The sequence below is a fragment of the Hevea brasiliensis genome, chromosome 2, assembly GCF_030052815.1.
Source record: "Hevea brasiliensis isolate MT/VB/25A 57/8 chromosome 2, ASM3005281v1, whole genome shotgun sequence".
Lineage (NCBI taxonomy): Eukaryota > Viridiplantae > Streptophyta > Magnoliopsida > Malpighiales > Euphorbiaceae > Hevea > Hevea brasiliensis.
Window position 1 is genome coordinate 122,964,275 of NC_079494.1, and position 60,948 is coordinate 123,025,222.

At 35.1% G+C, this 60,948-nt stretch overlaps 7 protein-coding genes and 1 long non-coding RNA gene across 23 annotated transcripts; 2 read left to right on the forward strand and 6 right to left on the reverse strand.

The window, feature by feature from the left end:
- Positions 1 to 8,478: 8,478 nt before the first annotated feature.
- Positions 8,479 to 12,980, forward strand: LOC110669056 (histone deacetylase complex subunit SAP18). Its single transcript, XM_021830518.2, has 6 exons — positions 8,479 to 8,687; positions 9,087 to 9,119; positions 9,430 to 9,540; positions 12,042 to 12,137; positions 12,413 to 12,484; positions 12,576 to 12,980. The coding sequence occupies exons 1-6, from the start codon at positions 8,589 to 8,591 to the stop codon at positions 12,606 to 12,608; spliced, it is 444 nt and encodes a 147-aa protein (XP_021686210.2). The 5' UTR covers positions 8,479 to 8,588; the 3' UTR covers positions 12,609 to 12,980.
- A 950-nt stretch (positions 12,981 to 13,930) lies between these two features.
- LOC110669057 (polygalacturonate 4-alpha-galacturonosyltransferase) lies at positions 13,931 to 20,008 on the forward strand. Of its 3 annotated transcripts, none has more exons than XM_021830520.2 (11): positions 13,931 to 14,189; positions 14,292 to 14,462; positions 16,451 to 16,485; positions 16,592 to 16,651; positions 16,774 to 16,899; positions 17,036 to 17,099; positions 17,184 to 17,230; positions 17,411 to 17,745; positions 17,881 to 18,238; positions 18,403 to 18,990; positions 19,354 to 20,008. In XM_021830520.2, exons 2-11 carry the CDS (start codon positions 14,306 to 14,308, stop codon positions 19,627 to 19,629), a joined length of 2,046 nt encoding a protein of 681 aa, XP_021686212.2. In that variant the 5' UTR covers positions 13,931 to 14,189; positions 14,292 to 14,305; the 3' UTR covers positions 19,630 to 20,008. The 3 variants fall into 3 exon arrangements, with proteins under 3 accessions (XP_021686212.2, XP_057998424.1, XP_021686213.2); XM_058142441.1 differs by having other exon boundaries at positions 14,303 to 14,462; XM_021830521.2 differs by lacking the exon at positions 13,931 to 14,189 and adding an exon at positions 16,130 to 16,238 and having other exon boundaries at positions 14,318 to 14,462.
- A 6,491-nt stretch (positions 20,009 to 26,499) lies between these two features.
- Positions 26,500 to 28,433, reverse strand: LOC110669058 (gibberellin 20 oxidase 2). Its single transcript, XM_021830522.2, has 3 exons — positions 27,740 to 28,433; positions 27,323 to 27,644; positions 26,500 to 27,060 (listed from the first exon to the last, which is right to left on the reverse strand). Exons 1-3 carry the CDS (start codon positions 28,309 to 28,311, stop codon positions 26,800 to 26,802), a joined length of 1,155 nt encoding a protein of 384 aa, XP_021686214.1. The 5' UTR covers positions 28,312 to 28,433; the 3' UTR covers positions 26,500 to 26,799.
- Positions 28,434 to 32,154: 3,721 nt separating this feature from the next.
- On the reverse strand, positions 32,155 to 38,002 carry LOC110669061 (glyoxylate/hydroxypyruvate reductase HPR3). Of its 10 annotated transcripts, none has more exons than XR_002497621.2 (4): positions 36,613 to 38,002; positions 35,947 to 36,524; positions 35,842 to 35,865; positions 32,155 to 33,163 (listed from the first exon to the last, which is right to left on the reverse strand). XR_002497621.2 is itself a non-coding variant. In XM_021830526.2 (2 exons), exons 1-2 carry the CDS (start codon positions 37,087 to 37,089, stop codon positions 36,000 to 36,002), a joined length of 1,002 nt encoding a protein of 333 aa, XP_021686218.2. In that variant the 5' UTR covers positions 37,090 to 38,002; the 3' UTR covers positions 34,414 to 35,999. The 10 variants fall into 10 exon arrangements, 1 of the variants encoding a protein (XP_021686218.2); XR_002497620.2 differs by having other exon boundaries at positions 35,842 to 35,872; XR_002497619.2 differs by lacking the exon at positions 32,155 to 33,163 and adding an exon at positions 34,414 to 34,873.
- Positions 38,003 to 38,157: 155 nt separating this feature from the next.
- Positions 38,158 to 40,372, reverse strand: LOC110669059 (glyoxylate/hydroxypyruvate reductase HPR3). 3 transcript variants are annotated; one of them, XM_021830525.2, is made up of 3 exons: positions 39,702 to 40,322; positions 38,894 to 39,441; positions 38,261 to 38,571 (listed from the first exon to the last, which is right to left on the reverse strand). In XM_021830525.2, exons 1-2 carry the CDS (start codon positions 40,179 to 40,181, stop codon positions 38,917 to 38,919), a joined length of 1,005 nt encoding a protein of 334 aa, XP_021686217.1. In that variant the 5' UTR covers positions 40,182 to 40,322; the 3' UTR covers positions 38,261 to 38,571; positions 38,894 to 38,916. The 3 variants fall into 3 exon arrangements, with proteins under 3 accessions (XP_057998435.1, XP_021686217.1, XP_021686215.1); XM_021830523.2 differs by having other exon boundaries at positions 38,261 to 38,550; positions 39,702 to 40,320; XM_058142452.1 differs by having other exon boundaries at positions 38,158 to 39,441; positions 39,702 to 40,372.
- A 2,756-nt stretch (positions 40,373 to 43,128) lies between these two features.
- On the reverse strand, positions 43,129 to 45,171 carry LOC110669044 (glyoxylate/hydroxypyruvate reductase HPR3). Of its 3 annotated transcripts, none has more exons than XM_021830498.2 (3): positions 44,621 to 45,171; positions 43,812 to 44,359; positions 43,129 to 43,414 (listed from the first exon to the last, which is right to left on the reverse strand). In XM_021830498.2, the coding sequence occupies exons 1-2, from the start codon at positions 45,098 to 45,100 to the stop codon at positions 43,835 to 43,837; spliced, it is 1,005 nt and encodes a 334-aa protein (XP_021686190.2). In that variant the 5' UTR covers positions 45,101 to 45,171; the 3' UTR covers positions 43,129 to 43,414; positions 43,812 to 43,834. The 3 variants fall into 3 exon arrangements, with proteins under 3 accessions (XP_021686190.2, XP_021686189.2, XP_021686188.2); XM_021830497.2 differs by having other exon boundaries at positions 43,129 to 43,439; XM_021830496.2 differs by having other exon boundaries at positions 43,129 to 43,418; positions 44,621 to 45,168.
- A 1,259-nt stretch (positions 45,172 to 46,430) lies between these two features.
- On the reverse strand, positions 46,431 to 52,003 carry LOC110669062 (UTP:RNA uridylyltransferase 1). The gene is made up of 6 exons (XM_021830528.2): positions 50,656 to 52,003; positions 49,987 to 50,355; positions 48,452 to 48,675; positions 48,255 to 48,318; positions 47,447 to 47,643; positions 46,431 to 46,795 (listed from the first exon to the last, which is right to left on the reverse strand). The coding sequence occupies exons 1-6, from the start codon at positions 51,883 to 51,885 to the stop codon at positions 46,588 to 46,590; spliced, it is 2,292 nt and encodes a 763-aa protein (XP_021686220.2). The 5' UTR covers positions 51,886 to 52,003; the 3' UTR covers positions 46,431 to 46,587.
- A 1,585-nt stretch (positions 52,004 to 53,588) lies between these two features.
- LOC131170740 (uncharacterized) lies at positions 53,589 to 55,454 on the reverse strand. The gene is made up of 3 exons (XR_009141513.1): positions 54,973 to 55,454; positions 54,471 to 54,528; positions 53,589 to 53,896 (listed from the first exon to the last, which is right to left on the reverse strand). It is a non-coding gene; the product is annotated as an uncharacterized LOC131170740 (long non-coding RNA).
- Between the last annotated feature and the right edge of the window lie 5,494 nt (positions 55,455 to 60,948).

A 60,948-nucleotide genomic window follows, 5' to 3' on the forward strand; every position in this document is an offset into this window, starting at 1 on the left:
TTCTGTGATATCATGGCTTTAAGTCATTCTAATACTATTGAGATACTTGGCCTTATGCTCGATGATTACTATGGCTATTTAGCTGTTCTGTTGCACACCTGAAGACACTTTGTGACCGATGGTGTGATGGCCCGAGGTACTTAGTACCCAGTGCCCGTTTACCCGTTTATTCAGTCCGGTCAACTGTATAGGTTACTTGGGCAATTAAATTAAGTCTTAATAAATTATTATTAACTAATGTACCAAATTGATAAAATTATTAATAAGTACCAAAAATTTTAGTCTGCATAAAATATTAACAACAAATTTGCATAAACATTTATTTTTATTTTATTTTAGTTTATTTTTATTTTATATTAGCACCACTAAGCAATATTGCTTAGCGCGTCGCTGTTTACAATGCGTAGTTACTGGAGACACGGAGAGAGAACCCAGCAGACCCAGACTGGGTGATCATTCAGATCTGCATTGAGTCTAGAGTCACCTCCACTACTGTGCAACTTGGTAGGGCCACTAGGCCTCATTGGACATTTTGGATTATGTAGTTAGATTATCATTTTGATATGTACTGTATGAACTCATGTACCTATGGATTGATGTAATGAGTTGTAAATTTTGTTAATAAATAAATATTTGAGCATTTCTTTATGAATTTGATCTTAAAAATGTGATGAATGAAATTGTGAAACTGAGTTATGAATAATAAATAGAGATTAATGAGATTGTGTTGATGCTACTGGAGTTGTGGATGTGTTAAAAATATATTGAAAGTGTTTATTTTTCAGGTCTAGAAGAACTGTTTTCTCAATTTTTAGCTGGCACTCTGCCGGATTTTCAGTAAAATTTTCGAAATTTCAAATTAATTCATAATTTCAATAAATAACATAAATGGTAAAAAGTTTCACTTAGTGACTTTTAATAAATATATTAAGAAATAATAAATTGATCTGGAATACGGAATAAGACAAGATAAGGTGCTTTGACACTCTGTGTGACATACTTTATTCGGCTACACTGTAAACAGGTAAGGGGTGTCACAGAATCGAACCGGCCCTTTTCCTTTTTCTTTCATTCTCCCTCGCATCCCGACTCCCTCTCTTCCCTTCCCTTTTTCTCTCTCCTCTCTCCTCCCCATTGCCGGCCGCTGCCATCCAGCCCTTCCCCTCATGCCAGCGACCACCCCGGTACCCTTCCCCTTGCCGGCCGCCGCCTGGAAAGCGCCTCAAAACTCCCCTTCACGCAGCGTGCTGCCTCAGCTTACCGAACTGATTCCGGCTGATCCGGCCACCGATTGGACTGAGTCTTGTCTCAAAACCCATCTACACCTCAAGAGCTTTCCATAGACACCAAGAATACCAAAATCCATTGAGCGGTTTGTCCTATTTTTATCCAAGAAGTTTTAGCCCATCTCGATTTTTGGGCTAGATTTCTCGTAAAATGTGAACCTCATGAAAATTTTGAGAGTACCGGAGTGCTCCCCTCGGCGAGAGCTTCACGGCAATACCCATTTCAAATTTTTCTGACACTGTTTTTCGATGGGTCCCACGGAACTTCGCAGTATTTTTTTGAGTAATAAATGAGCTTAATAAACTTCGTAAAAATTATGTACTAAGCCCCATGTTATGGGCTTCACGTAGGCACCTTCAATTCATAGAAATTCAACAGTTGCTTAGGTTTCTAATTTTGGGCCAGACAAACAGGCTACCGAAAAAGTTTCAGAAATGGGTCAAAATTGTAGGCTATCCCACCGTTTTCAGATGTTTCGGACGTGTTCCCAAGGTTAGAATTGGCATAAGTAAATCTAAGCCTTACTTTTTCTTAATTATCTAGTACTTAATTATGATTAAAAATCTATAAAATATTCGTGATAGGTTAAAAAATTATAATTCCTTTTGTATTAGCTTAATAATATTGCTAAGGATCGCAGGGCAAAATTTTAGAATTTTTAGAGCTCATTTGGGTAGTTTTTGTAAAAGGGTTAATTGTAGGGACTAAATTGTAATTTTTCAAATTATGGCTGCTGACTGTTTGGATGGGCCCAGGAGGGGCCATGTGATGTGATTGAGTTGTGGATGTGTGACTTGTGGATATAGAAGTGTATTTTGAACTCTTTTGCAGGTTGGAGAGGTCCTAGGTATAGGAGAGACTCTGTCGGATTTTCGGTACGACTTAGGGCGTCTTTGATCCTTTTTAAACTTGTATTGAGTCAAATATATTAAATAATTTCAATAAAATTATCAGGTGAGCCGGGACAATCTTTCTCCTCAGCCCAGGCACTGCAGTGACCTCGGTTCAAGTCTGTGAGTAAAATATTAATTTTAATTATAATTTCAATATTATTATATGTTCAGGTATGCCCATGCATCATTTATAAATATGTATCTATGTAGTTAAATACCAGGCACATTTTATATTGCATTCTTAATTGATGAAGTGCCATGGATGTTATTTATGATAATTTAGAGCAGTGTGCGTGCGTTAGTGTGCGTATAGTATGTGGTATTAGATATGGATAGGACGGGCAGACGTGGCTTGAGAGACACTCGCTGGGACCTAATCCTTTATGGATAAGTCGGGGTAGGCACGGCTCAAGATGATCCTGCTGGCCTCCGCATTTGGTTTGGTTTATCAAGTTGAGAGACACTGAAGAGAGGAGAGAGAGAGAGATATATTATATAATATCCTATATATTATATTTTGATTTGTATTTGGTGTGAGTGTTGTGTTTTTTTTTTGCCTTTATTATTATGATGTATGTAAAAAAAAAAATTAGTATAGGTATATATAGATAAAAAAAAAAAAATTGATTTTTTTTACTGGTGTTGAGCTCTCATTCCTTCACCTTATTTTTTTTTTTCTAGGGAGAAGAGAATTTTGTGTGACTAACTGCTCTTTTTCTTTCGCAGTCAATTAGTAATATCTAATGTATTTTGTACTGCATATATTAGGAGTATTTTAATTAATTTGGGACTGTAATATAATATTATGTTTAGGCAGAGGTTGGATTAAGAGAGCTATATAGGGGATCAACTCCCATATATGTATTGTTTGAACATTATTTGGTGTGTGAGTGCTCACAATTGCCTTTTTGCTGTTATGATGTAATATGTATAAAAATTTTGATGGTATAGGTAGCTATAGAAATTGTAGTTAAAATTGATATTTTACTCTCTGAGTTGAACGCTCATTCCTGTTCACCTTATTTTTCTAGGCTACAGGAGAATTACTTGTTGTGACTAACCTGCTCCTTTTCTTCGCAGGTCAATTAGTAATATCTAATGTATTTTGTACAATTTAGCCAAAATTTTAGACTCTGCATATATTAGGAGTATTTTAATCAATTTGGGACTGTAATATAATATTATGTTTAATTTGTAAGAATATTAAATGCATGTATGTGTGAGTTTGATTGGATTGGATGAGGGAGCTGAGCTCCCATTTGATTTATGACATGATGAGTATGTGGAGGGTGAGCTGAGCTCCCCAAATTGTTATATATTGTGTTTATAGGTCGGGTGAGTCAAAAACTCCCCATTGTATGGTCCATATTATAGCCGGATTTTGTCCAGTTGAATTCTTGAAATTGGACTTAAAATGGGCCTTAGGATTGGGTTAAGGAATAGTTAGGCTTACTACGAGCCTCAAAGGCTTTAGGCTGGCCCAGGTCCTAGTGCTAATCTGGTCCATAGGATGGGTCGTGACAAATTTAAATATTTAATTCGCTTTCATATAAGATTTAACTTATAATAAACATACTTTTTAATCTAAAGATTGTTAAAGTCATTCTTATACAATGTCAAACTCATATTAAATGTACCTTATTTTTGTATTAAAATTAAATAAATATTTCAATTATTAATAAATGCATTTAAATGGATTAAGTTAGTGTGATTTTCTAAACAAAAAGTAATACATTAGATATAGAGTTTATTTGGCAATATTAAAGGTTCTAATAGCTATTAACTGTTATAATAAGTATCAACATTTAGTAGCTGCTAGTTATTAGATATTAGTTATTAGTGACTAGCTATTTATATAATGATTTAAAGTAGAATTATTCGGTAAAAATAGCTATTAAATGTAAAAATAGTAATATCATATTTTTGACTCTCGTTAAAATACTCTTTCAACCTTTAAAAATCAAGAGGCGTAACGTTTGAACTACTCCTTCAATATCTAAATACTAAATGCTAATATAAATATTATGCCACTAAACGATAAATAAAAGAGATAGTGTTACATGGCCACTGCCATCCCGAAGAGGCAGGTTGTTACAGGCCCACAAGCCTGGGCTTGGTTTGTCCCCGAACTGCACCGTACTAAGGGAGGTCGGCTCTGATACTATATCCAACCCACTGGATAGTATTGTCCACTTTAACCCACTGGACCTCACGGCTTTGTCCCTTGGACCCCTTCTTTGAGGCTCAAAAGCGCGCTATCCAGGTTAGAAGGCTTGCTATTTATATAGCCCATTACTTTCCCCTCCCTTTCTGATGTGGGACTAGATTCATTCCTGCCTTTTGCCCTGGACCTCAAGCAACGCCCAGCCCTTTATCGCAGCGTTCTCTACGTGGTCACTGCCATCCCGAAGAGGCGGGTTGTTACAGAAAATATTAAACGCTACTTTAAAAGTGTTGAGTGAAAATATTAAACGCTACTTTAAAATTATTGTCCAATAGAGCCATAAATACACTGTAACTAGATGGATATCAACTCGAATTAATGAAACTAATTTAGTACTACTCAATTAGTGCTGCAATTACCAATTTTTCCCAATCCCACCAAGCTAAGCCTATCCATCCACTGGATTAAAAAATAAAATTCCATGGACTTCTGTTAGTTTTCCAATAAAACGACATCTTTTTCATATAAGGGAAAATTTTATTAATTAAAAATAATAGACTCCAGGAAAAATATAACATCGATTTGACAGGAAAATGTGTACAGATTGACTACGTGGAAAATTTTTGCATGTAATTAATTATACGGAATATAACAGTATATCCAATGCTTTTCTCCCTCAATCTAACGACTGAAAATTCTGTCCTCTAAAACATGCATTCAGAAGAAAATTAAGTAATGCTAACCAAGTTAGAAGAAGAATTTAATACAATTAAAAGAGGCAATTATATTCCTGTTGTGCTTGTTTTGTTGGTCTCCTAACACTATAACTGCTCAATGTTTTTAGTTGGAGTTAATTAATTAATTTCTAATTTAGTATTGGGGCCCTTCAAAAGATCATAATCCAACCTCATCTGAAATCCTTCAATGGATAGAGCATGTGAATCATAATGTGGATACATGCTTAATAATTTCTAGCAGTATATATATATATATATATATATATATATCTTCCTAGGATGGTATTGCCAATTTGCCATCAGTAGTCCACCCAATTTGGTGCTTACTTTTAATGGGGTTTTCTTTCTGATAGTATAGATGATTTATATATTCATTCGAGGTATATATAGTTTCCGACCAAAAAAAAAATTGAATTTTTATGTAATTATATTTATTTTATTTTTTTAAATAATCCTTTTTAATTAAAAATAATTAAATTTTTTTATTTTAAATATAAATTTTTAAATCAATTTTTAATTTTATTTTAAATATAATTTTTTAAATTAAAAATAAATTTTTAATTTTAAAAAATAAAATTTTAAATTAAAAATTGATTTTTTTCTTTTTAAATATAAAAATTAATAAAAAATTAATTAAATTAAATTTTTATAAAATTTTAATTTGCATCGTGTCATCATCTCGTACTATTTTAAGTTAGCATACCTTTTGTCTCCACCCATTACTTTTTCTTTGAATTTTAAACATTTATTATTAATTGCTGTCCAGGAATGGACATAGAAATAACTATCCAATGCTTGTAAACTTGGCATCTATATATATAGGCGCACTCAGTGGCATGCAGGGGGGCTAGGGGAGCCTTGGCTCCAATATTTTTATAATTTTCTTATATACATATACAAATATTGTTTGGATTGTAACTCCAAGATTTGGGGAATAAACTAGAATTTTTTATTTGGATTGTAACTCCTGCAGTTTTATTTATTTTCAAAACCAAGCGGCTATCAAAGGTTAATTGTGTAAGGATTTATTTAATATTATTGTTAAAATTATTATTATAAAAAAAATTAAATAAAATATTATTTAAATATATTAAATAGAGAGCATTAAAAGGACTTGTTCTTGATGACCGATCCACCTTAACTTGCCAGTTAACCTGTTTGTGTTTGTCATGCTCGCCCCTCGATTAGGTTGTTTCCATATAAACTATACACGCACATTGTTCACAACCACATGATACGCTTCAATTGAATTTTTTAATTTACTTGTTTTATTATGGTACGAGTACTAGAAAATGTCAATCGAAAACACACTGTCCAATAGTCCACCCACTTTTATAAATAAAATTATATTTTACATTAGATTTATTAAATTTTTTATTTCAAAATGTAATAAAATTTATGGGTATGATTTTATTGAATTTGAAATCAATTCTATTCAAATGGTTTAAATTAATTTGATTTAATATCCTTTGCTATATATTTTCTTATTTGTCTTTGTTTGTTTTCAATGTGGACTCCAACAAAATTAATAAATAGGTTTTTTATTATTATTCTTATGCTAAGCCTTGGATTATATGGTGTTTTGTGATTTGAGTAAACAGCAATGCCAAACACAAGTTATCGCAATATTAGATGAAAAGATGTACGTGGTTGGGTTTTACTTCCATATGAACAGAGTAAAGTTTACCTTTTGCACATTTTTTAATGGAGTTTCACAGGACTGGAAGAAGTTGCCAAAAAATTAACAGAATTGGCATCCCCATGTGAATAGACATACAGCTTAGCCATGGCCCAAAATTAACTACAAAGAGTGCAAATAGGATGAGGATTGAAAAAGAAAAAGGTAGAACCCAAAGGAACGGTAATTGTCACAGCATTCATTAAAGGAGCACATAATATCTTCCACCTATGGACAAGGACAAAGCAGCCTGCCTAGAAAAAAGAAGGGGAGGTAGGGGGGTCCCTAAATCCTAATGCAAGGACTTAAAGAGGTGGTGGTTAGGGCTTACCATTTACAGAAAGCTTTGATGGGTGAGTAGGTTCTTCAATGGAAATTTCTGTATCTTGCAATAAGCTTCACTGTCAGCTCAGCTTTCAAATTCAAAGCTTTAAACCTGCATGCCCTTTTGTTTCCTTGTAATGGAAGGGGAACAAAGGGTGCACAGTGCACACCACACAGTCAAATCTCAAATGGGACTTTGCTTGGAAAATTGGAATTATCCTTTGTCTCTTTGCCAAAATCAATATTCATTTGATATTTTCCTATATTAAACTTGTAAGAAATTATTATGTTAAAAGTGAAAAATATTTAACCATGGAAATATTTGGCACCATCTTGCCAGCTTTGTGCCATAAACTATGCACAAACTTTATTGAATGGATCCTTGGTCCTCTCTCTTTCATAGCACTGCACCTCATGTGGTGGGTGGGGAACATCTGGTTTTAATCTTCTCCGGATTGTCTTCTAAAGTGGTGGAGTTTTGGATTTGTACAGGATTCCCGTATCAATGCTCATCATCCTATCTGATATGCTCTGATTATTTCGTGAAACAAGTTTGTTGGAGGATAATTAGGGTTTTTTATATAAAAATAAATAAATAAACAGGCAAAAATCAAAGATAAAAAAAAAAAAGTCATTTCAGCCGCTTATCAATGTGCAATTTCCTTTTAACCCAATTTATTATTAACTTAAAATATAAATATATAATAAATAAATTTCATAATATATCATATGTTTTGAATTATACTAAACTGAGATTAAATAAATTTTTCTAGACTAATGATTTTTTAAAAAAATTATTTGAGAAGTCCATTATATAGCCCACGAATGCTCTAAGATTATTGATTATAATTGAATCCTATTAAATTCTTTTATATATATGAGATGCATTAAATGCATCAAATAATTTTTTTATTTATAATTAAAATGAATAAAATTTATATATTTATGTTTTAAATTAATAATAAATCAATGCTAAATAAGTTTTACTCATTCAATTAACTAAAAACAAGCAAAAGAAGCTGATCAAGGAATAATTGCATAGCACAATGATAATAAAATAAAAAATAAATAAAAATTAATTATGTATAGATAAGCGGACTTCACAAAATCATAACTGCTTGATAACTACTAAGCAGTTTTTACTTTTTTTTTTTAATTTAATAATTGAAATTTGTTATTTGTTTAATTTTTATTAACTTATTATTTTTATGTTACTTACATGAAATGACAGTTTTATAATATAATTTTTTTTCCTGCAGTAGGCCAGCTCCAATTGTGTGTTTCGTTTGGGTTAGCAATGGACCTTATCGCCCTTATTTTTTGGGTCATTGAAAGGAGCCAAGCCCAATTTCGTGAGTATATTGCAGGCCCAATGCATCTGTAGCACGAACCTTACCCTGTATCAAGTTTCGGCTGTCAAAAGCTCCACAATACAGCTCTTAAAATTAAAATTTCAACAAGAACCAGAATCTTCATTTCGGCGTTCGATTGCGCGACGGATAGATATGGCGGGAGTGCTGGAAGTACAAAAGAGACCGGGAGGACGGCCGTTGGGCCCCCCTCCGAGAGGTCCTCCTCCTCTTCAGCCAGTTGATCGTGAAAAGGTATTGCATAAGCATACTATTCTTTTTCTAGTTTTTTTTGATTTTTTGTCTAGGGTTTCATATATTTTACACTTAATAAGAAGCTCCAGAACGTATTTGATTATGATAACGCTTTATATATAGCTCAAATTCTAGGGTTTCAAATCCTAACTCTCCCTCTTTCTGCTCTTTCGTTAATTATATGGCTTAATTGTCTAGTTTGGTTGCTCTCGAGTAATGAATGAGGAAGAATAACTTCTTCTCAAACTTGGTTTTGTTCATCAGGCCGCTATCTACATTTGTTACCAATTTGTTAACAAGCCAGCATGAGCTACGTGTTTGATTTGCTAATTATTTTATTTTACTCGTTATTTAGATATTCTAATACTCTTCGTTTTCCCCCTCTCATTGTAAATGCAGACTTGTCCCTTATTGCTTCGCGTTTTCACGAAGGTATGTTCACTATTCTGAGTTCTTTGTCCAGAATTGTTTCCTGTCAAATATACCTTTTCAATTTGTGGAAATATACAACTTATTAAACATGTGAGAACTGACAGTTATCATTAAGAAAAGGATATGGGGCTGGGAGAGATTATCTGCTTTGCAGTGAACATTAGTATTTTGTAAAAATTGTTCTTTGAAGCTGTTGTGCCACGTTGGAATGAACACATTGCAGGCGTGATGATTAATTGTCATTAAACTCTTTTGTTGTGATCTATATAGAAATTGTAACTGAAGATTTGGCTTGTTCAATATGTTGCAGATAGGAAATCATCATTCCAAGGAAGAATTTGCAGTGAGAGGCAAGGAGCCCAAGGATGAGGTTCAAATCTATACATGGAAGGACGCCACACTTCGGGAGTTAACTGATCTGGTATGTTGATAGGGTAAATTTCATGTGGCCAGGCCTCCCTAAGTTTAAGGTTACATAACAGTATGATATTTAAATATCAATTTGTAACACAAAACTCCCCGACTTTAATTAAAATAACAGAAAAATCATTCTTATCTTTTAATAGTCAGTTTTCTGATTATAACATAACAAAATGACTTAAATACCCCTAAAAAAGAGAAAATGACTTAAATATCCTCTAAATAACCAAACCTCTCCCCACCCATCTTCTCTCTATATCCTCTCTCTTACACATCCCTTTTCCTGTCTCTCTATCTCAATCTCTCTGTCGCACACTCTGTCTCTCTCCCAATAACTCTTTCTCTCTCTCTCTACTCTCACACACACACAATCTCTCCGTCGCACACTCTGTCTCTCTCCCAATAACTCTTTCTCTCTCTCTCTACTCTCTCACACACACACACACACACACAGGTGTGCCTCAGGCTCAAGGCTCACACAAGGTGTGCCTCAGGCTCAAGCGCCTTATGCACCTAGGCGTGCGCCTTTGTTCCAGGTGCAAGGCTTTAGAAAGACATGCCTTCTTTATTTCTATCTTTAGTGAGCACTTCCATGGGCAAAAAGCATTACCACTTAAACTTGATATTTGTCGATTTATAAGAATTCTATGTTGACACACTAGGAAGTTTTTGGAATTAGTGTTGCTAGTGATAACTAGTCATCGAAATCTCATCAAATCAGCACATCCAGGGCGCAAACCTCCCATATTTACATTTTCAACGCTATTACCCTGTTATTATCTTTTTTTTTTTTTATAAAATGTTACATCTATACCTATTTTAAGATATATGCCAAAGGAAAAAAAGGAAAAGCATCACATTTATTTGACTTATATGGATTTAAAATTTTTTTTTCTAAAAAACTTTTGCACCTCATCTGGCTCAGGCACACGCTCCAATAAGCGACCCCTTGGCACCTTAGTGCGTCTTGAGCATTTGATAACTGTGTGTGTGTGTGTGTGTGTGTAGTTTCTCAATTTAGTCACCCTACAGGAACATATCACATATCAAAACAATCCAAAAAAGTACAAACAATTAACAAGCTAAATCCAAAATCATACAATAGACAATCAAATCCAAGTTCACAATCTTAGAATTCATATATAATTTCACAATCCAAGTACAAATCCAAATAAATGAAAAAGATCGAATCAACTTACACAATCTCTGAATTTACAATTAGAAAAATCAAAACCAAAAGGAGAGAGTGAAAATTGAACAAATTGGACCAAAACCCAGATACGCTAACACAGATCCACAACAATGCTGACGATAAGAAGGATAAGGGAAAAGATTGGATGTTGAAGGTTGTGGTGGCAAAGGTTTCTCCTTCGAGTCAAAGACCAGTTCAATCTTCCTCTTCTTCCTCACTTTTGTATATCCACCACTTTTATAAAGCATAGCCATAACAGTGGTAAACATCCAATTGGACAAAATTTTAGCAAAATTTCAATTTTCCTCGCTTGTTGACCTGGATCTCCCAGCAGCTGCAGTTGTCAGCCTCAAAATTCTTATGGAGGGTGGATTTCTCAACGACTTTGATGGCGTAGGGTGTTCGAGCTCATGGGTCTGTTGTCTTGTCGTGAACTAGAAACATGGTGCCTATAGTTCCTTTGGTGGTGGTGTGCCCATTTTCTGAAAAGAAATGGAGAAAGATGAATTTGAGAGAGAGAGAGTGGGGTTTGGAGATGGAGAGAGAGGGTACCTCCTAGTCCCCTTTTCTTCTTTGTTAATTTCAATACTTTGTCTTCAAGGTGCTTGTGATGGCTTGTGACTGATCCTCCTCCTACCCGATCTGGATTTCAACAAATTCCACATTGATCGGCAGTTTGAGTTAAATAAATACAAAATGAGCAATAGAGAAGGGGGAGAGGGGTAGTGTAAGGGGTCTTTTTTTATGCCATGTCAACAAAGTGACTGGGAATCTGTTATAATATGTAAAAAGGGTTTTTACTGTTTTTTATATTAAAGTCAAGGGGGAGTTTTGTATTGCAAATTAAAATTGTCACGTCAATAAATTAACTGGGAAACCTGTTATAATAGGTAAAAAACATTTTACTGTTATTTAAATTAAAGTCAAGAGAGAGTTTTGTTTTACAAATTAAAATTTTGGTACCACCTTGTCATAGACCCCTAGTTCAGGGATGATAGGTGAAATTTACCCTATGTTGATATGAGGTGCCATTACTCTGCAAAAATCTATTGGGAAGCATCTAGTATTGCATAGAGTTTTATTTCTATTGACTCATTATTATATCTGGTGTGTCTGAATTTGTGATTACAGTGGCACTGTTTCTGAATGCTATAACCTTGTTTCCATGACTGCTTTTGCTGTGCATGGCTGCATGCTTTTGCCATATCTTCTGAAAATTCCTATTTTTATGTTTGTCTCGATTATCTTTGTGCTTTGTAATTTTGGTCAGAGTCTTTTTGGCTTAATACTTAATCTGACCTGTTTCACAGGTCAAAGAGGTGGCTCCAGCAGCAAGGAGAAGAGATGCAAGATTGTCCTTCGCTTTTGTATATCCTGACAAAAATGGCCGCTTTGTGGTGCGAGAGGTCAGTCACTCTCCCTTGCTCCCTCGATTTCATTGTCATATAGTCACATATCATGTGCATGTTCAGATCCCCTAATTTTTCTCTCTTACATTCCTCCCCAAACCCTATGAGACTGAGAAGACATAAAAGAAAGAAAGAAAATAAGATGTCTACTAGTACTAGGTGTGAAAATAAATCTTAATACAGTACTATATTATTAATATGAGCAATCTGAGCTGGTTGAGGTATTAGTAACACAAAGTTCTGATTGCGGAAAACTCCGTTGCTTCATGAAGGTTGGAAAGACCTACTCTAACAGAAATGGGAAATTAGATGATGGCAAAGCATTGGCTGAGCTGGGCTTCCAGGTAAAAGAGGATAACTCTTTTTGGCCTCATGTACTAGTCTAATCTAATTCACATATTGGATTTGGGACTAACATGCGTTTCACTTTTGCAGATTGGAGATTACTTGGATGTTGCAATTCTATAGTGAAGTTATTTATTTTTTGCCGTTTTTAATGTGTTTTAGGGCGGTGCACCATTAGGATGATTTGGGATATCAGTTTATGCCTGAGAAGGAAGGGACTATTGCTATGATGGTACCAGTGTTCTATTTGCCAAAGTAGTTAGAAAATTAAAAAGGGATGAGTGTCGGCGAATCATTATAAGTAAACAGGTAGTGGTATTTTCCATTACATCAGAACACTCATTAATGTATTTTGACATGAAGCTTGAGCTTTATTTGGAGTTTGTAAAGCTATTGATGTAAGTTGTGATCTTATAACCTAAGGATCCAAACTCATCCTATAGGTTCTATTGTAAATGTATCAATAGAATTTTGTTGTGGGCTTTCCTGTTTTCATTTTTTCCCCTTCACATGTTGCATCACTCCTCGTGAAATAGTTATTTCATGAAGAATATGACATGAAATGGCACGCCAACAAAAATTAGACATGTAGGCAAACGCAAAATTTTTTTTGAACTGCATGATTGTTACAATTTTATGAGATCCATCTCGATGTGCCACAATTTTTTTTACTTTTGATCATATTACACCAACATCGTAATTTTTGTAATTTTATGTAGGGTATCCTATATCAAATAGCTAATGTATAATATAATAGCTGACTTATAATATAATTACCTTCTTTGATAGCACTTCAGCTTCTGTCTTACGGTAAAAAAAACGTAATCTCTTGAAAATTTCAAGAGCATTTGTAAATTATTCGTCCATTTTGTGGTCATTGGGGCCCATTAGGATATGATATCCTTAATGATGAGATTAGTTTCCAGTTCACCTGCGAAGTTAACCGGATCTGATCTAATGGTCTTTGACTTTTGTGCAATCAAAATGTCTCCATCCATCTGTACATTATATTCAAATTCAGTTGATGGTTACTTAATTGACGTTTTGAGGTTCGAAAATGAAATTGCCTTTCTTCATACTTATTTATATTTGATCAAGAATAATTTTTGTAATTAAAATTTTAGATTCATTTTAAAGGATAAAAATTTTAAACAAAGTTATTAGAAAATCTTTATATAACCTGTTAATAATGGTAAAGTACAAAATCTCTCAATACTTTTATTTATTTTATAAAATCAGTCGATAGAGAACGCCGATTATCATCTCTTTATTGTTGAACAAAGAAAGAAGATAAATGGGGGGCAGATAATGTTTAGCTGGAGGGCTGGTCCAGAAAATGCAATGAAAACGACATCGTCTACGTCAGTTCCGCTTTTCTACTTTTATTTGTTTTTTTTCTTAAATTAAAAATAAAAGGATAAAAAATATATCAGTAATCACGCGCATCAGTTGCTAAAAAAAAAACATAGCCGCATCAGTGAGAAGCAAAATTCCGAAACCAATACTAATCTAACAATATCTCGGTTGTTTTCACAAAAGAAATCCAATCCTCATCCGAGAGTTGGCTTTAATCATAAGTCTTTACTTTCTCTCTGCATTCCTCTGCTATTACACGTTTTCTTCTCTCTCCGTTTCCACTTTCTTTTTTGTTCTTATTTGTTGCTTAACGATGGACTTTCGCTAGATCTCTTCTCAATTCCTCTTGTAATTCTTATTTCCACTCTTTTCTCTCTCTCTCTCTCTCTCTCGCAACTCCTCCCTTCCTTGTTATATAAGTTTTAGGTTTTGATTCGGTCTTCATTTTAGGTTTTTGATAGGCAATGGCGTTGAAGCGGGGATTATCCGCTGCCGGTAGCCACAGGAACCGAGGCGGAGGCGGTGGATCTAGATTGCCTATTGCCCTTGTCATTTTCTTTTCTGTTCTGGCGCCGTTGATTTTCTTTGTTGGCCAAGGTCTCTATACAAGTGCTTCTATTGGTTAGCTCTCCAAGCCACTTCACTTATTCATTTCAACATTTTAATATGTATTTACTAGATCCCATTTTTCCTTGGTTGAATTATTAATAGTTGCGAATTCTTTAACGTTGGAATTATGCAATATTTGCCAATAAAATTAAAAATGAACTCAATAAATATTTGTTTCAGTTTGTATCTCGTGGCATTGATTTACTATTATTTTGTTTTGATTATTGCTCTAGCTGCTTTTGAGGATGAACAATATCCCCTGTAGCTATGAAAGCACACCCACAACGCTACTTGAGAGAATGTTTTATCTTGCCCTTCTTTGATATGGATCCCAGTCTTCATTGAGACTGAAATTTCTACGAACTTTCTTTTCCTTTCAATCTTCGTTTTCCTATGTCTATCTGCACCTCTGCCTCTAGCTAATATACAGACATTATGACATTATAGTTGCTTCATCTGTAGAATGTGGAGAAAATGCGTATCATTTGTTATTTTATGGCATTTATATTGTCTTTGCTTATATTTCAATTTTTATTACGTATGAATCGTAATCTGAATTGTTGCAATACATATGGCCCTTCTCCTTCTGTGAAGGGCAGGACTCAATTGATTCTGGCATTCTTTTCTGGTCTGTTTGCTCTGATGTAGTTTGTTTATTAAGAGGAAAAGAACAAGGCAAGAGAGCTTGTTACTTTCTTCTCCAGGATGGGAACTCTTTTACATATTGCCTTCTTGGCATGTTGGCATGGACAGTTTACTTTTTCCCTGTGTGTATATGCAAGTGCATGTTTGTCTCAGTGTCAGACAATGCACATTGTGAACAGCTTACTCTTTTGCTTTGTGTATCTTGGGCATATGAACATCATGAACAGGTTGCTTTTTGACATGCCCTTGTGCAATGTGCTTTATGACTTGTGAGTCATTTCCAAGGACCATTGTTCATATCTAACAGTCCTTCAAGGATTTTATGCTTTTAATATGTTTATATGTGTTTGGGATTTTTTTTTCAACATTTTAAGGGTGTTTTTTACGTGAGAATCTTTCCTAGTTAAATATAATATTCATCCAAGAATTTTTAAAGTAAAATGATTGACAAAACATAGTATTGTGTGAGAGAAGGTGTACAGGAGACTTCCAAACCTCGTGCTTTTTAGAGAAAAAGGAGAGAAGATAGGGAGGGAGAAGGTGCTTATAGAGTTCCAATAATAGAGGCCAAAATTTTTTTGGCAAAGAAAAAATGTTGAAGGCAGTGGTCAATCAGTTTAATTCCCTTCCTACAAATAACATTGGAGGGTGGATTGAACATGGGATTCTTCTGACACTTTGACTATGGTCTTTTGTCCCAAAAGAAGGTTTAATGGTTTTAATGTACTTCTATTTTTCTATGATTGGCAAAATGGTGTTAGTGTCAAAAAGATGACTAGCCTCTAGATTCTAAAGTTTCCAGCTTATATTTTTCCAAGTTTTGCTATTCCTTTTCATTGTGATCACAATCCAGTTAGATTAGTATTTGTTATTGGACTACACTAATAAATTTGTGTAACATGTTATAATGAATTTTCTTACATCGTTGAATTCTTTCAATAATCCCTATTATTTGCTGTGGGGAGCCTAGACCTCAACATATTTGTGGTTATATATTCTGCTGCTTATCATTGTATTTCCTGGTTTGGGAGCAGGCATTTGAATCTGCCTCGTTTTCATCCTTTTTACTCCCCTCCTGTGACACATCCATTTGCATGCATGCACACAGACCCACACTCACTCTTTCTGTAATGAACATTTATGGTATGTAATATGGTTAATTTGCTATTTTAGTTAAGCTTCAACTTGTTTTGATTTGCATTGTTATTTTACCTGTGGAACTTCAGTTAAATTGAACCAATTTTTTTAGTCATCTTTTAAATCAGGAGTGTATGCCTGAATGGTCTTTTGTTTTGCTGATTTCTTTGCTGTGGCTTTGAGTCCTGTGATGAAAGTGGTTATTATTGCATGTGCAGATCAAAGTAAAATTCCAGTTCTTTTTAATAAGCAGGTAGCTTCTTCAAACCGTTGTCATCTTATAGTTGTTAAATCTTAGATAGCAGGTTGTACATGCTTTATTCTGTACTAAAAAAGAAAAAGTTGGTTGAGTGTTTCAGGACTTGGATTGGAGAGAACGGCTGGCCTTGCAAAACATTAAATCCCTTCTCTCAAAAGAAGTAAGTGCAAGTAGGTGATAATTTGCTTGTGAGAAGTCTATATTTGTTAATTCTTTGAAGTGGTATGGTGTGCTTTTATTTCCACATTTTAATACAGTCTACTAATTAAACCCCTCTTTTAGGTCATTGATGTTATCACAGCCAGGACAACAGATTTGGGGCCTTTAAGTCTTGATTCTTTCAGGAAAAACAATTTATCAGCTTCATGGAAAGTTATAGGGGTAGAGACGCCTGTCACCACATCTGAGGTGAGGACAATTATATCATGCTCTGGCTTGAACCTGATGCAAACTCCTATATCTTCTGGACCATGTTTTTCCGTGTAAAATTCACGTCATTCAGTTTCTTGTTTTTGGTGGTTTTGGGTTGTCATCACTTTTATAGCCACAAAGAACAGCAAGAGTCACTAAGCAAGAAGCACCAAGGGGCAAAGGGGACGACATCTCTGGTAATAGTATTTTTGTCAATTGACCATTTGCAAATGGTTCTGGACTGCATTTTGATTTGTTACTAATTTGTTTGCTCCCTGCAGATGATCATTCTCAATTCATTGACACCCCTGCAAAACTAGCTCGAAGGGTAAGTATCATCCTTGTACGCATTAATAGCAGTTACCCGGTTTATTCTGCATTCTTGCATGTGTCTTAAGGCCTAGTATAATCCATAGAGTTAAACTAGGAAATATTTAAGGACTTCCAACTTAGTCATGCATCTGCCAGTGTCTGAATTATAACTTTCATTTTTCGAGAGATTATGCAGCAATTGAGAGAAAAAAGACGGGAAAAGCGTGTGGCTGACTTGGTGCGGCAAGATAATGAAGCGATTTTAAAGCTTGAAAATTCAGCCATTGAACGCACTAAATCAGTTGACACTGCAGTTCTGGGAAAGTACAGTATATGGCGGAAAGAAAATGAGAATGAGAACTCTGATTCAACAGTACGCTTAATGCGGGATCAGATGATAATGGCAAGGGTATATATCAGCATTGCAAAGATGAAGAACAAGCTTGACTTGCTCCATGAACTACAGATTCGGCTCAAGGAGAGTCAGCGTGCCCTAGGAGAGGCAATGGCTGATTCTGATCTGCATCACAGGTAGGACAATTTTGGATATCACTATCCATGAGTGTGTTCTATAATCTGCATACTTTGCCCCTTTTCATGTTGAATGTTGGTAGTTATTGCTTTTTTCCCCCTCCAGATTTTAATGTGCACATGATTTATGTTTAGTGCACCTGAGAAAATGAAAGCTATGGGCCAAGTTCTGTCAAAAGTGAGAGAACAATTGTACGACTGCAAGTTGATCACTGGAAAGCTCAGAGCGATGCTTCAAACAGCAGATGAGCAAGTTAGGAGCTTAAAAAAACAGAGCACATTCCTGAGTCAGTTAGCTGCGAAAACGGTTCCCAATGGAATTCATTGCTTGTCTATGCGCCTAACAATAGAATACTATCTCCTTCCTCTAGAGAAGAGAAGGTTCCCTAGAAGTGAGAATTTTGAAAATCCTGATCTTTATCATTATGCTCTCTTCTCTGACAATGTCCTGGCTGCATCAGTAGTTGTCAACTCAACCATCATGAATGCCAAGGTGATTTCTGAGTCTGTGATATGAGTGCTGTTCCATTCCAAAATGAAAAACAACAAATTGACTCTCAATCACATTTCTGTTTTTCTGAAGGGAGATCTGAGTTCAAACACTTCACTCTTTTCTGATATTCAGATGTATTTTTGTTTGTTGCTTAAATACTGCAGGATCCTTCCAAGCATGTGTTCCATCTTGTTACTGATAAGCTTAACTTTGGAGCTATGAATATGTGGTTTCTATTGAACCCTCCTGGAAAAGCCACTATCCATGTTGAAAATGTTGATGAATTCAAGTGGCTTAACTCATCCTATTGTCCAGTTCTGCGGCAGCTTGAGTCTGCTGCAATGAAAGAGTATTACTTTAAGGCAAATCATCCAACCTCGCTTTCATCCGGTTCTTCAAACTTGAAGTATCGGAACCCAAAGTATCTTTCAATGCTGAACCACCTGAGGTTCTACCTTCCACAGGTCTATCCCAAGTTAGATAAGATCCTGTTTCTCGATGATGACATTGTTGTTCAGAAAGATTTAACTGGATTATGGTCAGTAAATCTGAATGGAAAAGTGAATGGGGCAGTGGAAACCTGTGGTGAAAGCTTCCATCGGTTTGACAAGTACCTAAACTTCTCAAATCCTCATATTGCAAGAAACTTTGATCCAAATGCTTGTGGGTGGGCATATGGGATGAATATTTTTGATCTTAAGGAATGGAAAAAGAGGGATATCACTGGCATATATCACAAGTGGCAAAACATGGTGAGTTCTTGAATCTGCATTTAGAGTTCTTGTTATGTCTCTTTTGGCATACACAGTTTCTTTTGTGGCATTTTAAAATGCTGTGCTATGGATGAAACAGCAAGCATGCCTAGTCAATCCTACGTATCACACTTTTAGTGCTGCTTGAATTAAGTTGGTATTTTCGGCTTGAAATTGGTGCTAAGTAATGATTGTATCATATTTACTTCTGTGAATTAAGTGGTAACTCCCGGGTACAATTTTTATTTTGTTGCTATTACAATCTGTTGGAGGTAAATTTGTAGGCTTTCCGTTTTGAACAGCAAAAAAGCATGTATAATGCCCTTGTATTCTGAATTCCTTTTATCATTTGTTGCATGTCAGAATGAAGATAGGGTACTTTGGAAGCTTGGAACATTGCCTCCAGGCCTGATTACATTTTATGGTCTGACACATCCACTTGAGAAGTCATGGCATGTGCTTGGTTTGGGTTACAATCCAAGCGGTGATCGGTCAGATATTGAAAATGCAGCAGTTATCCACTATAACGGCAACATGAAGCCATGGTTGGAGATAGCAATGACAAAGTACCGGTCATACTGGACCAAATACATTAAGTATGATCATCCATACCTTCGAAGCTGCAATCTAAGTGAATGAGAATGCAACTAGGATACAACCCAAATGGTCTTCCTGTCTCTCTGTGCAAAATTAAAGGTCAGTTGATTGATTAAGCACACGAGAAGGAATTCAGTTGAATTTTCTGTACTGCAATTCCTTCTTATCCCACATTGTTTATTCTTCTTTGTAATTCATTAAATTTGTTTGCACTACTTCTCATCCATTTGAACTAGGTGATAGATAATATGCATTGATGAGCTGTAAAAAACCCTACGATGTAGTTCTTTTCTTCCCCTCTCTCTCTATATTTCTTCACAGCCATGTTCACTTTTGGACGGGAATAGTCTTCATGTAAATGTGAATGTTATGTATTCTTTTGACAATGATCTGCTAATATCATGAAATTTCTGCCTTCCAACACATTCTCAACTTCTAAATCATGTCTAGAAAGGGTGTATTTTTATTTTTTTTATTTTTTTGGCAAATCGGTTGAAATCAAATGGAAACTATATTTCTTTGCACAACAGTTAAATAGTCCATCTCGAAGACTATCTGTGAAGTACTGAGTTCGAGTTTGGTGGAGCCAAATGAATAAAAAAGAAAGATACAGGTGTGGACAACAAATATTATTGCCACCATCGTTGTTGATCAATAAATCTTCTGCGTACAGTAAAAAAAAAAAAGAAAGAAAAACACATACGATATGCGTGAGTGGAGTGAAATGAAACAGGCTGCCCTCGTAGCATCTATTTATTTTTATTTTGATCTTTGGCCTACTGTACAATGATAAAACCAAATGCCCGATAAGACATTGGCTCCTATTTCTGGAAACCGTCGGTGTATTACCTGATAATATTTTTTTTCAAACTATTTGGTTGACACCTGTGATCTTATTGGCGGAGATACAGGAGAGAAGAAAACGCAACCGAGTGTCAGAGATTTCTTCAATTATAACATGCTGATATTATTAATTGTGAAAGTTTTGGCGAGTTAAATTTGTTTGAAATATCTCCTTTTCCTCTAATTCCCGTATCTTGCACAGGCGTCCTTTTTAATTGGTCCACTTTCCTAAACCTGCTTTTAATCTTTCCATCTTTTTTGCACTGTGAAAGTTATCATCATCATCATCATCGCTGCTCCCCATTTTCTTCATGACTGATACCCCCACCAAAAGCCACTGAATTGAATTCCCTTGCCAAACTAAGCATGTACGGATGTATGGTGGTGAAAATGGCTTTGATATTTTTGGACAAATTAGTGTTAAAGTAATCGATTTGTCTCGAGAATCTCCTCTAGATAAATTCCAATTTCATGGGCTCCTATTTATTGTTGTTACTATTATTATAAAACCTGCTATCTAGGCGGGAATCATGTGCTTCCCTACTTTTACTAGGAAGACTCGATCACTGACAAGCGATCATCTTTTCTATTTGCTTTTGGATGCAACTGTGTTGTGTCTCGATCAATTCTCGAGCAGGATTTGTTGGCAGATCTTTTTTATAGATTCATTAGGTAAATTATAATTCACTACTTTCTTTTCTCGGATATGACTGCAGAGAGCGCATGCACATATGCGGACAGAATTTTTAGTAGCTGGACCTTTTAAAGATTAGCTATTTATAATTTAACAATAATTTTAAAAAGTTAAAACATTTGTCAAATAATTAAAAAAATATAACAAAATGATACTCCTATAATTATTTTGTTAAAGTTTATATAATATTTCATATATTATGTTTTTGTAGGGATTTAATTATTTTGTGTAATAGATGAAAATATTACAAAATATTATATTTTCATATATTACATTTTTATAGAGATTTAGTTATTTTAAAGTTAATTATTACAATAAAATTAATTATGAAAATAATTAAATCTTTATAAAAATATAATATATGATAATATTATAATAATTTTTAATAAAATAATTATAGGAGTATTATTTTGTTAGATTTTTTTTTTTAATTTTTTGTCTGATTTTTTTAACTTTTTAAAATTATTGCTAAAGTATAAATAGCTTTCGGTCCACATATACCCAAAGGCTTTCTATAGCCATAGCCTTTTTTCTTCGCACCATTGCATCCTGCTTGAGGTTGAGGATAGTATAGTACCAATTTTCTTTTCCTTGCAAGTGCCCAATAGTAAGATGCTCGACAGAAATTATTCATCAACTAGCTAATGAACGTTTTCTTGGCGATAAAAGTTCTTCTAGTGCTATCGTCCAATCACAAGATGTTTTTAATTTTCGGCTGACTGGTGGCACAATTTCAATTTGCAACTCACAAAATGTTTATTAGGATTAATTAATTAATAAGTGTTAAGCACAGTTGTAAAGCTCATTGCGTTCTCAATGGGAGATCTCATGTTCGATTTTTGGAGAAGGCATTGAGATGAGCAGCCATGAACCTTGAAACTCTGAAGGAATTAGTATTCTTTAGACCATAAAACGGAAATAATTAGAGAAAACAGAATCTTTCAATTTCATATGATCTATTAGTTGTATTCTTAGTATTAGTTTAACAATTCTCATTATGTTTAGTTCTCGAATGAATATTCTTGCTTTGCTTTCGATCATTGAGGTCTTTAACTTCTTCCCTTGAATGGGGATTTGCTCTTGTATCATACTGTTGACCCCATGAGCTAAAAGGAGTATAAATTTTGATGATAACAAAGATTAACTAGAATCAAACTAATATTATTTTAAGTATTGTGGTTCTTTAAGAATAAAGAAAAAGATTTATGGAGTTGATGATAAACTTGTGTTTTAAAGAAAAGTTAACATCCTAAGATAATACAAGATGAATCAAAGACAAAGAAGAAAGAAAATGTTACCTTCCAAGCTGCATTGAAGATCAAAATTGAAGGTATATAGTTTAGAAGTGAGTTTAAACTTTAAAGATTACTTGTAAAAAAGATTTGAGGAGTAGAAGCCAATGATACTTATTTTTAATCCATCAAATTCTTATCCTAAGTTTTCAAAACTTGTTTTGAATCATCAATAGCCTAAAAGTATTTTATTATAATTTGGTGTAAAGTTTTAAAGTTTTTAAAGTTATCTAGAAAAGTTTTCCTAGTATGCTGACTGGTTTGCTACTGGTTCTGATTTGCTAACTGGTTTGCTAACTGTCTTAACTCTGCACAATATCGCAGAAAACGATAAAATAACCCTATTTTCTTGAAATTTAAAATTGTAACTGTTCAAATAAGTTCTCAAACGGTAAGAAATGATCCAAAGCTATAAAAACACTTACCCTTGGCCATTTTGCACTTAATGAAAGCCTCTCTACTGTTTCTAACCTTTTAAGATCATTAAAGCTTTCATTCAAAGCGCTCAAATTGTTTTTATTGCTCATCATTGGCTTACCTACTCATCTCTTCTTTATAGATTCTATTGTATTGAGTGAGATTGAGTTTCAAACACCTTCTTAGCATTTATGAGAGGTCATACAAGCACCTATTGAAGCTTGATTGTGAAAAGTGTTTAGGATAACACTTGGTAGAAGTGTTAAGCTACTTGTAAAAGCTTTGGTGTGAAGATTTGTAAAGAGCTTTTGTCTCTTGCCTTTAAAAGAGAAGATTAGTAACGTGAAGACTCAAAGTGGGATCTTTGAGAGAGTGGATGTAGGCTTGTTAGGTCAAACCACTATAAAATTCAGTATTCAATTCTCTCAACCTTTACTCTTTAAATTTATGCATATTTATTTCTGGTTGAATTATTTTTATTAAGTTGAGAATTGATACTGTTTACTGTCAACACTGCTGCAAATTGAAAAATTCTATTTACTGTTGAATCTACTGATATCTGATATAATTTGCCTACTGCTATATCTGCGGTCAACTGATATATTCTGTTTACTGCTTTGTTTGATGTGCTGTGATTTTATTCAGATTACTGAAACTTTTACTGCGTGCTAATATATTCTGTTAGATCAGTATACTGAATGCATATGAGCCAACTCTATATCAATTAATTATTTGAACAGTATCACACACATTTCAAAGTAGAAAAATTAGGTTGAACTAAACTGTAATTTTTTAAAGGTTTTGAGTAAGAATTGAAAAATTATTTTAAATCTAATTCACCCCCTCTTGGACATATTTTGAGACATCATATACCTTGATGGGTGGGTAAGAATCTATGGACTCCTGCAACTTGTTAGGTTTTGTGCTCTTTCAATTGGGTATTTTGAACTTGGAGAAGAGATTAGCATTATATCTTTAAGGTCCTTAACTCAGTCTACCTGAAAAACATGCAGATCTTCTATCAGCCATTTCCATCATACTTGTAAATTTGATCTTTCGCAATTTGGCCAATTTACCTGAGGATAAAAATTATCCGAATGGATCCATAGCTCATGTGAGTTTTGAAGTGGTTTGTTTTAATAATATTTTTTGTAGAAAAGAATTCTCTAAATTTCAACTCCAAACGGATTCTACAATGCATTAAATATTAATTATTATTAAAATTAATATAATAAGAGTACCATTTTCTTACTAAAAATGAAAAATAAAAAATGGAAAAAATATCAACCTTAATAAGTGATGTATATATATTCATGATCGAATAACGTACGGATTTGTAGGGTTCTTGGGCTGGACAAGATTTGATTGTCGTACGATCCTTAGCTTTTTGTAGAGCAACAAAAGTCACATTTAATGACCCTTCGAAAAGGGTCCGATGTTTGATCCACGTTCTCCACATGTTATGTGGTGACTGGTAATGGAAATTAACGAAAGTACTCCACTGATTGATTTGTGGATTCCTATAATATAAAAGGTGATTTTTCTATGTACTGTTTTAATTTCTAATCTACACCATGGAAATGATGAGAGGAGTATATTTTCTTTCCTATGCAAATTTTTAGCCATCAAAATGACAGTTATTGTCCTAACCTTCCAACATTTTGAGCTCTATATACTACAAATAAATTCAGTAATAGTTAAGTTTCGATTTTAAGCCATTGCTCAATATAAGATATTAAATTGACTCAGAATTAAAATCACTAATTCTTCAGTCCATTATTTTCTTTCTCTAAATTTTGAATTGGTACAATTATTATGTTGGGACTAAATTGGAATCGTTAGTTAGTTACACTTGTTAGCTAGAATTGATTTGTAATTTAGAATCAATCAAATAATATAAAAATTTCTATCTCTATCTCTCTTCTTCTTCCCTTTCTCCTATTTTCTTTTCTTTTCCTCCATTTTTCTGTTTTGTTGTGATAGAATAAGAAGCCAATTAGTCATAACAAAAAGAAAAATGGAGAAAAAGGGAAAAAAAATAGAAGAGTGAGAAAAAAGAATAAGAGAGAGAGAGAGAAAGAAAGAATTTAGAGAGATAAATTTTATTGTATTATTTGATTGATATTTAAAATTACAACTCAATTCTCTATTTATCAGTTAGCTAAGTAACTAATGTAACTAACAACTTTAACTTGATTCTCCACATTACATAAAATTAATAATTCAATTCAGTTTGACTTTTTATTTTTTTTTTAAAAGAAGAAAAAATTAAAAAAAAAATCAACGGTGGAATTGTTGTAACATGAATCAAATTATAGAATACATTGAAATTAAAATTAAATCAAAATTAAATTCAAATTGAGATTGAAGTCATCCCAGACCGCCCCATGTGGTCTAGGGAGCCACGGCCCGGAACAGTGGCCCCTAATACAGAGGCTTAATGTTACATAACAACCCTTTCAACTCTTTTGGATGCAGCCAAAAGTTCCAAGAATCAAAAAAAAAAAAAGGAAGATGGCCTACGTATAAAGATAAATGCAATATCGACACGAGTAATAATAATAATGCACATGCAAGAGCAAGACCTATCTATCGCTATAGCTATACTGTAAAACAGTCCAGCGATATTGAAGCTTGACGTAGAATTTGCTTACACCAAAATGGTTATATGCAAATATAAGGTCTAGGCCACACATGACTCGCCCTATACAAACAAAGTAGCTTTCAAACGTTCTATATATATTTGTAAATTAGGCAGCAACCTAACCACCATTTTATATATTCATTAACTTATATATTACGGTGTACGATTTACAGCTCTTTTTCTGCATGAGAGACCTACTTGCAATGGGAAATCTTCCTTAGTTTTTTAGGGTAGTTTTGCTTTTGTTTTGTTTTTCATTTTTAAATCCACACAGTTGGCATCTCTCTGTAAATCTGGAAGAGCAAATATGGACTATTAAAGCATTGTTCATTGAAGGTTTTTTTTTCCCTTTTTTTTTTATAAGATATATTTCTCCCATTCCTATGTGGATTCATGAAACTCTCACTTATTTGGAAAAATGTGTTTTTTCTGAAGGTGTGATATGTTCTATACCAGTTGCTTCCTCCCCCATAACCTTGTTAGCTTAGCTGACCTCATTTTCTGACTTCATATATATATATATATATAAAGGAAATAAAAGATGGAAGAGAACCAAATACACGACAGCTCTGATAAGAAGAAGATATTATAATTCAAGCCGCTTATATCATCAGCTTTTACGCAGTTACAAAGGCTAGGCTAGAATGAGCATGAAGAATTAGTAGAAGAAGAACTAAATAATATATGGCATGTCATGGATAATAAAGATGTTGAGTTGTTCTGATGATAAAAAATAGCATAAGAATTAATTAAACGCTAATCATTTGGAATATTTTTCTTTAAATACCCATATTTTAAAGCATTCGATTTGTATTGATTCCAAACTTTTATTGCGTGCTATCATCAAATATATTTTAATTAAGGGGCGTGGGAATGTGAGTTTTGTGCACTAAATTTTACTTTTTCTAATTATTTTTAGGAAAAAAAAATTTATATCTGAGAGATTATTTGGAATTTAAACTAATAAACAAAGAGATTTTTACATGCAGCAAAACAGAATGATCGTCGAGGCAACCAGAATCTGAGGGAGGCCAAAGACAAAAGTACATATATAGAATCCTTATTTTCTAAATTTAAATAAAGTAAAATAAAATGAAAAAGAAGCAATGGAGCCCATTTAACTCTTTATTCCTACAATTTGCTTCTTTTATTTATGTGATTCTCTCCAACACTAACACACTAACACCTAATCACAGACCAGCTGGCCTATTTTTTGGTGTTTCTGTTGCCTTTTTCTTTGAGACCCACCATCAATTCACTAGCTGATACCATTCTCTAACCTTTGAACCTCACTTTCATTTCCCAATGCCCTTTCATCAGCTTCAGCTGTTCTGTTGCAACCAGCTACTGAAGGCATCTAGGGTTTTCATATCAGCCCTGTAATGCTTCTGAGTGAATTCTAGAAGGTTTGACCATGTGAAGTCTGGGTACTTCCTTGGATTGTTGGAGTTGACCAACGTATTCGGTGGCTTCACCACCTTTTCCATGTTTGGACATAGAAAGAAAGCAAGGGATTTCCTTACCTTTTTGTTATTCACCACTGCTCTGTGCAAGCAACTCTTGAAAATGCCATTTGATAGAGCCTGAAAAACCACAAGCTTCTTCAATTAATATTTCAGTACCTGTAGCAACTAGGGTTACCAAATTGGTTTAGCTTAAACCCTTTTTAGATTATATGAAAAGAAGAAAGAGGGAGAGAGAGAGAGAGAGAGTATAGTGACTAGGATTGCTCAATTATCACACCTCACAACCTCAGGATAATCTTAGGTGGGGTCACGGGGTCGAAGTCTAGACCATTACCTTGTTACGACAAAATTGATGCAGAAAGTATAGTGGTGATCTTACCATGAATGTGTCACCGATATTGACAACAAAAACTTCAGGATCCGGACGAACGAATTGCCATTTTTCATCGACGAACACTTGGAGGCCACCAATTGCATCCTGATGAAGGATTGTTAAGGAAGTGGGGTCACAGTGAGGCCCAGTTCCGAGAGTTAAATCCGGTTTTTGGCAGGGAGGATAGTGATTTAATCTCATCATGGAATCATTTCCTTCGAAGAATTCTCTGAAGAATTCTCGGCCAACTCCTAGACTGAATCCCAAAAGCTCCATAATCCCAAGGGATAGAGTGTTCATGGCTTCACAGTATTCTTGGTACACGTTCCTGTTAAAAAGGGAGGGGGAAAAACATTGTGAAGAAAAAAGAACTGAAATTTGAGTACACTGTTAGTTTGGAATAAAATGGTGCTTTGTTCTTACCCAAATTGTTTGAATTCTTCTCCCATCATCTTCAAGAAGTATTCTTGGACAATGTTGGAGAACTGATCATCATCAGAATATCGAAAAGAAAGTGTTTCTTTCCATGGAAGTTTAGAGGAGAACCTGCCAGTGAAGCTACTAGCATATCCACAGTGGTCTCCTATCTTTCTCTGAGCTCTTTGCTTCTCTGCTAGTGGCATGCCAAAGAACATGTCCATGTACTCATGAGCTTTAGCTATAAGCTGCGAATCAATTCCATGATTAACAACTAGAAAGAATCCATGTTTCGTGCATGCCTCATTAATGAGCAGAGAAGCTTTCGAGACAGCCGAAGGGTCTCCAGACAGGAAGCCTCCCAAGTCAATAGGAGGGATTACAAGCTCCGGAGACTCAAGGCAGGGTTTCTCATGGTCAGGCCAAATGAACTGAGAGGGTATGTTGGATTGGTGTTGAAGAATGGAGGCGTCAAAAACAAAAGGTTCTTGTTGTTCAATTTTTGGTTCGTGAGTTGGGTGAGGAGGTTGAGCAGCTAGATGCATTGCCATGTTTGAAGTACAGAGATCAATTGACATGTAATGCAATATTTTGGTCAATGAGAGGGAAAGAGAGAGTTTAATAAGAAGTAGAGAGGAAGGGGAGAGAAAAGCCAAGGCCGTTCTATGGGAAGGTCGGTTAACCAAAAAATATTGGAATCTTATTGTTTTCACTGTTGCGTCATTCTTCTCTTATGCTGGCTACTGGCTAGTCTCATAACTTTGTCTTTTTTACTCATATCCTTTTAGTTCTAGCTACTAATCCTATTAATTATATGCCTAATCCTTCAGCTAATTATGAAATAAAAATCCTATTAATTAGATATCATTAATTTTTGAATTATTGACTCTGCACTACACTCCACATCTTCAACGATGTTGTCAATTATTTTTAAATTAATTAAAAGAAGAAAAAGTGTAGTAAATCCATAAATAATGAACCAAAAATTACAAGTTATTCTAGAAAAGGTGTTGATATTTTTTGTTTTTTTGGTAACTCTAAAATGTTGATATTATTGCGGCTTACAGAAGATGACACAAATATCATGGTAGGCGAATGACTTTCATAAACCTATTTTCTCAAACTACCCACTAAAGTTAACTGGACAATTGATATAGGAAAAATAACAATAAAACTTTCTAAAATAAAATTAAACTTAATTTCAGGATAATATAGATTTTCACATAATAAAAATCTCTTACTTTGAGAAAAAAAATCCTAATTAATCCTAAATAAAATATCTTCTCCATCTCTGATGCTAGAAAGAAAAGAAAGAAATGAAATGTATGGATGGTTAGCTATTTATAAATGGGTTTAATTACAGATTATGTTGAGAACCATGAAAGGAAAGAAAAGAAAAGAAAAGGACCTAAGAGAAAGAAGGATTCCGATTAAATTCCCACCAATACTGGTTGATAAATATACAAGTTACTCACACACGCTTCATCACTTATATATATATATATATATATATTTGTTTGATCGAATACGTGTGTGATGGGCGTATAACTGTGGAGATACATATATATACTCTTGTATCACATTATTCACCTGTCTTGGGTCGATTCGCCGAGTCCCATCAACCCCTTTGCAGTGGTGAAGAAAGTGGGAGATAACTATTTCACTTCATGAGTGATAGACATATAGCTCAAGTCAAGTAAAACAATGTGTAATTTCTCTTTTCCTCTTCCCACTTTCCTATTTCTCCTTTTTTTTATCCCTAATTATAAAAAGTAAATTAGGGATAATTTTATGTCAAGCTTAGTTTGATCCACAACATATCATTTGTCTAGTAAATTCAGGTTCGAGTTCCTTACTAAAAAAATATATAATTTTATGTTCCTTTCCATAGTTGATTTCTACAATTTAAAAAATAATTAAAGTTGATTGGTTATGTATTAAATAAATGATATTGTTAATTTTTTTTTTAATATCAATTTTTGATTTGTTAGCAATACATATAGTGGGTTCTTAAAAATATCTTTTGTTGCAGTGCCTTTTAAACGTGTGCATATATAATCATGTTTGTGTTCATCACTTTGTGTGGTGAAACTCAGAAAGGAATTGCTATTTTAATTATTGCACATTAAATTAATAAAATTATTTTATGAAAATATAATTATAAATAATTGCTCTTGAATTAAGTATATATAGATGCATATTAAGTTTGTCTCCTTTAGCTGAATCTACGTACATAATAACATAATGTGCATGAAATGAACTTGGTGTATCTGTATATATGTATATATGAAAAACCAAGTTCTAATGAATTGGTAGAAGAAATAAAATCACACACATGGAACCAACAAGATATCGTATTTTTTTCGCATCAAAAATACCAGAAAGTGAAAGGCAGGCCAACTCGAGAGACCAGATCAATTAAACAAACAAAAAATTTGTATGAGATTTCAATCATGCAATTTGCATATAATAATATTATGATCATATCTGTCTCAATATCAATCATACATTTTGCATATTCCTCTGGTCTACTTATTTAGATTGGATACTTTTGATTGCTTAAACCACAAATCTATATGGAATGCTACTAGCAGTATGTACCTCATCTCCCCCTTGAAAAGACGACTCCACTTAACCAAGAGAAGACGCCATATTAAGGTCCTAATTAATTAATTAACCATATCTATAATATGTATACTTAATATATATATATATAATATAGTAATTGAACAAATTATAAAAAGCATGAAATAAAATATATATCATAGTAAATTTCACAAACAAAATATTAGTACACTTAATTATTTTATTGAACATTAATTAATTAGTTAATTGTGGATGAGATGATAGCTAGGTAGATTGTGCATGATGGGGGGAAAAGCATTTCTTGAAACACGAATATGATACTTAATAATATAAAAAAAAAAAAATATACTAACAATATCATTACATTTGGAAGCTTAATAGAACTATATATCTAAGACATGCATTATATAATATTCTGTTTTGGTAAGCAACAGCTGCTGTGGCTTGTGGACCAATGGATTGGACATTTGTTGTCTTGAAGGAATCAACAAAGGAGAACACTATTAAAAATAGGTGGAATTAATGCTTACTTCAATTTTGCACTATCATCCCATCGATCATCGAGAGTTTACTTAAATTTATATGATAGAAGAACTTCCACGTCTCATTTTCAATCTATGTGATTGGAAATTTATGGGGTTTTCCTTTTTTTTTTTAATTATTTAATACACTTAATTATATAGCTTTTCCATCTTTTATTATTATTTCTACCTTATAATGAAATGAAAATGAAGTTTTACTTCATTATATAGTTTTTAATACGCTTAATTACTAAGCTCTGTTATATATATATATATATGAATCTCAAATAATTATGAATTTAAATTTAAGTAAAAAAATATAACATTTAAAAATCTACTTAAAATATATATATATATATATAATTAGTATATTTTTTCAGGCGTACGATTGAATTGTAATTGTTGTTATTATTGTATAATGTGATTTGATAAATGCTTGATGTCGTTAATGTATATTAGATAAAGTAAAATAAAATAAAAGCTGAGGCTGAACCTGGTGCATTAATTCAAAACCATCAGATTCAAAAGCTAAAGAACGAAAGAAACAACAAAGATTGCATGCTTTGCTAGCGATTTCCACAAAGTTCAATAAACATCCCTTTGATCACTCTAATCGCTATCCATACTTTAAAATAATGCCACTTGATAATCCCTTCTTCACATTTTAAATAATTACAACTATATAATAATTCAGTCATTCATCTTCATCATCACACTAATTTATACATTTTATATTTTACAGTAAAAGACAAAAGTACTATAGCTACAGTTAGTAAATTCCTCCAATTCCTTCATATTTATGGCATTTCCATGGATTCCCTCTAATAACTCTATGTTTTATTTTTTTTTATTTTTATTTTTGTGCCCTTCTAATTAAATTAATTTCGTATTATATATTTGTATTTGTTCCATGTTGGCAAAACCGTTATAAAACTGTGATAATAGATCCTAATTAAATTAATTATAATGACAAGAAATAAATTTGGTGATACTTTGTCTTGTTGATAGGGGACCATGGCTTTATCATTATAAAAAATTGATCTTAACTCTGTCCTTCTGTCTGTAATGTCAACATTACTTGTTGCCTCTTCTGTTTGTGAACGTTGATCCCTTCTTTTCATTCTCCATATAAAACCTTCAATGCATCTTTTCTCACCTTATTAAGTTTAAATCGAGGAAAGTCATTTGATTTCAACTACATAATAGGATAATTAATCCCCTCCCTTCAATTTGACCTCACTCAATAATTTCACTACGGTTTCAGTGAGGGTTAGTAAGGTTTGAACGCTTTGACCTTCCATACGACATGGTACATACTCTATGAAATTTTGGTATAATTTTGTACCAGTGATTTAAGATCTAAAAGTTACAAGAATTAAATGGAGTTGCTGGACTATCAGGCTACTGAGTAATAATCCAATTGTAGCCTGTCCAACACTTTGTCCATGCTTATATCAAACAAGAAAACATAGCAGCGAATCACATTAAAGAATGGGCTTCCAAAGCCCTAGACTATAAGAACCCCTTCATTCCCTAGAAGATAGCACAGAATTTGTGGTAAACCAGCACGGGAACCTGGGTAGCTATATTTCTTCACCAGGTTCAAGTTTTTGCATTTCATGCAAGGTTCCAGTCACCCTGTCCACATTGCTAGGTTGCTGAGTCTCAACATGAGGATCTCCAGGAATAAGGTTCACTACCTGTTCACTATTCCCGTCCCATAACTGCACCCGTCCAGGTTCATGTTGCCCATTATTATAACATTGATCCCCCAAATGAAAATCTTTAGAACCACAGGTCTTGCAAGCACTAGTTTTTGCTTCCTCGCCTGGGAGCAAAATCTTTCTATGCACCGAATCACACTGCTTTGAAGGTTGTGACTCGCTCTAACCAGAGGCAGTTCGCATCCTATAGCTCCCCGAAACATAGCGCTTCTGCAGAGGAGAAGCACGCAGACCCGGCCCATAAGGAAAACTTCCATCATCAGCAAACTTACACTCTGAAGCACATTTATGCAAGACATGGACCAACATACCACAACTATAGCAGAAATTCTGCGATTTCTCATAGCGGAAATACACCCAAACCTTGGACCCAGATTGCTGCGCTATCATTATCCCTCGCCGAACAGGTTTATTAACAACCACCTCTACTCCTACTCTTACCACATTCCACCAAGAGTGAAGATCACCCTCATTAATACCCTTCACAGTCCCTACGGAACTTGCGATTTTCCGCACTGAAGCATTGTCCCGAAAGTTGAAGGAATTGTTACAAATATGCACCAAAAAACACAACGAACATCCAACCTGATATCTGAGGGCTGTTGATAGAGTTGATGAGATTAAATAGGCAAATATATATGTCTACAAGTAAAGGAAATAGTCATACCAAGCATGGTGCAAGTATGGCATTACTTAACAAAAGAAAGCAATTTTTTTCTATAAAAAGAATTGCTGCTGGATATAGATAGAATTGCTGCTGGAAAGAAAAAGAGAGCAGAGAGAATTTGAGAGACCTTGAAGAGAGTTTGAGAGAGTTGAGAAAATGAAGACGAAAAGGAAGAAAAAAATCTTTGAATTTGTACGCGTAAATCCCCTGTTTCACTAATGAATTTATGTTTTTTTCTATGCTACTTATTCTAGCATAAACTGTTCTTAGTTTTTTTCTTCCTTCAAATCCAACAGCTGTTCATTGCCGATAACAGGTTTTAACAAGATAGTCTGCTTCTTGAAATGCCACGTACCCTCCTTCAGAGCCTTATTCCTATCAACAGTATGCTCAAATTCACAAATAAAACTAACCTCAGAGTGCATGAATATTAAACTTGCGATCTAGCCTCCATGCTCCAAATGTTGCCTGGGACAAACCAGCAATACTGACTGGCTTACGCGACAACGCACAGCCCACCAGACAGCGCTCTAAATCACCCCGCTTCCCAGTGCCTCCTTCAAGAGAGATCACCTCAGCTTAATCTTCACTGAGCTGAAACTTTGCCCACAATTGTTCTAACTCCTTCCCCGAAGACACAACAAAACCATCAACCAGATGAGGATCACCTAAAACAACCCAACAATATGAGGGATCCAAGCAAGTAAAACAGCCGGATTTTCAAGAGAAACCAGCGTAAACCATAGCACCAGCAAGACACCTTACTCAAGAAGGAGGGAAGACTCCACATCTGCTGGGAGACCAACAAGTCTTGGCTAACTTTATTTCTGAATATTCATTAGAACTGCCAGCTTTCCACTCCATATCTCACAAAATTAAAGGATAACTTCAATATTCTAAAAGTTTAGTTTCTTTGAATTCAATCTTTATCAAAATTCAATCTCCTTCAAATCTTATCTAGCCATGGGTAGTCCTTTCCTCACAACACATCAACCGATAAGAATTCATAAATCACTTTCATGTCCAAAACCATCCGCCAGAATGATTAACCCAAATTATATATATATATATATATATTTATTGTAAGCCCGCAATGTGGCACTGCTTTTTGCTAGTGGGGTCTTAAATATGGGTGGATGAGCATAAAACACTCTAGATATATGTCAATTATTTACTACCAAATATAAAACACTTGCGTGGTATTCATTCATCAGACAATGAAATAAGAGGGAAAAAGTTCAAAGCTCAGTGCAAATGATTTCCTCTGATATCACGGACAGGATTGAAAAAAAAAAAGGATGACTTGCAAGGAATTAGAGAGGGAACAAATGACTCATTCTATGAAAAGATTGGAGAGCTTTTGTATCATATTGATCCGCAGCTTTCTATTTTTCTCATTTGGAACTCCTTTCCGCAGCTTAATTAGTTCCTTGGTTACTGCTGTCTTCCGGCACCGTCTAGTTAGATGCACATTTAGACTTCAGTTATCTTATCATTTTCATGAATGTTCTTCCTTGGGAGTCTTAATCCTTGGCAGGTTCTTCAACTTCTATTTCTTCTTCTTCTCTTTCTTTGTGAGTGTAGTTTTAGCAGCTTATATTCCTAATTCAGGCTTTGTACCAAAATTTCCCCTGTTTTGTCTCTTTGGAATGAACGAACTTCTTGTTAAAAAAATAATAATAATAAGCGAGATATGAACAAATCATCTCATATACACCAAAACTTGCTTATAGTTGACGTAGTTCTAAAATAAATAAATAATAAGAAAAACAGAGACAAATGCTGTAGAACCAAATCATAGTCTATAGCTAAAGGTAACTTTACAATAGAAAGATGACTGATAAAAAGATGATGATGCATGCTGTATTGACCAAATAATTCCAAAAGGATTAGATGTCGCAGAACTTAACAGGCATTTCATACAAACCATACCCTTTTTGATCTGAAACTTCAAATACTACTTGTATATTCTCAGTTCCTTTTCTATTGAATGAATTCTAGCAAAGCTGAATATGAAAAGTCAGGATACATCCTGTGATTTTAAGACTCTTAACAAAGCATTCAGTTGCCTCGCTACTTTGGACAGAAACATAGCAAGGCATTTCCTTACTAATTCTGTGCAAGCAACTCTTAAAAATGCCACTGGATAGAGCCTGAAAGGCCACAAACTTTGTTGATTAAACACCATTAAATGATCAAAAGAAATTGATTTGCAAAGGGTTTTAATAATCCTAGATGTGAATGCTGCTCATGGGAGGCCTGAAACACCAATATGCAATGAGATATTTGACTCATTTATTATCAGCTTCCAGGTGAAGCTTGTGCTCAAGCAAGCAGCTACTAGATCTTTTAGAGCAACCACATCAATTTATAAAAATACCAAGTTCAAGAAATAAGAACTGTTAATAATCCATAAGCCTTCAATAATTAAATAGACTGTAGTAACAATTTATAAACCATTCAAAATTAAACACCACCCAATTCTACGGATAATAGTTCAAATTTTAGCTGAAAACAACTTTCTTGGACAACTATGCAAGAGGTACCAAACCAAAAAAGAGAACTTTTAGGGGCTGGGGAGATTTGAATCTTCCCAAAAAAAAAAAGTACCTGAAGTTAAATGCCGGCCAAACCCTGTATTCTGTGAAACAGCAAATGAGATTTTCTTTATTGGCACGCCAAAAAGAATTCTCAAAAAGATGGAAAAAAATGTACCATTTGCTGCATTTTCCACAAAAAGCCAAACCATTTTTGCTCTGACCATCAACTCATTCATCCATGACTGGAGAAAGTAACGGCAAGTTAGAGAAGAAAGCTTCCAAATTCCCCACCACAAGTTCACTCAAAGCCAGGAAAGATTCGGGTGTAAAGACAGCTTTATGCGGAGATAAAACAACATTTTCCAATTCAAGGAGCTGTTTAGGAATATCAGGCTCCTTCTCAAACACATCCAACCCTGCACCCGCAATCTCTCCTTCCACCAAACACCTCACCAATTCCTTCTCATCAATGATAGCTCCACGTCCAATGTTAACTATGAATCCTTCTTTTCCTAATGCACTCAAGACTTCCTTGTTGATCATGTGGCGGGTTTGATCCGTCAAGGCACAACAAATAATGAGAGCATCACTATCAGCTGCGAGTTCACAAATATTGGAATAGAATGGGTATGAAACAAACGTCTTTTTCTTTCTTGAATTGTAAGAAATAATGCAGCCAAAAGCCTCCAGTCTTTTAGCAACTTGTAAGCCTATGCCTCCCAATCCAACTATCCCAATTCGCTTCCCTCCCAGCTGAAATTATAAGTAGTCCGTACAGTTCAATTAAATGGTATAAAATTCATACAAATAGAAGACAAAATGTAAAGCAGATGAATATTACCTTAGAACCAAGAGCATAGTCCCCTTTCTTGACCCAAAGGCCCTGCCTCACGTACCGATCAGCAGCGGAAATCTTTCTCAAAATATCAAACAACAAACCCACCGCAGCGTCCGCACCGTCGTCCGAAAACACGTTCCCGGCATTGGTGACCGAAATTCCCCGTCGGCAACAGGCCATTAGGTCGATGTGGTTGGTACCAGCACTGGCAGCGACAACTAATCTCACCGAGGGAAGTAACTGGAGTAGGTCGTCAGTGACAGGAGCAGCACCAGAGCAGAGAATGGCTTGGATAGAATTGGCATATTTGGTGAGGAACTGGTAAAGAGGAAGCGGCGATTCCCATGCTTTCAAGAACTGATATTTGTTTGATGAAAATTGATGCTCTCCAAGAACCGCCATAACTGGGGTTGGTTTTAAGAGCAGGACTTGTGGGAGATCTTCGGATTGGTGATTCTGATTGTGATCTTTATTTTCCATAAATTGTGATCTTGAAAAAATGATCTCTTTTTGTGTTTCTTTCTTCAATTTTAACTAGAAGTGTACCGTAGTTCGCATAGATGAAATATACAAACAGACAACTATGGTACTGATTCCATCCCATTTGATGGAGATTGATGGTAAATTCAATTGGTAATGATGGTCATTTTCAATGAGTTGTTGAGTACCCATTTGCTCCTTTTCTCTGTCTACAGCTGGCCACTAAAATCTCATCTCTTTGGACCCGTAATGTGAACGAAGCTATTATGCATCATGTATATTCATATAATTGTAAAGGGAGAAAAAAAATACGAACCTTATACAAACATCAGCCTCTGCACTTTTTCTTGCTTATCTATGATAGTAATAATCAATCGTTCGGTCTTTTTTCCCCAGCACCGACATTTGAATGGCATTAAAGCATTTTGCATAACAACTTTTGTAAATGAATTTTACTTGAAATCGCAAGAGCAGGTTTGAAGATCATCTAGGGGATGATATGCCTTTGTTAGACTACAGGTTCATAAAAACAATTACATTTATTTATTCTTGTTCCTGTAGCTAAACTTGCACCCCAAATTCTTGTAATTCCAGTCAAGAAACATGTTTTCTTGTCCTCTCAAAGGAGGGAAAAAATCTTGTTTTTCCATTATTTTCGGAATAAACTTTAGAACCAACAAAAAACCTTTGATGTTAAAATGCAAAAATACATCTCAACAACCCTCACTGATTATATACAAGCAATAAGAATACACCTGGCCATATGAACCGGCTTCATAGTTCAGACTAATTGTAGTTGGAAACCATTTCGTTTCATTCGCTATGATTTCCATCCAGTTCACAGTTCAACCCGATTCTAATGTAAAAAACTAAAAGAGATCCAACATAATTTATAAAAAAAAAAAAAAAAAATTATAAACCGGGCTAGTTTTGGTTTAGGTTCAAAGAGAGGGACTAGAACTAGGCCCCTATACTCCGGAACCGTTGACCCAGGCTGGTGCTGGTCCTAGTCCGAACTGGGCTGTGGCTGGGTCTAAGCAAGAATGTTGCAAATTTCACTCACCGGCATCACATAATCATTTTTATTTAATTGACATGGAAGAACAAGAACATAATACTAGGGAAACTGTAAGGATGAAAGACAGGCAAGAGCTATGAAGCATTGGCCAAATTAAGCTTAACCCACACCTGTATACTTCTCAACAGTTTATACCCAATTTAACTATGTGCTACCAGCACATGAAGTATCTCTGTAAAAACATGCATTTTCCAATCAACTGCCAATATCAAATTGTAATTGGGAACAGTAATTGATTCTGATAAGCAGGTACTTCTGTAGAGTCTGCACCTTTAAATTCATGTTTCTTTCACATTTAAACTGGCAATCTATGATAATAATGCAACAGTTCTTGATCTTTGTCTCCTCATTGACTTAGTGATCACATCACTCTTATATCCTGCCTGCATAAAAGTGCATAGCAACTACAAAGAATGAATAATTCAGCATACACTTCAAACTACCTAGAAAAAGAAACTGTGTGATCTTTAGCTAAATCCACAACAACCATTTAAACAAATTTAATGACAATCTCCTCCTAGGAAAAGAAAGCATCAATTTTTGAAGAAACTATGTGCATTATGTCTTGCTATTATATAAAACATGACCAGTAAACATAACATCATCACCATAACTAATCATCGAAAACTCTAGAATAATGAGGTAGCAAGATGAAACTTTCTCAAAAGTTTGTTACTTCTTACTTCACTAACAGGGCACCAATCACAAACTAATAAAGAAACTAACCGGTGAATAAAAGGTTTCACCCATCATTCATCCACATATTCAGAAAGTAATGGTTTGTTTGAGAAGAAAGCTTCCAGATTCCCCACCACAAGTTCACTTAAATCCTTCACTGATTCTGGCGTAAAGACAGCACAATGTGGCGACAGCACAACGTTATCCAATGCAAAAAACTCCTTAGCAACATCAGGCTCATTCTCAAACACATCCAAGCCAGCGCCTGCAATCTTTCCTTCCATCAAAAACCTTACCATTTCCTTTTCATCAATAATAGGCCCACGTCCGATATTAACAATGACTCCTTTCTTCCCCAGTGCTGATAAGACTTCCTTATTGATCAGGTGGCGGGTTTGGTCTGTCAACCCGCAACAGATGATGAGGGCATCGCAATTGGCTGCAAGTTCACAGACATTTTCATAGAAAGGGTACGAGACATATGGCTTTTTCTTCCTGGAGTTATAAGAGATACAGCAACCAAAGGCTTCAAGCCTTTTAGCAACTTCATACCCAATATTTCCCAGTCCAACAATTCCAACCCGCTTTCCTCCCAACTGTAAGCAGAAATAATCAAGAATGCAATATCAGATAATTAGATATCGCCAAATTACAGGCTGCTGAGATTGAGATTGGTCACTATTTTATGCCATGAAATTTCGTATTGTACGAGAGGGGAAGAAATTCTTATGCATGCATAGCAGTAGACAAAATTGACGACTGAAACTAAAAAATTCATTGAAGTTAGAACAAGTTAATGACATTTATTCAAAATTCCTTGGCTAGATAATAAGTTTAAGCAAGGATTTTAGTTAACCTTAGAACCAAGAGGATAGTCCCCTCTGGTGGGCCAATTCCCTTGCTTGACGTAGCGATTGCTTGCCGAAATCTTCCTCAAAACATCGATCAACAAACCAACAGCAAGATCTGCGACGTCAGCAGAATAGACAGTGGCTACGTTAGCGACCGCTATTCCACGACGCCGGCATTCAGGGAGGTCAATCTGGTTGAGGCCGGCGCTGGTGGTGACGACAAGGCGCACCGCCGGCAGCAACTGCAGGAGGTCAGCAGTGACGGGAGCACTTGCGGTAGAAAGGATTGCCTTTACGGAGTGCGCATGAGTGGCCAAGAACTGATCAAGAGGGAGCGGAGACTCGTATGCTTTCAAGTACTGGAATTTGGTGGAGGTAAAGGGCTCTTCCCCAATGATGCAGAAAGACGGTGGTATTTTGGGAACTAGAACCTTTGGGAGCGGTGAGAGTTCTTGAACGGATTCTTGAGGATCGGTTGATGCCATTTATTTCGAAAGGTCAATTTTCCTTTTTAATTTGAATGTTGAAGAAAGGAGAACTACAACTACAACTACAACTACAACAGAACGCGCCAGGAAGTCGGCGTGAGGGATTTTTCGCTGCTGCGACCTGCGTGCTGTTGGGGCCTGCGCTTGGGCCTCGGGCTTTAGTCCAGAAATCACTATTCATATCCGTCAGCGCAGATTGTGGACGAACAGGCAAGTCAAAATTTTCTTGAGAAACGAGGTCGACCTTTATAAAAGTATAAATTATGAAAAAATAAGTATTCAATAATAAATTTCATAAAATAGTAATTATTCAGTAATATTTTTAAAAAAATTAAATAATATAATTATCTACGGTCAAGACAGCATTCATAACATCTGACAAGTTTGAAAGCTATCAAAAATGTTTGTTTGCCCTCTCAAAGGAGGGAAAATGTATTGTTTTTCCATTATGCTCTGAATAAACTTTAGAACCAACAAAAAACCTTTGATGTTAACATGCAAAAAGAGATCTCAACGACCCTTACTGATTATATGCAAGCAATAAGTAAGAATACACCTGGCCATATGAACCGGCTTCATAGCTAGGGCAATTTACCTAAGGATTGCAACTGGAAAAAAAATTTAGTAGAATGGTGACTTTTAAATTATTTGTCAAAAACAAGTGTTTTAACTGACGTGAAGAAAAGAGAGAGCTAGTCGTTAATATAGATAATGATCAGTAAATAAAAAATTAAAAAAATATATAATTATTAAATAAGTAGTTGAGCGTCAAGCTATTAGACGCTATTCTAAAAAACATTTAACTATTTTTTTTATCCTTAAAAATATGTATTAATTACTTTAAAGTTTTTAAATTTTTTTTAATTACAAAATCATCCATATATTTTATAAAATAATCTTAAATATTATAACTATTATTAATTTATAAAATTAAAAGATTATTATTTATTATATATAAAAAATTTGAAAATTATACATAAAATTATAACTATATAACATAAAAAATTTAAAAATACAAATATTATTTATATTTAAATGAGCATTAATATTTATTTGGCAAATTAATAAAAATATTATATTGAATAAATTATATTAAATATTTGAAAATTGATATTATTTAGTATTTATTAATTTAAAAAAATATTAAATTGTGATAAATATTATTAATATTAATTAATAAAAAAGATATGAATAAATAATTGTTGAAATGAATTAATTAAAGATAAATAAAATAATAAAGTAACGTGTATATATATATATATATATATATATATATATATATATATATATATATATATATATTATTTCTTTAATTTATAATTTATCAAGTTTGGACAGGGAGTTTTAATTATATAATAATTAAAATTTGCATTAAAATCTTGACACCAGGGGCAGCTCAATGAAGTTTCACAATGTGAGATTGAATTATCTTACAAATTTTAATATATATAGATTTGATGAAATTTAATTTAAAGGAAAAAAAATGGAAGATTCTTAGTTGAGCTTCAGATAGATTTTTATAAATCTCCATGCTTTCACTCTAAAAGGTGGCAACTCATAAAAAAAATATATATTAATAATATATAAATATTTTAGTGAAAATCTATTTAATTAGCAAGAATATAAATAGTAAAATAAATAAAATAAATTAAAAAATATAATCAAGTGCCATAACTCGATTGTCTAATTATCAATTTTTTCTTCCCATATAAATCATTGATTAATAATTATTAAAAGCTATTTATTATATACTAATTATCAAAATTTTATGTTATTAAATATTGAAACTATATTTAAAATATGTATACATTATTTTTATTACTTTGTTTATTTTGATTTTTTTAATTTCATATTTCACAAATATTAATTTAATATTTATAAATTATTTAATTTATTTTTAAATAATTTATTTCAATAATTATTTATTCATATTTTTATTAATTCATATTAATAATATTTATTATAATTTAATATTTTGTTAAATTAATAAATACTAAATAATACTAATTTTTAAATATTTATAAAATATTTAATATAATTTATTCACTATACTAATTTTATGAATTTGCTAAATAAATATTAATGCTTCTTTACATATAAATAATATTAATATTTTTAAATTTTTTATATTATATAATTATTAATTTTATGTATAATTTTTTAAATTTTTTATATACAATAAATAATAATTTTTTAATTTTTCAAATTAATCCTTATATATTTATTAATTATAAAAATATAAGAACTTATTTATAAATAGTTATAATATTTAATATTATTTTACAAAATATATGGATGATTTTATAATTAAAAATTCTTTTTAAGAACTTTAAAGTAGTTGAACGCTTATTATAGCAAGTAGCATCCAACTATTTTTTCAATAATTATACCTTTTTTTTAAAAGTTTTTATTTATTGATCCCTACTTACACTAGCGACCAGCTTTCTCTTTCCTCAAAATCAGCTAAAACACCCCTTTTTAAAAAATAATTTTGAAGTCACCCCCTTTTAATAATTTTTTTTTTCAATAGCCACCCTTTGGTAAATTGCCCATGGTTCAGACTAATTTTAGTTCGAAACCGTTTCGTTTCATTTGCTATGATTTCCTCCGAGTTCACAGTTCAACCCCATTCTAATGTAAAAAAAAAATTGAAGAGATCCAACATAATTAAAAAAAAAATTGTGAACCGGGCTAGTTTTGGTTTAGGTTCAAAGAGAGGGACTAGAACTAGGCCCCTATACTCCGGAACCGTTGACCCAGGCCAGTCCTGGTAGAATTCACGGTCAGAGCTGGGCTGTGGCTGGGTCCAAGCAAGAATGTTGCAAATTTCACTCACCGGCATCACATAATCATTTTCATTTAATTGACATGGAAGAACAAGAGCATAATACTAGGGAAACTGTAAGGATGAAAGACAGGCAAGAGCTATGAAGCATTGGCCAAATTAAGCTTAACCCACACCTGTATACTTCTCAACAGTTCTATAACCAATTTAACCATGTGCTACCAGCACATGAAGTATCTCTGTAAAAGCATGCATTTCCAATCAACTACTGATATCAAATTGTAATTGGGAACAGTAATTGATTCTGATAAGCAGGTACTTCTGTAGAGTCTGCACCTTTAAATTCATGTTCCTTTCACATTTAAACTAGCAATCTATGATAATAATGCAACAGTTCTTGATCTTTGTCTCCTCATTGACTTTGTGATCACATCACTCCTATATCCTGCCTGCATAAAAGTGCATAGCAACTACAAAGAATGAATAATTCAGCATACACTTCAAACTACCTAGAAAAAGAAACTATGTGATCTTTAGCTAAATCCACAACAACCATTTAAACAAATATAATGACAATCTCCTCCTAGAAAAAGAAAGCATCAATTTTTGAAGAAACTCTGCGCATTATGTCTTACTATTATAGAAAACATGACCAGTAAATATAACATCATCACCATAACTAATCATCAAAAACTCAAGAATAATGAGGTAGCAAGATGAAACTTTCTCAAAAGTTTGTTACTTCTTACTTCACTAACAGGGCACCAATCACAAACTAATAAAGTTTGTTACTTCTTACTTCACTAACAGGGCACCAATCACAAACTAATAAAGAAACTAACCTGTAAATAAATGGTGTCACCCATCATTCATCCACATATTCAGAAAGTAATGGTTTGTTTGAGAAGAAAGCCACCAGATTCCCCACCACAAGTTCACTTAAATCCTTCATTGATTCTGGCGTAAAGACAGCACAATGTGGCGACAGCACAACGTTATCCAATGCAAAAAAATCTTTAGCAACATCAGGCTCATTCTCAAACACATCCAAGCCAGCACCTGCAATCTCTCCTTCCATCAAACACCTTACCATTTCCTTTTCATCAATAATAGGCCCACGTCCGATATTAACAATGACTCCTTTCTTCCCCAGTGCTGATAAGACTTCCTTATTGATCAGGTGGTGAGTTTGGTCTGTCAACCCGCAACAGATGATGAGGGCATCGCAATTGGCTGCAAGTTCACAGACATTTTCATAGAAAGGGTACGAGACATATGGCTTTTTCTTCCTGGAGTTATAAGAGATACAGCAACCAAAGGCTTCAAGCCTTTTAGTAACTTCATACCCGATATTTCCCAGTCCAACAATTCCAACCCGCTTTCCTCCCAACTGTAAGCAAAAATAATCAAGAATGCAATATCAGATAATTAGATATCGCCAAATTACAGGCTGCTGAGATTGAGATTGGTCACTATTTTATGCCATGAAATTTCGTATTTTACGAGAGGGGAAGAAATTCTTATGCATGCATACCAGTAGACAAAATTGACGAATGAAAACTAAAAAATTCATTGAAGTTAGAACAAGTTAATGACATTTATTCAAAATTCCTTGGCTAGATAATAAGTTTAAGCAAGGATTTTAGTTAACCTTAGAACCAAGAGGATAGTCCCCTCTGGTGGGCCAATTCCCTTGCTTGACGTAGCGATTGCTTGCCGAAATCTTCCTCAAAACATCGATCAATAAACCAACAGCAAGATCTGCGACGTCAGCAGAATAGACATTGGCTACGTTAGCGACCGCTATTCCACGGCGCCGGCATTCAGGGAGGTCAATCTGGTTGAGGCCGGCGCTGGTGGTGACAACAAGGCGCACCGTCGGCAGCAACTGCAGGAGGTCAGCGGTGACAGGAGCACTTGCGGAAGAAAGGATGGCCTTTACGGAGTGCGCATGAGTGGCCAAGAACTGATCAAGAGGGAGCGGAGACTCGTACGCTTTCAAGTACTGGAATTTGGTGGAGGTAAAGGGCTCTTCTCCAATGGTGTAGAAAGACCGTGGTTTATTGGGAACTAGTACCTTTGGAAGTGGCGAGTGGTCTCGAACGGATTCTTGAGGATTGGTTGATGCCATTTATTTCGAAAGGTCAATATTCCTTTTTAATTTCAATGTTGAAGAAAGGAGAACTACAACTACAACTACAACAGAACGTGCCAGGAACTGCTGCGACCTGCATGCTGTTGGGGCCTGCGCTTGGGCCTCGGGCTTTAGTCCAGAAATCATTATTCATATCCGTCAGCGCAGATTGTGGACCAACAGGCAAGTCAAAATTTTCTTGAGAAACGAGGTCGACCTTTATAAAAGTATAAATTATGAAAAAATAAGTATTCAATAATGAATTTCATAAAAAAGTAATTATTCAGTAATATTTTTAAAAAAATTAAATAATTTAATTATCTACGAGTTCGTTCGCCGACAATATTGACGTCATCCAACGTGCAAAGCTGCTAGCGTCACGCGGCAATGCATGCCACAATTTCATATTTGGGAAATCGGAAGTCAGATGCATTCAAGAGTAATTTTTAATTTGTGTTGTACTGTGATGTAATAATTAATACTTAGATTTTCATATTTTAAAAAAATAAAAATACTTTTTTTTGTTGTATCGTACTTTTTTTATTTTTTAATTTTTATAGTTAATAATAAATGAAAATAAATTAATACTTTTCAAGATAAATTATTATTGTTTTTGAATTTTATCATTATAAATACTTTCACCGTTAAGTTTTTATTGTTAATATTTTTGTTCACCATTAATAACTTTTATTTTTTTTAACTAAAAAAGAGCAAAATTTAAGGACTTTTTTTTTTGAGCCAAGTGTTGATTACTACACAATAAAGGGGAAAAAATTCATCACTGATTTTATGGTTATTACGCGATCTAAATTACAGTCTCTCTCCCTAAAATATTTTTCTTATTAATCATTAAATGTTTGGTCGTAATATGGTTTATTATACTCCGACAAAATCAAACTCATCAACTCATATAGCAGTATAGTACAATGGTAAAACAGAGTAAGTAGAATAATTAGCTAAGCAAAAGGAAAATGCTTGTTAATCTTTGGGATTGTCCCATCTAATAATAATAATCAAGGCATAGTTTCAAACATTCTCATTAGCACCCCTGCAACGTCAAGTTCGTCATTGACAAGATTCGGTAACCTTAATTTTTTTTTATCAATAAGCTAACCTTAATTTTAAATGAAACTCATCTAACGAACAACATCAGAAACACACAAACAGAAGCACCACATCAATAAAAAGGAAGAAAGGAAGCACAATCATGTTAATTCCTCCAGATACTGTAGTTTAGGATTCCAGGTTTTATCGCACAGAGAGTTTTTGCTGAATTTTAGTCAGATTTCAATACCTTCGAACCTATAATTGTAGTTAGAGAATTCACTAGACCAGAAATTCCTTTCATAATTAACAGGACATAAACAAAAAGCCCACCCAACACATTTCTGACAAAAATGAGGAGAGATGACAGAAGGGTCCTTACAACCTGAGCATAATTCATGCCATAATTACATCTAATATGCTTATTCAAGCAGAGTGAACTAAGGAACATAAGGTTCAAAGAGCGTTACACAAGGATTTAGATCATATTGCATGATATCCGCAGCACGTTCAAACTCCTCCCTCAAAACTTTTATGCTAAACTTATCCACCACTCTACCCAGGTCATGAGATGTCTCAAACGGGTCCTCTATGCATATCAAATGACGATCATTCCCAACTCTCCTTGTCCAGTCCTTTTCCTGCTTACTGTGAAATTAAAAATTGAGGAATAGTCAGCCAACTGCAGTTAAAAGCTTAGATGATTTCCATCTTGAAATTTTCTCATTGATGAAAAATATAGCCATATCATCCCTAAGTCTAACTATGAAACAAATAATCGGAGGTTTTGAAGCTCCTTCCCACCATAAAAATTGCTTAAGTCATTTCAATTTTTTTTCTTTTCGTTGGGGGATTTGCAACTCTCAATTTCATCAAGATTCAAGACAAAAGGCTCCTTGATATTATGCTAAAAATAAACATCGACCCTCATTCAAGAACAGAGGAACCATAAGACCTGATCATTGAGACATTGTCCATGCCAACCCAGTTTCAGGCTGAGATTTATCATTCACACCCAGCCTGACATTTCAGGCTAACTTCTTGACCAAGCTCAGCTAAGTTAATAAAAAAATAAATTGTAATCCTTGGGGCAAGCTATAAGGAAAGTGTTTTCCAATCCCAAGCCCAGTTTATTGCCAGGCCAAATGACGCTAGGGAGAAAAACCCCTCCCAAATTTTTGCAGGATGTTGCGGACAGGTCCTTGGGACAATGACTATATATAGGAATAACCATGGCATAATAAATCTCATGATCAAGCAAACAAAATTCCTAGTAACGAGACGAGACTCTCTTATTACCTGATTATGCTTCCTGTGCGGACCGATACAACAGCATTCACATAATCATGACGATAAGCCCAATAATTGAAAAAAGCCCACACCAGTTGAGCAATTGTTTCCCGGTTGCGGGATCCAAAACCACGAAGTTTTTCCACTCGATCAAAGTAAGCACATTTGATATCATCTATAGTGACCGAGTATGTTGCCTCCATTTCCTGAAAGACAAAGCATAGCATGAGCAATTCATGTGGAAACCAAACACATTTAGAACCAATGGCATTAAGTAACAAAAGGGGAAAAAAATACACCAAAAGATACTTAGTAATGGAAAAATCAAGACTAAGATTGTAACTTGTAAGCAGCTGCAAAATTGCACCAAGAGTGTCCCCTTGGCCACATAGTTCACTTGAGTGAATTAAATTTACAACCATAAATAACTGAAATTCTTAACAATTGAGAAAAAGCAGAATGATTAACTGAATTTCAGTGCTATGACATAAGAACTTGCAAAAATAAGGAAAAAAAGAGCCAATGCTTGCGAATGGGAAGATGTTTCTCTTCACAACCCATTGCTTAATGGGGTGTATTTGTATTATAGTTGCTCCTCAATTTTAATGACATTAAAGCAATATTAGCAGGTTCAACACACCCTCAACCCTTGGAATCAAGTATCTGGACTAGACAGCAGAGACATGATAAAAAGAAAGCCAATAAACAAAAGAGGAGTTAGGAATACGTGTTCAACTCTTTTGAGGTGTTCAAGACTGATGATGAAAGCCTACCTATCAAAACCTCAAATTAAGAAAAGAAAAATGATAATACAGACCTGTAAGCATGGAAGAATAGCAGGTCTACGCTGCTGTAAAAAATGAATGCACATCAAAACATACCTGAAAAGAAAAAAATATTAGCTAACCAATTTATTATGGAAGGAACACAAACATATTCAAAATCTGTCACAATAGGTAACTTTATCCTGCCAAGTTTGGGGACAAAAAGTATAGTTCTCAAAAGATAACTCACGCATAGCTAGAAAGGGTTCCCTGATAAGTTTTATTAACTCCTCTTGATTTCGCCCAATGTTTCACAATAAAAGCCAACTGCCGTAACCTCACATCTATTTGTGCATAATCCCGAAGAAGCTTGGTATTTACAACAGCCAAAACATTGTTAATGCATATGTCACAAGAGATTCCAGTCACTGGATCCATAAGCTTTACTATGGGGACCCTAGCCCGGGGCAATGCCTGTAGAAGAAAACTTGGATTAAGGACTCAAAAGAAAGTAACGCAAAAATTCAACCACGAGAAAGAATTTCAATGTAAGTAAACCTAGATTAATGTTTTTCTACAAAATAAGACTAAAAATTGTATGAACTTCTAAAATGCATTTCCACAAGGTGCCGATAAATGAAGCAAATATTATCTTCTTCTTTTTTTTCCTTCAAATCGTGCTCTTAGTTCCAACCTCAAAGACCAATTAGCCAAAGGTGATCTTTGTTTCGCAGAAATGCCTAGTAGTTAGCTATAGCATAAAAAGGTGTAAAAGAGGAAGAAATTTGGAAGTCAATCATAAAAATGATTACCGCCAATCACCTCAAAATGATCTGAAGGTTCACATTTCCAAATCAAAAGAAAAGGTAAAACATATATCTCATTCTAGAGATGCAACAAGATAGATATGCAGCTCTAAGACCTCATGACTAATGAGAGTCTCATTATGATACAAACAAAATTTATAAGTGTATGAATTTAAAAAAATAATTGGTCAAGCCACCCTAGGCTTAGGGTTGACATAATACAGAGATAGTAGCTTATAAATAATCTAAAATGATAGCTAGTTGTGGAATATTTCCTTTTCCAATATAATTTTGCTCAGTCATTAGGTTACAAAATGGAACTCTGCATCCCATGCACCCTATAAATGAAAAACAAAAAGAACACAACACATATGCAACACCAGCACAATTAATTTGCACACTCCTCAATTTACACCTTAACTTGGCACTGGACTTTAGGAGATTTAGTTGTCATTACCTTTAGTCAAATAACAAACAGTGCAACCCATTTTTCTTAAACGTTCCACCAGGTTTTGGGCAACTCCAAAACAAATAGTAACATTCTCATAAGTTTATTCAGTCAACTTACATATGTTTGACCGAGCAATGATTATATAGTTAAACCCCAAGGATGGAATAAATTTAACTGAACTAAAATCTTAAACAACAATATAACTGGAAACAAAAGCCAAAGAATCCACATTTTCAATAGTCCTCCCTTCTAAAACCATACAGAACACTGAAGTGTTAGATGAGTAATGCAAATGTTTTGCTGTCTTCTAATAAATTTTCAACAGCTAAATTTTAAACCAAGGCAAAATTTGATCTTAGTTTTCTGACAGCTTTATAAACTGAAAAGTGAATATTTAATAAAGTGGTATAGAGGGTGGAAATTTGCAACTTGTTTCTGTGAAGGAACATTTTATTTTATCAGCTTTTAACTTTACTATCATATAAAAGGTCAAAAAAAAAAAAAAAAAAAAAAAACAATCCAACTCACCTGCACGTTCTGGAGGTTATCAGATTGCAATATATCTGCCAACTTTAACAGCACTTCTGACTTGTTAATATCTGAATCCTCAATGGCAAGGCAAACATCAATATCACTCTTCAAAACCCCAAATGAATTGGCACATGAACCATAAAGATACAACTTAGCTTGAGGCCATTCCTTGTTGACTAGTTTCTCTAATAATGCTAACAATTGCTTCTGCTTTGCCTTCTCTTCCTCTGGCAGTACTAGTGACTCGTAAATTTCAAGAAAAGAAGCATTTAGTCCCTCAATGTCTCTGCGACATTCCATCTGACTTTTAAGCCTTCTCATCCTTTGGCTAAGCATCTGCTGTCCCCTGTTATCTAACCTAGACTCCTGATCATAAAAACCAAACGTATCACACATTTTCAAAATGTATTCCTTCACAATAAAATTAAAGAGCAACAATTAATTTCCAATCTCATTAAGAACTTCTACTGATCACATACACCATTTAATTAACTGGTAAAAACAAATCTCACACGGAAGCTCATAGAAGGTTAGCATGAAACTTTCAGACATAAATGTAAAATGTTTTTTTAGCATTAGTTCAAATTAAACTACTCCAATTCATAAAGACAGAAGTATGGAATTTCACAAGTAAGAAGCAAGCAAATAGAAGGGAACAGAATGGACCTTCTCACGAGAATGTCGATTTTGCTTCCTGTCATTCTTACCATCAGATTCACCCTCAAGCAATAAAGAATCGACAAGTTCTTCACCAAGATCATCCAATTCGTCACCTTCATCCTTCACATCCTCAATCATTTCAGCCTCCAAATTTAACAAAGGCTCTTCAATGTCCGATGCTGAAACAGAATGGAGATTGCTCCCTGCTGGCGGCCCTGGGTGATCAAGCTGTCCATTGAGCCCCAAATCTCGCGAACGATTACCATCTCTTAGACTCTTATCTTCACTACTTAAAAATGCATTCTTCTTACTCCATTCACTGTGATTTCCCTTGTTCACGCTGCGGTCTACCTCTCTCCAATGCCCATTATCCCAATTCCCTCCCCCTCCCCCTCCCCCTCTTCCTCTTCCTCCTCCTCCTCCTCCTCCCCTTGGTTTATTTGAAAACCCTGGAGGTGGCATTCGAGTTTCCTGCGACCTGTAACTCCCTCCATGTGGTTGCTTTCCCCAAACGCCGCCTGCTCTTGAATCCTGCTCGCGCAAATCGAAAGTTCTTAAATTCGAGTTCAATTGTGGTTCAAATTTTGGATTCCTTTCCAATCCGTTTAAGTTTCTGATCCCCAATCCTACTTCCAGCTCCTTTGCTGCGCTGAGCTTTGAATTTACATCTAATAAACCATCGGCGGTTTGGATATCACTGCGAAACGAGCCAAACTGTAGCTTTTGCTCCAGTTGCTGCTTGTGATGTACAAGATTATGAATTGTATTATTAGCTCTGACCTCGGCACTTGAAAACCCTAATCTCTGAACATCATCACCGACGACTCCTTGCTGATTTCCTTGGAATTGGCTTCCAGGAGAAGGCCAGGGATTTTGGGGGAACCCGAGGAAACCAGGAAGTAGAGGAGGAGAAGAAAGATTGAGGGGCCAAGAAGGAGTGAGAACATCACGGCCGTTTGATTGCCAAAGAGGCGGCACAAAAGGGATGCTAGGGCCCACAGCTGCAACGGCAGGATCGACGGCGAGAGGTTGTTGCTGTTGGTGCTGCTGCTGTAGATATTGTTGTCCAGGTGGCGGAGTAATTGAGATGGGAATGGGGAATTGAGGCTGGGATGAAGGTGGTGGTGGTGATGGTGTTTGGAGCTGATGCTTAGGCCTTTGAAGCAAAGAGAGCAGAAACTCTCCACCATTCGCCGCCGGCTGCATCGATGGCGCGTCACCTCCGCCACCGTTCATAACAGTGGTTTTGGGTGAGGTTTTAGACTGAAGCGAATGGAAATAGAAAAGGCGCAGTGAGAGTTCGTTTGCGAATTGAGTTTATTATGAGTCCACGTTCCAAAAGACTATTGGTATTACTATTAGTCTATTGGATTTGGTGTATAAATTCAGACCCAAATTTCTCTCTTATATAGTCAACTTAAAGAGTAATTATTCCTCGTGAATGGAGATAGAATTGCAAATAATAAGAATTATACACGTAAAAGGATTTTTTAAAATTATAATTATTAAATAATTATTTAATGATGTTTTAAAATTTAATAATTATTTTTATTATATATAATTTATTATTTTATATCTACATGCTATCCCATAATAGCATATAATTTCTTCAACACAAGGATTATGAAAATCTTGAAGTTGCGATGTGATTTCAACGGCATCAGAGGGTGCGTAGTTTGATTGGGAAATGCACATGACCACAGAATATTGATAATTTTGAGGCGTGTGGGCAATTCGAGCGTGAGGGAGTGGGGTAATTTCTCGTACGAATAACTTAGCCTGGAAGTAGAGCGGTAGAAAGTCCAAGTTGATGCGCTGCAAAAGTGCAAAGCGATCACAATCCTAACATCAACATGTGATTGGATAATCGTTCATTCACATGCTGAATTCTAATATTATATTCCAACTTCATTTTAAACAAGTAAACAATATTTATTTCAAGTTTTTAACAAATAAAATTCTGGACCGTTTATAAAACCCCTAATATCATGAAATAAACCAGTTTTTTAGAAAAAATATTAAAATTAAAAAATAATAAAGTTCAACATAGTTATGAATAAAACTAGTATAAATTCAGTTTTTTTTTTTATAATTTTATTTTACACCTTATGTAAATGATCAAGAAAATAATCTGTTTGTGTTGTGATTATTCTTATTTATTTATGATTGATTCTTTTTTATAATCATTCAGATGTGAATTTATTTTCAAATTATTGAATTTGTATTGATTATATTGGCATTGCTTTTTATTTCAATTATGAAAATATTATAAAATTTATGAGAAATTTATTCATGAACTGAAATTTTTTCTCAAATTTATTTATGGGTTGAATTTAGATTTAATGTTGAGAGAAAATAAATGGACTGTTTAGCATTACTGGTAAAACTGCTGTTGAAAAAATTATTTTTTTTAAATATATTAGTTAGATAGTATTAAAAAATAATTAAAAATTAAATTTGATTAGTTTTAATTATAAAAATACTAAAATAATAAAATAATTTTTCTCAACAGTATCTAAAATGGTACTTTTATTCAAAAAAAATAGTTTCAAACTCTGAAACTCAATGCCAAATAAAACTAAAGATGAAGGAGATGGAGAGGGGACTAGACTGGGGGTAGAGGATCGTTTACAAGGGGGCGGTACGTAACGCTAGTGTGGTAGGTGAGAGCCAATAAGAGCATTTCATTTTTTTTTAATTTTTGTCACATCAAGTATAATTGAAAATTAAAAAATTATCACAACAAAATACATGACTATTAATAATTTTAAATTATATGTCACGACCCAACCTATGGGCCGGACCGGCACTAGGACCTGAGCTAGCCTAAAGCCCCCGAGGCCCGTAGTAAGCCTTAACTATTCATTTACCCAACTCTAAGGCCCATTTGGGCCCAATTTCAAGAAACCAACCGGACAGTCAGCCACATAAATGGACCTACCAACGGGGAGTTTTTGACTCACCCGACCTGTAAACACAATAAACAATCCATTGGGGAGCTCAGCTCACCCTCCACATACTCATATCATCATAATGATAAATGGGAGCTCAGCTCCCTCATCCAGTCCATCAAACATGCATATAATAATTTTACAGGTCCACAATAATAATTTAGTTTACAAACCCAAATCAAATAAACATTTCTAACACATGCGGAAATTCTAGGAGTAAATAAAATTACACAAATATTGATAAACAACCTGCGAGGAAAGGAAGCAGGTTAACCTCAAAAATATCCTCCTGTGGCCTGGAAAAATATTGAACAGGAGTGAGCGTTCGACTCAGAGAGTAAAATATCAATTTTAACCATAATCTCTATAACTATCTAAAACTAATGCACCCTGTAGAGTGAAATGCAACATCAACAACATTTTCACATCATAACATCAAAAAGGTAAATTTGGAGCACTCACGCACCCTGTAACATCAATCATAATATATGGGAGCTGATCCCCTATACAGCACTCTTAAATCCAACCTGGTGCCAACGAAGAACTCAGCTCGGATTTCCACTTAATAACCAAATCGGGGTCCCAGCGAAGAACTCAAGCCGTGTCTACCCCGAAGGACCGGGTCCCAGCGAAGATCTCAAGCCGTGTCTACTCGTACTATCCATAGTCCACACCACATCACAAGCACGCCAACGCACGCACACTGCTCCAAATTACCACAACAACATCCATGGCACGCTAACAGTTATGAATGCAACATAAATCGTGCCTAGAGTTTAACTACATAAATATATGCATATAAGTGATGCATGGGCATGCTTGAACATATAATAATAGTGAAATTACAATTAAAATTAATATTTTACTCACAGACTTGACGATGGTCACTGAGGCGGCTGGGCGGAGGAAGAAGGCTGTCCCGGCTCACCTGACAATTTTATTACAATCATTTAATAAATTTGACTCAATACAAACAAAGAAAAAGACCAATACGTCCTAAGTCGCAGAAAATCCAGTGAGTCTCCCCTATACCTAGGACCTACCCAACCTGCAAAAGGGCTCAAAACACACTTCTATATTCACAATCCATATGTCCACAACTCAATCCCATCACACAGCCCCTTCTGGGCCCATCAAATCAATCATCCATCACAATATGTAAAATTTCAATTTAGTCCTTATAATTGACTATTTTTGCAAAAACTGCCCAAATCAGCTCTAAAAATTCTAAAACTTTGCCCCGCGGTCCTTAGCAATATTACTAAGCGATTGCAAAAAGAATCATAATTTTCTAAGCTACCACGAATATTTTATGGATTTTTAATCCTATTTAAGCACTAGAAAATTACGTAAAAACAAGGTTCGGGTTTACCTTTGCCGATTCCGACTTCGGGGACGCGCTCGGGTCGTCTGACAATGGGGGGGTAGCCAAAACCTCGGTGCAATTCGGAGACTTTTCCGGTAACGGGTCTGTCTGGCCGGAATTTCGCAGACCCGGTCAACTGTCGAATTTCCGCGAATTGAGGATACCTACACGAAGCCCATAACACGGGGGTTAGTACATAAATTTTTCAGAATTTTCTAAGCTCATTAAATGCTCGAAAAAACACTGCGAAGTTCCGTGGGACCCACCGAAAAACGGTGTCGGAAAAATTTGAAATTTATGTCGCCGCGAAGCTCTCGACGAGTGGAGCGTGCTGGTACCCTCGGTTTTCTCGTGGGATTCACGGTTTTCGAGAAATCTAGCCCAAAAGTCAAAATGGGCTAAAAACTTCCCGAGCAAAAATTGGACAAACCGCTCGATGGATTTCGGCGTTCTTGGTGTCTATGGAAAGCTCTCGCCGAGTAGATGATTTTAGACACAAGACTCGGTCCAATTGGTGGCCGGATCGGCCGGATTTTGGCCTGGGAAGCCGAAACACCGAGTGCGCGAGAGGAGGAATTTGCGGTTCCGTAGTTTAGGCGCGGCCGGTGGGGAGGTGGGTGGCGGCCTATTTGGGGTGGCAAGGGGAGGTGGTTGGCCGGCAGCAGGGGTAGGAGGAGAGAGAGAAGAGAGAGAGAAGGGGAGGAGGTCGACGCGCGCGGGGAAGAAAAGAAGAAGAAGAAAAAGGCCGGTCCGATTCGACCGGTCCGATCCGGTCCGGTTCGATTCGGCCGGTCCGATTCAAGATACAAAATTTTGAATTTTTACTCTGCCTCGGGACCGAAAACGAGGTCCAAAAATTCCGAAAAAAATTCCAGAAAACTCAGAAAAATACGTAGACTCTAAATATATTTTTATTTTTGCCACGTGGTCTTTAAATTAATTTTTAAAAATCATCAAAGTTTATATTTTCATAAAATCGAACCCGATTTTTATAATCCGAAAAATCTCAAAAAAATTCCTAAAATTTAAATAAAATTAAAATATCAAAAATGCTCAAAAATTTAAAATTTTTGGGGTGTTACATTCTTCCCCCCTTACAGAAAATTCGTCCTCAAATTTTTCACAAGGCAGAATAAAGCACATGATTATACATTGAACAAATAAGGGTACTTGCTACGCATGTCCCGTTCTGACTCCCAGGTGCACTCTTCCACTGACTGACTCCTCCACAAAACCTTAACCATAGGGATCTGTTTGGATCTCAGCTGCCTCACTTGGTAGTCCACTATGGCTACAGGCTGCTCCTCAAATGTCAAGTTCTCTTTTAGCTCTATCACATCCGGCTGTAGTACATGAGAATGATCTGGAATGTATTTCCTGAGCATGGAGATGTGAAACACGGGATGAACCTGAGAAAGGTTAGGTGGTAGCTCCAACCGGTAGGCAACTGCTCCAACTCTATCAGTAACCTCAAAAGGTCCGATATATCGAGGTGCCAACTTGCCCTTCTTTCCAAATCTCATGACTCCCTTCATTGGAGAAACCTTCAGGAATACATAGTCGCCTACTGCAAACTCCACATCCCTCCGTCTGGGAGTGCATAACTCTTACGCCTCTCGAAAGCTATTTTGATCGTTCCTCGATTAAAGGAACCACCTCTGAAGTGTACTGCACTAGGTCTATATCATGCACCTTCGCTTCCCCCATTTCTGTCCAACACAGAGGAGACCTACACTTTCTTCCATATAATGCCTCATAGGGTGCCATCTCTATGCTGGAGTGGTAACTGTTGTTGTAGGCAAACTCCACCAAAGCTAGCTGCTCATCCCATTGACCTCCAAAATCCAAGACGCTCATGCGAAGCATGTCTTCCAGTGTTTGGATTGTCCTTTCAGACTGTCCGCATGTCTGAGGGACGAAAGACGTACTGAAGTTCAACTGTGTGCCAAGTGCCTCCTGCAACTTTCTCCAAAACCGAGAAGTGAACTGGGGCCCTCTGTCAGATATTATGGAAGCTGGAACTCCATGCAATCTGACTATTTCTTGAATGTAGAGTCGGGCGTACTGTGCCACAGAATATGTAGTCTTCACAGGTAAGAAGTGAGCTGATTTGGTCAAGCGGTCTACAATTACCCATATCGAATCATATCCTCGCGTGGTATGAGGCAACCCAGTCACAAAATCCATAGTGATCATTTCCCACTTCCATTCTGGGATAGGGAGCTCTTGCAGCTTCCCTGATGGTCTTTGATGTTCAAACTTCACCTTCTGACAAGTCAAGCACTTGGACACAAAGTCTGCTATATCTCTCTTCATGCCATTCCACCAATAGCTATCTTTCACATCATGGTACATCTTGGTGGAGCCTGGGTGGACACTGTACAGTGTGTAGTGTGTCTCTCGCATGATTTCATTCCTAAGGTTGTCCACATCGGGCACACATATCCTAGAACCTTGCACTAGGGCGCCATCATTGGCAAATCCAAACTCACCACCTTCACCTTGCTGTACTCTTTCTATAATCTTCATCAATTGTTGGTCTCTGTGCTGGAAAACTCTAACTCTGTCCCGCAAGTCTGGCCTCACTGAAAAGTGAGCCAACAATACCCCCTCATCTGAAAGATCTAGGATTAAACCTTGATCCATCAACTCATGTACCTCCTGAATCAATGGTCTCTTCTCTACTGAAATGTGCACCAAACTGCCAGAAGATTTTCTGCTCAAGGCATCTGCCACAACATTGGCTTTTCCAGGGTGGTACTGGATGGTGCAATCATAGTCTTTCAGAAGCTCCATCCATCTCCTCTGTCTCAAGTTTAAATCCCTCTGTTGGAAGATGTACTTCAAGCTCTTGTGGTCAGTGTATATCTCGCACACTTCACCATACAGATAGTGTCTCCAGATCTTTAGTGCAAAGATTACAGCCGCCATTTCCAAATCATGGGTGGGGTAGTTCTGCTCATGCCTCTTCAGCTGCCTTGAAGCATAAGCCACTACCTTTCCATTCTGCATCAAAACACACCCTAGGCCAACTCTGGAGGCGTCACAATACACGGTGTATCCTTCACCACTCACAAGTAGTGTCAACACAGGGGCAGTGGTTATGTAACACCCTCCCGGTAACTATTCCGTACATCCTACTGTTCCGGTGACCGGTGTCGGTCCGGACAGCTAGAATGTCCGGAAAAATATTTAAATTAAAGTCAGGAACCATAATTAACTCAAATATTAATAAGAAAAATTTAGTAAAAATTTTAGGAATAAAATACAACCGAGTTAAACGAGCCGGTGCCCAAGCGATGGGTAACCAGAGGGAAGTTGCGGTTCTCGCAACGAGGAGCCCTAGACCCGGGAGAAAAATTATAAAATAATTTTTGGGACTCCAGAGAAGGGTTATTGAGGTTCCCATGGCATTAGAATGCCAAGAAAATACCTAGAAAAATTTTTCAATCGGTACAGACAATTTTGACCCGTTAAGCCAAACGGAGGGCATTTTGGTCATTTCGCTTTCCGAGGTGATTTTTGGCCGACTTGTCCAGTTGAGTAAATAATTAATATGACATAAAATATGAATAAACATTACTAGAAATTAAATTGAAAATGAGTAGTGGAGGAAAGAAAAGAAATTGAGGAAAAAGGGCTATTTATGACATCATGGTGATGTCATTTATAATTACCAACCAATCACAATTGAGCTATCCTTTGACTAACAAATAAAAGAGACTAAACAAGACCAAAATAACAAAATTGCAGCAGCCCTCTCCCTCCCCAAAAAGCCAGCCGAAACCTAACTCCATGGCCACCCTCCATTGAAGCTTTTTCAAACTTTAGATTTCCATCACTTCCACCATATTTCTCTAACCTCTCTTCATTAAAACTTTACCCCACATCTTAAACAAGCTTTTGGCAGCCTAGAAAGTGAAGGAAAGTGAAGTTTTGAGTGAGGAAAAATCTGCCCTAATCAAGGTTAGTGCATTAGACACTTAAAACTTCTTATTTTCATGAATTGTAACTTGTATTGAGTGAGAATTGCAACTAAAATGAACAAGAATTATGTGTATACATACTATGAATTTTTGGCAGCCCTTGTGAAGGAATTATTTTGATTGTTTTGATGGACTTAAAGTGGGCTATAGATCAAGTTTAAACCATGTGTGTATGTGATTATTGAAAGAGCTAGTAATTAAGGTGTTGTGAAAACCTATAATGGAACTAGGGTTTTGAAGAGTGAAAAATTGGCTTGGCTTGGGAAATTGTTAGAGCACATTTTAATGGTCAATTAGTGACCATTTTAGGTAAGTTGACCATAATTAGAACTGAAAAATAGTATGGTAAAGTGAAGGTGAAATCTGCCCTAGGACAGCAGCAATGGACTGAGATTTCAGTCCAATTACACAGCCATAACTTTGGCTGTGTTGGTCCAATTGGTGTTTGGCCAATTGGACATGAAACTAGGCTTATAATGGCACATTTTTGCTGAAGAAACCATGCCCAAAAGACCAAAGCAAGAGGACCAAAACTTGGCCCCAATCCGGACACCCTGCAACTGATTCTGCAGAATTGACCAAATGAATAGTAACTGTTCATTTGGCCATAACTCACTGTAGATTTGGTCAATTGACCTGAAATTTTTACAGCAACAAGTTAAGACATAGACAAACAACTTTCATGAAGGAACCTACCCCAAATTATGGCCAGAACCTAACCCAAATGGCAGTGGAAGTCACTGTTCATGTTACTGTAGATATGGTAATTTCTGCAGAATGCAAATCCGGCCAGCTGTGGTTTTTGGACCATATCTGGAGCTACAAAACTCCAAATGGAGTGATTAAAAAAAAGAAATTCAATTAGACAAAATAAGGAACAACTTTCATGTTTTACATTTCTTCAAATTCCCACAGCAACAGTGTCCAATGGAACAGTGAAGTTGACTCACCAAAACTGAAAATTCTGCTTGTGTTGGTTTAAACTTGAAATGGTATTAACACTTAATGCCAACAAGTTTTAAACACAAAATGTGGTATGTTGGGAGTGCCAAAGTCAATGTACATATTTTTTATCCAAAAGTCAACATTTTTGTTGACCAATGAGGTGAATAGTAACACCAAAACATGAAATTCACAAATTGAAGAATTTAAAAGTTTCAAATGCCCTAGTATACCTAACAAGATTGGTTTGGATAGTTTGGCATGCCAATAGTTTGGCATGCCAAAACATGAAATTCACTATTCGACCGGTTCGATTCGGTCGGTCCGATTCAAGATACAAAATTTTGAATTTTTACTCTGCCTCGGGACCGAAAACGAGGTCCAAAAATTCCGAAAAAAATTTCAAAAAACTCAGAAAAATACGTAGACTCCAAATATATTTTTAGTTTTGCCACGTGGTCTTTAAATTAATTTTTAAAAATCATCAAAGTTTATATTTTCGGAAAATCGAACCCGATTTTTAAAATCCGAAAAATCTCAAAAAAATTCCTAAAATTTAAATAAAATTAAAATACCAAAAATGCTCAAAAATTTAAAATTTTTGGGGTGTTACATTATATATATATTTTATAATTTTAATATATAAAAATAATATAATATTTTAAATTTTTTATTAATTATTTTAAATTTTAATTTTATATTTTTATCCTTCAAACTTTTTCTACTGGTCACACATATTTTCTAAGCAGGCAAGAGTGAGCTGGTGAATTTCTCCAATAGAGATTGTATGGTAGCTGCGATAGAGCGATGGAGCTCTGGCTGTAATTGTTCTGGCAGAGAGGTGATGTATGTATGACACAGATTTACATCATTGGATAATAGTGTTGCTGTCATGACCCAACTTATGTGCCTGACCAACACTAGGACCTGAGCCAGCCTAAAGCCCCCGAGACCAGTAGTAAGTCTAACTATTCCTCAACCCAATCATAAGGCTCATTTGGGCCCAATTTCAAGAATTCAACCGGACAAAGTTTGGCCATAAAATGGACCATTC

What these genes read in the sequence shown, in the direction of transcription:
- LOC110669056 (XM_021830518.2), top strand. Translation starts at nt 8,589, where the DNA reads ATGGCGGGAGTGCTGGAAGTACAAAAGAGACCGGGAGGACGGCCGTTG. An exon ending in AGCCAGTTGATCGTGAAAAG is followed by an intron (nt 8,688 to 9,086) that starts GTATTGCATAAG and finishes TTGTAAATGCAG; the next exon opens with ACTTGTCCCTTATTGCTTCG. An exon ending in TTCGGGAGTTAACTGATCTG is followed by an intron (nt 9,541 to 12,041) that starts GTATGTTGATAG and finishes CCTGTTTCACAG; the next exon opens with GTCAAAGAGGTGGCTCCAGC.
- LOC110669057 (XM_021830520.2), top strand. Translation starts at nt 14,306, where the DNA reads ATGGCGTTGAAGCGGGGATTATCCGCTGCCGGTAGCCACAGGAACCGA. An exon ending in AATCCCTTCTCTCAAAAGAA is followed by an intron (nt 16,652 to 16,773) that starts GTAAGTGCAAGT and finishes CCCCTCTTTTAG; the next exon opens with GTCATTGATGTTATCACAGC. An exon ending in ATCACAAGTGGCAAAACATG is followed by an intron (nt 18,991 to 19,353) that starts GTGAGTTCTTGA and finishes GTTGCATGTCAG; the next exon opens with AATGAAGATAGGGTACTTTG.
- LOC110669058 (XM_021830522.2), bottom strand. Translation starts at nt 28,311, where the DNA reads ATGTCAATTGATCTCTGTACTTCAAACATGGCAATGCATCTAGCTGCT. An exon ending in GAAGAATTCAAACAATTTGG is followed by an intron (nt 27,645 to 27,739) that starts GTAAGAACAAAG and finishes CCTTTTTAACAG; the next exon opens with GAACGTGTACCAAGAATACT. An exon ending in ATATCGGTGACACATTCATG is followed by an intron (nt 27,061 to 27,322) that starts GTAAGATCACCA and finishes GTGGTTTTTCAG; the next exon opens with GCTCTATCAAATGGCATTTT.
- LOC110669061 (XM_021830526.2), bottom strand. Translation starts at nt 37,089, where the DNA reads ATGGAAAATAAAGATCACAATCAGAATCACCAATCCGAAGATCTCCCA. An exon ending in ACTATGCTCTTGGTTCTAAG is followed by an intron (nt 36,525 to 36,612) that starts GTAATATTCATC and finishes TTATAATTTCAG; the next exon opens with CTGGGAGGGAAGCGAATTGG.
- LOC110669059 (XM_058142452.1), bottom strand. Translation starts at nt 40,181, where the DNA reads ATGGCATCAACCGATCCTCAAGAATCCGTTCAAGAACTCTCACCGCTC. An exon ending in ACTATCCTCTTGGTTCTAAG is followed by an intron (nt 39,442 to 39,701) that starts GTTAACTAAAAT and finishes TTCTGCTTACAG; the next exon opens with TTGGGAGGAAAGCGGGTTGG.
- LOC110669044 (XM_021830498.2), bottom strand. Translation starts at nt 45,100, where the DNA reads ATGGCATCAACCAATCCTCAAGAATCCGTTCGAGACCACTCGCCACTT. An exon ending in ACTATCCTCTTGGTTCTAAG is followed by an intron (nt 44,360 to 44,620) that starts GTTAACTAAAAT and finishes TTTTGCTTACAG; the next exon opens with TTGGGAGGAAAGCGGGTTGG.
- LOC110669062 (XM_021830528.2), bottom strand. Translation starts at nt 51,885, where the DNA reads ATGAACGGTGGCGGAGGTGACGCGCCATCGATGCAGCCGGCGGCGAAT. An exon ending in ATCGACATTCTCGTGAGAAG is followed by an intron (nt 50,356 to 50,655) that starts GTCCATTCTGTT and finishes TTTTATGATCAG; the next exon opens with GAGTCTAGGTTAGATAACAG. An exon ending in GGAACCCTTTCTAGCTATGC is followed by an intron (nt 48,319 to 48,451) that starts GTGAGTTATCTT and finishes TTTTCTTTTCAG; the next exon opens with GTATGTTTTGATGTGCATTC.